Below are 70,402 nucleotides of genomic sequence, written 5' to 3'. Positions count from 1 at the left end.
GAGAAAGAGAGAGAGAGAGAGAGAGGGAGAGAGAGGGAGGAGAGAGAGAGAGAGAGAGCGAGCGGGAGAGAGAGGGAGAGAGAGAGTCCATACTGGGCTTCTGGGCCGCCCGCTCGCCTGCCCGCCTGTCATCCCTTCCTCAAAACACGTCCTCCGCCCCTGGAGACTTTTCACAGGTTGTCAGCTGAAGGGTGAGAGAGGGGGACCCCCCACCTGCGTGCCACGGTCACTCACACAGAGAGACACACACATGGCCAGGACTGAGGGGGGTGAGAGACAGGAGAATCCATTTCTGGGCTGTGATCGCCTTTAGCCCACGACAGAGATCTTTGGCAACCTTCAGAGGAGTCATCTGAAAGAACACATGGATATTTTGAGACTTGAAGATTGTCTGTTTAGTCCAAACTAGCATCTAGGATCCATATTTTATGTTTTATGTCGACTAAAAGAAGTATGTTACTAAGACCTCTTCCACTCCATCTTGATGGGCATCAGTATGTTTATCCTCTGTTTGCTTGCATGACTGCATGCCTGTTTATCTGTGTGAGTGTAACTTGCTTTGTCGTGTCACACTTCTGGTGTGTGTGTGTGTGTGTGTGTGTGTGTGTGTGTGTGTGTGTGTGTGTGTGTGTCTGTGTGTGTTACTTTCGGTGTATGTGATCTCGCATGTCCATGTGTCACTCCACATGGCATCAGTGTTCATGAGGCAGAAGTGTGTGTAAAAGTGGTGATGCGTGACTGCAGCTCGGGTGTGTGGGCTGTGCCTATGACACCAGTGTCTGTGTGGGCTGCACAGGGGCCCACTGTTTCCAAACACTCTGACGATGCCATTATAAACTGACCAGAGTTTTGGCGGGCAGCCCAGTCTCCCCAGTCCGATCCATAAACATGCTTATTGTGTTTACCAGGCTCATCATGTTGATCATCTCTAACGATGCTTGTTTATCGTTTGTTTGTTTGTGTATTCTCTCTAAATTCACTGTTGTTTTCCCTTTTGTGTTGATGGATTTGCTTGTTTGCTTGTTGTTTGTGTGTGCTTGTTGTTTGTCAGCTGCTGCTGTTGTTGTTGTTTTTGTTTATGTTTATACTTGTTTATGTTTGTGTTTGCATGTTGTATGGTGCGTGCCTGAAATGACCTGCCAGAGGCCTTTGGAGGGACAATTGTGGAAGGTTGCCCTGGCAAGTGGCCACTGGCTGAGGAGCATGAGCACGCAGACACCTCTATTCACTATGATGGCTTAACGGTTTTAATATTTTAACAGGTTTTAATTAACACTGTATTAGAACAAGTACCGGAATGTCACCTATTACCAACCGTCCCGTATTTCCGACCTCTTGTGTGTATGTGTCACTTAATATTCATTTCTATACAAATCAAGACGGCGGATTCCTAAAGAAACGCAAGCACCCACACCATAAGTGTATCTAAATTAGCTATGTACCAAAAATGACATTTTACTGTGACTCGAAGAGCTGTTAATAGTGTTGTAAGGCTGCGTGTACAAATCGGCTTGGAGCTCCAGTGGAATTTTGATTTGCAACGAGAATTCTCGGTCTACCCGTTGATGTGCCGTGAGAAATGTTGGAAATAGGCGACCCACCAGGCCAGCACTAAACTCCGAGCGTGATAAACAAAATCGGATATTTCAGGCAGTATAAGTATAAGTATATATACTCTTTTGATCCCGTGAGGGAAATTTGGTCTCTGCATTTATCCCAATCCGTGAATTAGTGAAACACACAGTGAGGTGAAGCACACACTAATCCCGGCGCAGTGAGCTGCCTGCATCAACAGCGGCGCTCGGGGAGCAGTGAGGGGTTAGGTGCCTTGCTCAAGGGCACTTCAGCCGTGCCTACTGGTTGGGGTTCGAACTGGCAACCCTCCGGTTACAGGAACGAAGTGCTAACCAGTAGGCCACGGCTGCCCCTGGCAAAAGTGAAAGCCCCGGTAAGAACCAAACCAGATTTTACTATGCTACTGAAAAATGTAAATTTCATTTATCAAATGTTATTTTGAAGTATTAAAAAGCTTCGTTATAAAACACCAGAATAAACTTGGACATTTCTTAATTCTTGATATCCCAAAACACACATAAGATGCCACTGAAGGATATTTTTTAGCAATATGTGTATGTTTTGTCATATTTGCAATATAGGCATTTGCTGTGTAAACAGTATGTTTTCTTTAGTTATTCCATGTTGATGTCACTAAAACTTGTCTATGGGTTCATCTTTAATGCATAAAATCCTGAGATAAGCTTTCTCTCAAAAGGCATCAGTGTCATGAGCTCTCTCTCTGCCTGGTAACACGTGCTGATTGAAGTCTGATGACCTCCACCTGTTCCTGCTCTGCTCTGCCTCACCCTCGTTACCTACCAGCTGCACTGCATTCACCACTCATCATGCCCTCTATATAAAGCCTTGCTTTTCAGTCCACACTTGTCAGATCGTCTGCAACCAGCACCAGTTACCTGCCTGTTTATTGAAAACGCCTCTGACTCTTTGCCTGTGATCCCGGACCCGCTCGACTACTTCTGTGTTCTCCAGCCCCGGTAATCTTGACCTGCCTTCCGTCCCTCTTCTACGAATACCGCCTAGTCCTTGACTGTACTGCTGCTTCGTTTCAATTGCTGTTGTGTGTGTGTTTCCCCCAGGACTTCCCGGATCATCCAGCTCCTGCCTTCGCTGTTCGGCTACTGGGGGAACACACACACGCAGACTCTTGGAACTCCTGTACCCCCCCCCGGAACCCCTGAAACCCCCAACCCTTAAATAAACTTTTGAACGTGACGCTTTTGTGGTCCTCGTCCTGTTTGGTGTCTGACAGTACGATCTGACCAAACATGGACCCAGCGCACGGTCGAACCAGCATGGAAACCGACGAACCAGAACCACCCACCGCCATGCAACGCCTGGAAGAGACAGAGAGAGAGGTAAACCGCAACACTGCTGACATTGCCTCCCTACTTCAAGCCGGCTTGAGCCAGCGTCAGCAGTTCCAGCAGCAACAGCAACAACTTGCAATGATCATTCAACTTCTCACCAACCTTTCTCCTCTGCCTGCTCCCACCGGCCCAGCCCCAGCCAGCCTGCTCACCGGCCCAGCACCCGAGTCTCCTGCCCAGTCCACTGCTACCGTGGCTGCCGGAGCCCCAGAACCCAGGATCGGCAATCCAGAGCGGTTCAGCGGCGACCCAACCCAGGTACGGGCATTCCTGACGAGCTGCCGTGTCCAGTTTACCCTGCAACCCAGGACTTTTGCCACTGAAGGGGCGAGGGTCGGTTACGTGATCACTCACCTGACGGGCCGAGCTCGACTCTGGGGAACGGCGGAGTTCGAGCGCCAGACCCCAGCATGTGCAACCTTCAACCTATTCGCAGAGGAGATGCTCAAGGTATTCGATTTGGAATCCACAATAGCTGAGGCATCTCGGATCCTGATGAGTATTCGCCAAGGCAGAAGGACTGTTGCGGATTACTCCATCGACTTTCGAACCGTGGCAAGTCGGAGCTCCTGGAACATGGAAGCATTGGTGGATGCTTTCCTCCACAGCCTGGCGGACTACATAAAGGACGAGCTGGTTTCCCATGATCAACCCCCCACTCTTGATGAAGCCATTGCTCTGGCTGTCCGCATCGACCGCAGGATCCAGGCCCGCCGTCATGAGAGAGGGCGCCAGAGTCCATCCACCAGCACACGGAGTGTCCCAACTGCCCTTCTGTCCGCACCTGCCACACCATCTTGCCAGCCGGACCAGTCTGAACCGATGGAGATCGGCCGCACCTCCCTAACCCCTGCAGAGCGCCAGCGACGCATCACCTCCAACTTGTGCCTGTACTGTGGTGGTGATGGTCATCGAGTCGCCACCTGTCCAGCAAAAGCCGGAGCTCACCAGATGTAGGAGGAATCCGGATGAGCTCAATGAACATTCAGCCCTCCATCAGCCGTAAACCCCTCATCCAAGTCTGTCTTCACCTGTCTGATTCCACCCACACCCTGGCAGCCCTGGTGGACTCTGGCGCAGAAGCAAACATTATTGACACAGGACTTGCTCGTCAGCTGGGCTTGGAAAGCCATCGCTTGTCCACTCCTGTTCCAGCCCGGGCCCTGGACGGTCACGCAATTGGCACAGTTACCAGCATCACAGCCCCCATCTCAATGATGGTGTCAGGAAACCACCGAGAGACCATCCGCTTCCACCTGCTCAGCTCTCCAGGCCAACCCCTAATCCTGGGCTACCCTTGGCTCCGTCTCCACAATCCTCACCTCGATTGGGCCTCCGGAACTGTGAAAGAGTGGGGAAATGCCTGCCACCTGACCTGTTTGCGTGCTGCCTCGCTGCCCCCCGGCTCAGTACCCCCCAGCATTGCCCACGACATTTCTAATGTCCCTGAATGTTACCATGGCCTCCGAGAGGTGTTCAACAAGACCAAAGCCACATCTCTGCCCCCACACCGTCCGTACGACTGTGCCATTGATCTCCTCCCTGGGACTGCTCCACCCAAAGGTCACCTCTACTCACTATCCCCTCCTGAAAGAAAAACTATGGAGGATTACATCAGGGACTCCCTGGCAGCTGGACTCATCCGCCCGTCTTCCTCTCCTGCTGGTGCCGGGTTCTTCTTTGTGGGAAAGAAAGATGGTTCTCTTCGCCCCTGCATTGATTATCGAGGTCTGAATGATGTCACAGTGAAGAACCGGTACCCTCTGCCTTTACTCACCTCTGCTTTTGAATTGCTCCAGGGATCCACTATTTTCACCAAACTGGACCTTAGAAATGCTTACCACCTAGTGCGAGTAAGGGAGGGTGACGAGTGGAAGACCGCATTCAACACCCACACCGGCCATTATGAGTACCTGGTAATGCCATTTGGCCTCACCAACGCCCCAGCGGTATTCCAGGCGCTGGTGAATGATGTGCTGCGGGACATGCTGAATAAATTCGTCTTCGTGTACCTGGACGACATCTTAATTTTCTCCAGAACTCTGTCCGAACACACCCGTCATGTCCAGCTGGTTCTTCGACGGCTCCTGGAGAACTCTCTCTATGTCAAGGCGGAGAAATGCGAGTTCCATGCTCAGACTGTGTCATTCCTGGGATACATCGTCGCTGAAGGCAATATCCAGATGGACCCCGCAAAGGTCTCGGCAGTTACCTCCTGGCCAGTTCCGGGGAATAGGAAGAAGCTGCAGCAATTCCTCGGTTTTGCCAATTTCTACCGGAAATTCATCCGGAACTACAGCTCCGTCGCCGCTCCCCTCACAGCTCTGACCAGCATCAAACACCCCTTTTCCTGGACCCCAGAGGCCAACACAGCCTTTCATACCCTCAAGGCCCGGTTCACCACTGCCCCCATCCTCCAGATGCCGGATTCAGACCGGCAGTTCGTTGTCGAGGTGGATGCCTCAGACGTGGGAGTCGGGGCCATACTCTCTCAACGGGCAGAGGAGGACAACAAGTTGCACCCCTGTGCATTTTTCTCTCGCCGGCTTTCACCTGCAGAGCGCAATTATGATGTTGGAAACCGTGAGCTGTTGGCTGTCAAGCTTGCCCTGGAGGAGTGGCGTCACTGGCTGGAGGGGTCCACAGTTCCGTTCCTGGTCTGGACCGATCACAAAAACCTCGAATACATCCGCAATGCCAAACGTCTTAACCCCAGACAGTCCCGCTGGGCCTTGTTTTTCACCAGATTCAACTTCACCCTGTCATACCGCCCAGGTTCTCGGAACACCAAGCCGGACGCTCTCTCCCGTCAGTTTCATAAGGATGACGCCCCTTCCCAGGAACCTGCATCAATTCTGCCTGATCCCTGCGTCGTAGCTGCCCTGACCTGGGATATCGAGGAGGAAATTCAAGAGGCCCTCCGTGACCATCCCAGTCCCAGTGCATGCCCAGACGGTCGTCTCTTCGTCCCAGATAATTTGAGGTCCCGGGTCATACAGTGGGGACACAACTCCCGCCTTGCCTGCCACCCGGGCTCCGCCCGCACCTGCCATCTCCTTGCCCAGCGCTTTTGGTGGTCGTCTTTGAGAAGGGATGTCCGAGAATTCGTCCGTGCCTGCCCCACCTGCAATCAGAACAAGTCCTCCACTCGGCCCCCCGCTGGTTTACTCCAGCCCTTGCCTGTGCCCACACGACCCTGGTCCCACGTCTCCTTGGACTTTGTAACTGGCCTCCCACCATCAGGTGGGATGACTGTCATTCTCACTGTGGTTGACCGGTTTAGCAAGATGGCACACTTCATTCCCCTCCCTAAACTGCCATCTGCCAGAGAGACTGCCCAGGCTGTTCTTGATCATGTCTTCCGTCTACACGGGCTGCCCAGGGATGTTGTCTCTGACCGAGGCCCGCAATTTACCTCTACATTCTGGAAGGAGTTCTGCCGTCTTCTAGGGGCCACAGTGAGTCTCACCTCTGGGTTCCACCCCCAGTCCAATGGTCAATCCGAGCGGGCAAACCAGGAGCTGGAGAAGGCGCTGCGGTGCATGGTTTCTCGCAAACCCCAGGCTTGGGCACAACAACTGATGTGGATAGAGTATGCTCACAACTCCCTCACCTGCTCTGCCACTGGTATGTCACCTTTCCAGTGTGTGTATGGCTACCAGCCCCCCCTGTTCCCCAGCCAGGAAGGAGATGTGTCCTGCCCGTCTGCCCTCGCCTATGCCCGCCGTTGCCGTCGTACCTGGTCACAAGCTCGTGCCACGCTACTCAAGTCAGCTGTCAGCTATGCCACTGGGGCTAACCGCCGAAGATCGCCGGCACCCGCCTACCGTGTTGGCCAGAAGGTGTGGCTGTCAGCCAAGGATCTCCCACTGCGGGTGGAATCGCGTAAACTGGCACCTCGATTCCTCGGCCCGTTCCCTATCCAGAGGGTCATCAGCCCAACCGCAGTCCGGCTCCAGTTGCCAACCTCCATGAGGGTGCACCCTACTTTCCATGTTTCGAAAGTCAAGCCGACGCATGAAAGCCCGCTGGTCCCCGTGCCGCTTCCTCCTCCTCCTCCTCGCCTCGTTGACGGTGGGCTGGTGTACACCGTTCGACGCCTGCTTCGGTCCAGACGGCGAGGTAGGGGCCTCCAGTATCTCGTCGACTGGGAGGGCTATGGACCTGAGGAGAGAACCTGGGTGCCAGCCAGTCGGATTGTGGACCGGACACTCATCGCCGACTTCCACCGTCTGCATCCTGATCAACCTGCAATCCGTAGGGGCCGCCCCAGAGGGGTCCCTAACCGTCCTGCCCGCCCGGCTTCCTGTCATGTGCCTGACCCTGACCCTGTCTCGGTACCTGTCCCGTCTTCTGTCCACGACCCTCCAGCTCCCTCCGAGGATGAGGATGTTCACTCGGACCGCTCGGAGGAATTCTAGCCCTCCACCGGCTCCCCTCCGCCCTCCCGACGTGGTGTCACTCTTGGGGACTTCTGGGGCCGTCCCTTAGGGGGGGGGTTCTGTCATGAGCTCTCTCTCTGCCTGGTAACACGTGCTGATTGAAGTCTGATGACCTCCACCTGTTCCTGCTCTGCTCTGCCTCACCCTCGTTACCTACCAGCTGCACTGCATTCACCACTCATCATGCCCTCTATATAAAGCCTTGCTTTTCAGTCCACACTTGTCAGATCGTCTGCAACCAGCACCAGTTACCTGCCTGTTTATTGAAAACGCCTCTGACTCTTTGCCTGTGATCCCGGACCCGCTCGACTACTTCTGTGTTCTCCAGCCCCGGTAATCTTGACCTGCCTTCCGTCCCTCTTCTACGAATACCGCCTAGTCCTTGACTGTACTGCTGCTTCGTTTCAATTGCTGTTGTGTGTGTGTTTCCCCCAGGACTTCCCGGATCATCCAGCTCCTGCCTTCGCTGTTCGGCTACTGGGGGAACACACACACGCAGACTCTTGGAACTCCTGTACCCCCCCCCGGAACCCCTGAAACCCCCAACCCTTAAATAAACTTTTGAACGTGACGCTTTTGTGGTCCTCGTCCTGTTTGGTGTCTGACACATCAGTATGACAGGATATGCTTTACTGGATGCACACAACATCCAGGACTGTAACATGTTGCGATAGAACATTTCATGTACATCTGCGCAAAACTGTGCATTTCGACCCACAATGTCAAAACAAGGTTGTTGAGTCCTTCTTAAAGCATGTCTTCAGGAGGAGGTTTATATATGGAATCTGTGCATGTGGGTTCCTGTCTTCTCCTGTTGTGTCACCATCTCCATCCCAGAATTCCCTGACCTCCTCACACACGCGAACCCTCTCTCCACAATCTGGAAATAGGATCTATCAATAATTTACTTCCTGAATTGTGTTAATGCAACTGGGAGGGGAGTCCAATCCATATCATTATGTGCTCACTGAACCATCTGTTTGAACCCAGGAGTGGCTTTATGCTTTATTCCTATACGAAATGAGCACCTTTACTGTTGATGTTGCTCAGTCATGCTCAGATGTGAATTTCCACTTAGCGTCCATTAAAATGTTAATAGGAATCAGAGCAGTTGGAAATTGTTCGGCACATTTTACTTTGCTGCTAGTTCCGTTTGGCACCTCACATTTCTTGCATGCTACAGAATTCCTGGAAGTGATATGCAGATTATGAAAATAATTGAGCATATTTTCACAATCAGTTGAGTTATTTTTCTGTCTTTTAAGTATGTTTGCAACACAGTCAACACTTTCTTTCTGTATGTAAGTGTTCCTTCCTTCATGTCTGTCTGAAATATGTAATGAAGAAAGATTATCACACATCTCATAGTTGGATTGTGTACTTCTCACTACACCACACTCCCAACCGTAGTCTGTAGATTAGATTTAGTTTTGCTGTCTTGATACAAGCCCAAATGTACAAGAATGATGTGGCTATAACAACATATGTACATGGCTATAACTATATGCAAATCCATAGTTATAATCAGAGTTATTCAATGAATTCTACTTCTATTGCTAGAACCACATGTAAGAAGTTTGCCCATTTTCATACAATCTCTAAATGAGGACATGCTTAAGTTTTTTACTCATGTAGATGTATTGACCTACGTATACTTCTTCCTCGGAGAAGCCAACTGAGTCTACTGGTATGTGAAAGCACGCCCTCACTGTGAAAATAAAGACCATGCTGGGGTTGTAGGTAGATAGATAGATACTTTATTGATCCCCAAGGGGAGATTCAAGAAGTAGTGAATTTTGAAATTTGAGTAGTGAATATTGTAGTGAATCCCAATTAGCTTCTATCCTCAGAAAACAGCACAGACCTCTTATTATTGCCTGTGCGAGTCTCACATCATACTGATGTAGTTGAATAGAGCAGCGGAGGAGAGCTGAGCTCAGGTCAGCTAGCGGCTGGCTGAGCGGACTGTGGCCCAGAGCTGGCCTGGATCTGGAATAGAGTCGGCTGCCATCTGAACTGAATCCATTTGCCCTAGTCCAGCCCACCACAGGTGATGGAGTGGGCCATTTGCAACACAGAGGTCAAAGGTTGCCGCTGGCAATGAACTAATGGAGATGCATACAGCACAAGGTAGCTTTTGGTCAGAACATCTAGCTGTGTGGCTGCAGTGGACATATAGCGTACATAGATTATGCAGGTATGTATAGATATTGTGCTGTGTGTGTGTGTGTCTGTGTGTGTGTCTGTGATAGTTTGGGTAAAGGGCCCCTGATCCACATCAAGTAACGGCATAAATGTATGTCTGTGTGTGTGTGTGTGTGTGCAGGGGCGCCTTAATACCACCTGAGGCCCCTGGGCTATATGTATATATATAAGCTCCCCCAAACCGCAAATACTAATTATGATACCCGGCCCGCGATCTGACCCGCCTATTTACATAACGTGCGCTTTTGGTTGATATAGCCTAACATGCAGTGTAGCCTATCATTATTGAGCCTATGTAAAACATTTACATAAACAGGAACAGAAAGCCCTTAATCACGTCAGCCTACCCATGACATCGCTTATCAAAAAGGTTAGCCTACTGCACGAAAACAACAGCTTTGAACTTTTACAACACTATAGGCTAAGTTAAAAGATGGGTTACACATATGGACGTTTCAAGCTTTTCAAAAGTGCATGTGTTTGTCGTGTCGGGGGGTTCCGGGAGGTTTTTTGACATTCTGTCTACTTAACACACCATTCTAACACAGATTGGGAGGGACAGAAATACTTTTAGTCTACAGAACAAGCAGCTGGCTCCTGTGATGTGAACATTGGCTACCTTATGCATTATCACTACACTTCCCAACATGGAGACATATCTCACGTTAACAATCAGAAAACATAACATAGGCTATTATTTATGCGAATATGGGTTAGCACAAACTTAGCTTTTGGTGAACGGAGATGCAGATCACTAATTCATTTCTTTGCGCAACAGCCCATGTTCTGCGTTCACTCCAGTGAGACAAGTGAAATAGGCCTACATGTTTTCCGTTTCATTGCCAGTCTATTTGCTACGATATACCTGCTATGCCTTCTGTTTTCATGGACAGTTACAGGAATCCACGTCATTCGTTTATCGTTGCTTCAATCCAACCCATGTTATCTCCAGAGTCTGTAAATTTGTCAGTCAGTTTCAGCCTCTCCTCTAGCTCCTCTACTTTGGGATTTATTAAGTTTTGTTACATTTTGTTACACTTTAGAAGAGAAGACAAAGGGGGCCTCTGCATCGATGTCATTGTAGATCAGTGCAATGTGCTCAATTATGTAGGCTAGCTCCAGAGTAGGCTAATGACTAACGCCGCGAATACGGACACGACCGTTTATTATTATTGATAATCATTATTATTATTAGGAGGCCCCTCATTGGTCGAGGCCCCTGAGCTTCAACCCAGGTAAGCCCCTGCATTAAGGCGCCAGTGTGTGTGTGTGTGTGGCATTTGGGCCGCTGATCTAAAAGGCTGCTGTCTGCTCCCTGAGGCGTGGTCTCTCTAATGGAGCACTCGGCCTCCTGCATTAATATTACAGCGGCGAGACGGGAGCCCAACCCGCATCCCTGGACATCAAATCACCTGGAGGCGGTCGCCGTGACGACAGGCGCAGAGGCCTGGGGAGCATGGAGGGGGGCAGCACCCAGCCAGCCTGACACAAACCCACATACACACACACACACACACATATCCACCTTTACCAAGCACGCAAAGCCTAAGTCTCCCGTCAGGCTCTCTGGATGCTCAGTGACACCCTGACACCACTGGCCCTGATGTCTATTGTCAGACGCGTGTGTGTGTGTGTACATGTGTGTGTGTTTACGTCTGTATGCATATGCGTGCCAGGGGACTCACAGACCATGCTTTACCTGAGGGAGTTTTGTACCCCCCCCACCCACACACACACACACACACACACCCAACCTCCATCACCACCACCCCCCCCCCCCCACACACACACACACACACTCCCACCCACCCTCCACCCAACCTCCACCCCCCTCGCTCTGCACACAAACCCCCGCTGGTGAACACGGCGAGGGACACGCGACCCCGTCAAGGCGGGGGGTCACGGATGGGCCATCAGCAGGGCGTATGAATAATGTAGGTTAACTGTCACATGCTGTAACTGCAGGCCCCCCCCCCCCCCCCCCCCCCCCCCGACTCTGAGCGGCCTGATGTGATGGGTGAGAGCAGGCCGTGGAGGGGTGGGGGCGCTTTTGAAGTCTGGTTGGGGGTTAGATGACTCGGAGGCGTGGTGGTGGTGGTGGTGGTGGTGGATGTGGTGGTGGTGGTGGGGGGGGGGGGGGTCTCTGATCCAGTTCAATTACTAGCTGCTTGGAGCGCTGCTGGAAATGGCGCAGGCTTAGCTGTTAGCGCGGGATGGTGTGTCGCCTGGCGAGGCACAAACTGCTCCCCCTGAGACAGACGCCTGTCTGATTTTGTAGATTGCTGTCCATATCACCCCACCCTCCTCTCCTCTCCTCTCTTCTCCTCATCCCCACTGGCATCTCCATCATGTTGGATGGATCCCTGTGTTTGTGTGTGTGTGTGTGTGTGTGTGTGTGTGTGTGCAGTAAATAACTACATAAGTAAGTCAGTGGTTATTTATAAAATGCATTTTCATGCACATACACAAAGTGCAACACAAAGCACTTTACACACATAAATGAATACATAACAATCAAGTAAAACTAGTAATGTCCATGGCCAATGATGGTGATTCTTATGTGAAAGTGTATTATAATATTTGTTTTGTGTATGTGTGGGTGTGTGTTTGTGCATAGGCTACTTTTTGGAACAATGTTTGTTTGTTTCTGTATGTGTGTGTGGTTTGTGTATGTATGCATACTTTTGTGTACTATAGGTGTGTACTATATGCATCTGTTTGTGTGTGTATGTGCATTTGAGTGTGTACTGTCTATGTGATGCATGTGGGTGTGTGTGTGTGTGTGTGTGTGTGTGTGTGTGTGTGTGTTTGGCTGTGCAGTGCGTGCTTGCCTGTGTGTGTGTGTGTGTGTGTGGGTGTGTGTGTGTGTGTGTGTGTGTTTGGCTGTGCAGTGCGTGCTTGCCTGTGTGTGTGTGTGTGTGTGTGGGTGTGTGTGTGTGTGTGTTTGGCTGTGCAGTGCGTGCTTGCCTGTGTGTGTGTACTGACAGCATCAGGCTGGCATCTGCCTGAGGGTAACAGAGCAAGCTGACAGACTGGATCCAGCACTCACAGATCTGGAAGTGACACATACACGCGCACGCACACACACACACACACACACACACAGGTGGTAGGCCCCTGTTTGGCCGTCTTCATCTCTGTCTCTGTCCTCCACAGCAGGCAGGTCTGTCTCTTGCCCATCATTCTCCAGTGGCATGACCGCATATGCAGCAATGCTTCAATAGCAATCAAGTCATTAGCAAAGAAAAGGTTATGAAGGCACACAAACAGCTTGAAGCAATGTTAGCATTCATAAATATATGAAGCAATGTTAGCATTCATAAATATATGAAGCATTGACTGTAATTGCTAATTATAGATAGATGTTAAACAGATGAATACAAACTCAAGCTACATATGCTAGCCATTTTCATCATAGGTTTTTTGTATGTGTTGTTAGGTGGGAATCACGGCTGACCAGCTGTTCTTAGGGTTCTGACCATAGACTGTAAAAAATGAATGTCAGTGCCCTGTAGGTCGAGTCCATGCGCTAAAGGACCTCGTCGGAGCAACCCAGATGTGCCCGACTAAAATAGACATGGCCATTTAGGTGAGGCAGATATCTGACAGTTCAATTCAGTTGTGTCGTTTGACTAATCTGACATGGTATAGGCGATTGTTTGTTGTTATTGTTGTGGTAGTTTTGTTTTTGTTTGTTTACATGTTTGATTTTTTTGTGCCCTCTCCACCTCAGCCCACACAAGTCGCAGGGGTCTCATCTGGCTGGCCCAGTTGCCTGGATCCTCCATCCTGTCACTGCCACACCTACAGGGTGAAGCACAGCACTAACGCTAGCCTAGCGCGCCAAACAGGGGCTATATTTGGACCAAAGCAATGCACACACACACTTAGCCTTAACACTTATTGTCAGTGCCTAGACTGTCACTGCAGTGATAGCATTACAACAGTATTTGTCAGCTATTGACCTGCGAGTGTGTGTGTGTGTGTGTGTGTGTGTGTGTGTGTGTGTGTGTGGAGGGGGATGAATACTCCTGGGTGACGTGACTGTCATTGCCACTGAAAGATGATGGGGAGCGATGGGAACTGACAATGTGGAAAACCTCACAGGACGTGACAGACAGCGGAGGTGAGTTTAGTCGTTTATATTATTAACAAGGTGATGGGACGACACTGGCAGCAATGGATGGGACTGTGTGGTTATTCGTGGTTAATTGTGTGTTGGTATTAAAAAATAACTGAAGCCATTAAGTGAATCATTTGTTTGGCAAGCTAGCAACTGGTGATTGGTTATCTACCGCAGTGGGTAATCAGCTACTGTTCTCTCTGTCTATTTATCTTTCTCTTTTTCTCTCGGTCACTCTCTCTCTCTCTCCCTCTCTCTCTCTCTCTCTCTCTCTCTCTCTCTCTCTCTCTCTCTCTCTCTCTCTCTCTCTCTCTCTCTCTCTCCACTCCACAGTTTATCTCTGTAAATTTGCCTCCCCATTTCCAATGTCTCTCTTTCCACAATTCCACAGGTATTTAGTCTTGAGCCCAGACCTCTCTCCAGACTCCCAACACACACACACACACACACACACACACACACACAAACCACATCCCATCCTGCCTTTTTCTGAGCACCTGGTCCTCTCTCCAGCTGTGTAACTAGACCCGTCTCCCAGGTCTTTGACAGGGCTGCTGTGGCCGTCTCACAGCCCAGCAGTGTCGGCCAGGGGGGTCCTGTTAATGGGGCCTGTCGGGGGATAATGGAGAAGCCAAGGCTGGACAATGACCAACTTCCTGCCTCCCCGGCGAAGGGAAGAAAAGGCCCTGGCCTCTCCCTCGCCCGCAGAGGGGGTGGAGAAGGGGGATTCGATTCACCTACCTGCTTGCCTGCTTGTCTGCCCCACTCTGGGGGTAACAGAACTGGATTAGATGGGCTCGTGACGTGAGGGAGGGAGAGACAAGAACTGGGCCCCCATGCTGGCATGTCTGTAGGCCAGCTTTTCAACTCTCCCTTTCAACATCATTGTTTTTTTTACAGCGGTCAAATATAAGAAATATTAGACCTCGAATTTTGGAAAGATCCAGTCAGTGGAACTTTCAGCAGCATTCTGAAGAGCCGTATAATAAGTAAGGGATAATGTATTGTCCTCCTGTCATTTATTGGAAAATAAGTCCTGACAGGGCACACAGGACCCCGACGCAAAGCAGAGAAATTGAAATAATGAATTTGATAAAAATACAATAGTCTCCAGTCTCTCTGGAGGCGTGGGTTCTAATCCCCCTTCTGGCAGCATCTTTACTGCATTTCGTTGTCTCTGTACTTGTACTGTACTGTACTCTGCACAATGATAAACGATAAAGTAAAATGTAATCTAATCTAAAGTATATGTTTTGGACACCCAGAAAAATAACGGGTATCTTACGTCACCTATGTCATTATGAGTGACGGCTCTAGTGAATCCAGCCGGTGCTGCAGTTGACGTCTATGCGTTCTGGTGGAATTCACATCACGTAATCTGCAGAGGGAGCCAGCCTCAGCCCCAGCGGGTGGACGGGCCCGTGGTAGGGGAGCCCAGAGGGCACCTACGGGGCGCCGCAGGCCCTGCGTGATGCAAGTGGGAGAAAACTGAAGAGGGGTGTCATGTCTCTGTCAGTGTGAGTATGTCAGGTCTCAGCTGTAGCCATAGCAGGTAGAGTCTTGTATGGCTGTTGATGAACAAAGATCAAAAGATTTCACCATTTCATAAAACATCAAAGACTACCGCGGTAAAATTTGTTTAATGTTTAACATTCATTTACATTCAAAATGAAAACCATTGTACAGAATGGAGACTACCTTCGCTCATATGGTAGCCTTCAACGCTTTATTTGTACATCCAACTTTTCCCTTTTTTTTGATTTTCTAGGATTTAAAAAAATATATATAAATCCATTACGCTCCCTGACTAATGTCCCTTGCATGCCACAAGGCTCGGTTTTCAAAATCACCTCTATATGTGTATGTATGTATGTACAGTTATAGAATGCGCAATGCTTTTTTTTCAACAGAATTAAACACTTGAATGTTCTGTTGACATTGCACAGAGAAAGGTCAAATACAGGCTACTTCTCAGATTCACAGAGAGCTGACTTTTAATAAGTATTCTGAACATGAGTCTATTTTTTTCAAACTACGTGCCGCTATCACGTCTGGTGTAGCTACTTCCATTAGCGGAAGCTAATTGTTGCAGCAGACGCAACGCGAATGGCACGCTTTAGTTACATGCCTGATGTAGCTTAGCCCTTACTGTAGGTATGTTTCTATTTTCTCTGTTTGATAAAGACGCACTGTGGGACCACCGCACTCCACCCCAGAACCCAGGCCAATGTCATGTCCTAATTTAAAAAGTAACCGCCTCTCAACTTTACACCAGCACTTCAGATAAAAATGGCTGATACATGAGCAAGTCAACCACAGGTTGTTCTACAGGAAGCAAATGGAGATGTGGTCAACAACAACAACAACCACGGTCATTTATAGACAGACACAGTGTAAATTAAAGTTAGAAGCTTAGAATCACTTAGGTCTATAGAGATTCCTATCACAAGCTCTATACATAACATCATATAAAGACATACAAAATTAAAATAATCAACATAACTTTATGATGGTTATAGTGAAATAACCATTACGTCAGTCACATTTTCCCATCCGTGAAGGAAGTAGCAGTTCTATGCATGTGGTATGTAAGTCTATGTGTGTATCCTGTGAATTCCTGTTCTCAGCTGCATGCCATGCATTGTATACCATGGCGTATAATAACAGTTCTAGCATGAACAGTACCAGCAACTTGGGGAACCAGATTGGCAGTGGTGTAATGAGTCTGTGTTTTGCATTGGGCATTCCTGGAAATATAATGACTGTTGTTTTCATATTGCGCCACTTCAAGGACAACTTCTCTCTGCATCTCATGCTAAATCTGGCAGCCTCAGACATTTTGTGCCTAATGACTCTACCAGTGTGGATCTACTATCTCCTGAATGGCTGGATATTTGGCTCTGCCTTCTGTAAGGTCCTCTTCACTCTGGGCACCATCTCCATGAACACCAGCGTGTTTACTGTAACTCTGATGAGCGTCCAGAGGTACGTGGTGGTTCTGCACCGAGACCATTGGGCCAAGCTGGGAAGGACAGGAGAGAGGGCTCTTCTGCTGTGCGTTTGGGTTCTGGCGTGTGTTCTATCAATCCCGAGTGCACTTACCGCAGACACCAGGGAAAAGGAGTCCAAACTGAAATGCCGTCGGTGGTCCAAGTCAGATGAGGAGAGACTAACAATTCTTTTATTTAAGTTTCTTCTAGGGTTTGTTGTTCCATTTTCTATTTTGGTCACCTCTTACTGTCGCCTTCACACAAAAGTCAACAAGAGTGTCTGTCTTCTTCAGGAAACCGCGACTGACCAAGCTGATTACCAGAATCATCTTTTATTTAAGTTTCTTTTAGGGTTTGTTGTTCCATTTTCTATTTTGGTCACCTCTTACTGTCGCCTTCACACAAAAGTCAACAAGAGTGTCTTCTTCAGGAAACCGCGACTGACCAAGCTGATTACCAGAATCATGCTGGCTTTCTTCATTTTTCATTTCCAGTGTATCTTCTGTTTCCAGTGGAGATCTTGGCACTTGCCCTCAAACCATTTCACCTCCATGTCTCTGAGAAAATAATGGCCTTCAAAGGGGCATGTGCCAACATTGCCATCAGCCTTATTTTCATCAACAGTTGTGTGAACCTTTTTCTTTATGCCTTTGCATCCAAGAATCTTTTTGCAGGTGAGAAGCCAAAAAGTAGTGACAATACTGTGTCTGTGTGTGACTGATGGTAACATAATAGGGTCATAGTTGATATGAAATTCAGTTGTGATACAAACCTATTGATACATATGTGGTGGGAAGTTATTCTTCTCTAATGTTTGTGAATATAGTGTATGGTGCATTCCTTCCAATGGTGATCACAGAGCTCAGTGCATTAGATGGACTGTTTAGTGATGTAACAATTGATCATAATGTAATAATATCAAGAATGTGTGTGGATGGTCTATTTAAGCTGTGACTGTGATAAGAACTGAAAACACAGCGACGTAGAATGTGGTTTGGACAACAGCAGAAAGTTTGTCAGAAAGAATGTCTTAAGCCGTCCTTACACCAGATTTGGGAAAGATTCTTGAAATATTGTAGCCTAGTCTTTTGAGTAAAGCATGAATGGCGCTCATTAGTTAAAAGACTCCAATTTTTCAAGAAACTGTCCCAAATCTTGTCATTCTTCTTATGTATGGGTAGCATTAGTTGACCAGAGAGAGATTTTTCTATTACTGTGCTAGTGTATAACCCACAACCTCACAGTGTGCTGTAATGCTAAGGAATGGAATGTGTGCACCACGGCTTTGCACTGATTTAATATGATGGGTTGGCATTGCCTTTATACAGTTATTCCACTGTCAATCAAATCAGCTGTAATTTGTTGTCATTCGCCATGAAAACAAATTGCACAAACAACTGTGCAGAGAAAATATCTACCTGCCAGATTATGTGACCCTCCAATCAGACGTGGCTCCCAAGACGTTGTTGTACACCTGCCCTGCAGCCTTTAAGGAGTGTCACAGACAGTCTGAGTCATTCGCCAGGACAGCTTCAGCGCTGCTAGCGTTTATGTGCGTGAGGGCCTCGACTGCATCAGCTGGTTTAGCTGAGTGCACAGGGCTTCTTGAAAGTCATCTGGGTTTATTGGCCTGAACGTGATGAGCCATGATGTGGGTTTATGCGTGTGGTAAGCATTGACCTGCTCTGCTCTCAACATTTCACCAAGCTAATATGATGCAGAGTTAATGCTACACAGCATAGGGACTGAGATGAAGTCAAAATACTAGATGTCATCTTCAAGAAATGGTCCATTTAAAAAGGCTTTTTAAACAAGCATTAAATATGCATCTTGACTAAAATGTGGATCTTATCTTATGATACTGTTCGGACTCTACATTTGATTAATTTATGTTAAAACAACAAAACAAAGTATACATTGTGAACCTCAAATACATGTTTAGTATATATGACATTTTACAATAAAATATGATATATATTTCAGTGTACTTTGGTTGCGCACCTTTTCACTAGAGGCCTAATATATCCCTCCCCTCTATGTGTGTTTTCCACTCAACTTCTTATCAACATGCAGCTGTGGCTCCCTAATAGGAGCCAGCAGTGACCTTTCACGACCCCAAATGTTTGTCTGAAAACCCCTAAAGGTCAACGTTATCAGCGACCTGAGCCAAGCACACTGCTGAAAATACATACATGTAGGTCTAATAGCCACTGGTGGCAATGGCAGACAGCAGGCAAATGCACATCGCATACTCAATGCACATCGCATACTTAATGCACATCGCATACTCAATGCACATCGCATACTCAATGCACATCGCATACTCAATGCACATCGCATACTTAATGCACATCACATACTTAATGCACATCGCATACTCAATGCACATCGCATACTTAATGCACATCGCATACTTAATGCACATCGCATACTCAATGCACATCGCATACTTAATGCACATCGCATACTTAATGATCACCACTGTGATCACTGTGGATTATTCTCAATTTTCAAGAGGGAAATGAATATGAAATTGTTTCTTGTTTCATTTATTGAATTTATTGAATTGTTTATTTTAAAAGGTCTCGATGCAGATTTAAATCACTGGCAAAGGTTTCTCAGTGTCTATAGCTCTGGTGGGAATGAAGAGGCTTGAAAAGCAAGCACCACATCCTGAAAACAAGAGTGATGGAGCAAGGAAGTAACACACACACACACACACACACACACACACACACACACACACACACACACAAAGAGACACACACACACACACACACACACACACAGACACACACACGCGCGCACACACACACACACACAAAGAGACACACAGACACACACACACACAGACACACACACGCGCACACACACACACACACACACACACAAAGAGACACACAGACACACACACACACACAGACACACACACACGCATACACACACACACACACACAAAGAGACACACACACACACACACACACACACACAAAGAGACACACACACACACACACACACACACACAAAGAGACACACAGACACACACACACACACAGACACACACACGCGCACACACACACACACACACACACACACAAAGAGACACACACATGCGCGCACACACACACACACACACACACACACAAAGAGACACACAGACACACACACACACATGCACAGACATCCTCCCCCATCCGTAGCTTCAGGTGACGGAAACAGGCCTGCGGACTTGTCTGGACACTCTCCGCTGACAGGTCTGAACCCAGGCTCACCTCTGACCCTGAGCTTGGTGGACGCATTCGTCCAAGACCCTGATAGATGGGGAGATGAGGGGCTGGACGCGGAATGGAGGTCCAGGAAGGGCAGGGAGAGGAGGGGGGGGGGGGGGGGTATGGACAGATGGTGGCCCAGCGACAGGCCCTCTGTGATGGATAGCAGAGAGAGGTGTCTGGGCCTCTGTCTCCAGTAGCTGGAGGGTCAGGATCTGCAGCCAACCCCCAGGCTTATGAGGAAGCTCCCAAACACTGGTGACGTCTTTTTTTCCCTTCATCTCTCTCTGATCTATTTATTTCCTCCTCTCTCCTTTTCTTCCCCCTCTCTCTCTCTCTCTCTCTCTCTCCCTGTCTCTCTCCAGAGCTCCCTGTCTCTGCTGATCATTTCCCTCTCCATGATCACTTTTAATTCATCTTTTTCTCTGCGATTTCTCTTTCTTTCTCTCTTTCTCATTCTCTCTCACAGGCTTTACCGATGTGTCGGAGAGTTAAACGGAGTGACTCTCTCAATCCAGATGGCAGTGCTGCAAAAAATAAACACTCATCCATCACATTCCAAGAAGCCCAGATTCCCCCCTCAGCTACTCCAACATTACCCATTCAGACACTTCCCCTTTAGCACAACGGTCTGGACACTTTGTAGTGAAGTGGTCCTAGATGGCATGTGTAATTTGCACCTTCATGTCCAATGCAAGTGGGATCTTTTCGGAGCATAGGGTTTTTGTGTGGACTTTTGTTTGCAAGAAGTGTGTGTGTGGTCATAAATGATCTTCAATTCTTTTGTATACAAACAAGTGGGGGTCAAAAAGGTCAACCCAGACCTTCTCTAATATTTTCAGAATGGATAAGGTTCTTTTTTGCTTTTCATTTCTCTTTCTTTCTATTCTCTTTCTTTCTTTCTGCCTTTCTTTCTTTCTGTCTTGCTTTCTTTCTGCCTTGCTTTCTTGCTTTCTATTTGCTTATATTATTGACTAATTTCTCTTTTTTTAGCTTGATCTCTGTCTCTCTTTTTTATTGAACTAAAACTATCCACATTCAACATCCCTCCCCCTGTGTGTAAACACTGGAAAGCCATCTCCGTGTGGACCGTGTTATGCTAATAAAGCATCTCTCCTCCCCACTTCTCACAGATTCATTTCTGGCCAGAGCGCTCCTCTGGCACAACAAATAAGCACTCCTGTTGCAAAGCTGTACACACACACGTGAGAGGCAATAAACAAGCAGCGCACAATATTTCTCGGGTCCTTTCAACAATATTATTGAACCATCAAATAAAAATAAAAACTTCCACAGAATGTCTCCGTGCTGCTCGGAGAATCTTGTGGCAGTGTGTGGCTCTCGGGAGGTTTGGAGGCTTCCACTGAACCGACGTTCCAGGAATATTCAGAAGTCTTCCCTGAAGTCCCCAAAGAGAGTGTGTGTGTTTGTTGTGTCATTCCGTTCTCAATGGAATATTGTCTTGTCATGAAAACTAACAGCCCAGAATCTGCGCTGCTCCCCCTGGACTGTCATAGGAAATAACAGGAAGTTAGTGAGTTTGGGTACCCCTGCTGTAATGTTCCAATTCCAGCCATTTAGTCTCAGGGTTGGCTCGTATACTTCAGGCAAAACGGCTCTGTTCAGCTGGGGCTCTATTAAGTCAGTATATCATGACCTCTGCAGTGGCTGCCTTGACTTTCCCACACAGCTTTTCCATCTCTGTCGACCAGATGAGACGAAACAACCTCACTTTCTTCAGCGCAATTGACCACAAAGTATCACTTCTCCCACGACTCAAGTCGTGCTCAGGATTGGATTACCATGCAGAGCCCAGGGCAAAAACCCATACCCCCAAGGTGTGCCAATGACTTCCCATCTCTCTCTCTCTCTCTCTCTCCCTCACTCTCTCTCTTACTCCATTTGAGAAGGAGGCCTTGGAGAGACAGGCCCTGTCACTTGAGCTTTGAGGGGAGGTGACAGGCACACAGCTGAAGCCTGAAACGTGCTAATGGCTTGGCATGAGTGAGGAGAGTGATGGCATCGAGAAAGTCTGGTCTCTCTCTCTCTCTCTCTCTCTGTCCCTCTCTCCCTCTCTCTCTCTCTCTCTCTCTATGTCCCTCTCTTCCACTCCACCACAACAGCACACAGTGTGTCACTGCACGCGACCACGACTGAGAACTTGACTGCTTTAAACCAGAGACTTTCTAATGAGGAGACACAGCACTCAAAAAATCCTCCACAGAAATGGAAGCTTAGCGTTAAATTCTGTCAGGAAGACTCAATGCATGCGTCACTCATTCATTCATTACTTCCGATCAATCACCAGTCTGCATCAGCCTTTATAATCACTTTACTTTGCACCTGCCTGTTGCTTTCAGGTGCCGATTTTCGATGTTCCCACCCTCCCTCCCTAACCTCACCAGTTTGGCCTTGTCCAGATGTCCAGGGGGTAGGCTCCGCCCCTGCCGTCTCATACCGGCAGGATCTGAAAGGGTCGGCACACTCGGTGACCTGGACCGAGGACGGGGCCTATGCCAAAGACTGTCTTATTGTTGCTTATGCCTTTTGTATATCCTTTGATGGATTAAAACGTGTGTTAACTTTCATTGTACCTCCCTGAGTCTTTTTGATAGAAATGCAAAAAAGTAGACATGTGAATACATTGTGTCAACCATGTGGTGTGTTGTTAATACATCGTGCCAATCATGTGTTGCAATCTCGCCGCTGGAGCAAGGTTGGTGTCGTGAAGCCTTGCGCACACGACCACAAGGCCCAAAAAGCATTACAATATGGCCACCGAGTGGAGGGACATGCCTAAAGGGGCTTTATTTAAACCCAGTGTGAAGTGTGTGTGTGTGTGTGTGTGTGTGTGTGTGTGTGAGTATGTGTGTGTGTGTGTGTGTGTGTGTGTGTGTGTGTGTGTGTGTGTGTGTGTGTGTGTGTGTTTTCATGAGTGTAAGATTGGCAGACTCCTGTACTTCTGTGTGGGGCCTGTATATCTGATTGTGTGTATGGGGTGGCAGGGATTTTACACGGTGCATTTGTGTGCATATCTGTCAGTGAACTTGTATTGTGCTGCTCTCTAGTGGTTATATTAAATAATACACACTTGGGATGGGAAAGATATTGATTACATCTGCCCTCAAAAGACCTGCCTCATTGCAACTATTCATTATGCGCCTTTTCAAATCTGCTTTATTTTCTCATGTCTGCAGATTATTGATTCTTGTCTGTGCTTTGCAGTGTTGTGTATCTTCCAGGCAACAGTGGATGTGGGCAGGTCCTGTTACTGACATATCTCCTCTGAGATTTCCTCTCTCTTTCTATCCCTCTCTCTCTCTCTCTCACACACACACACTCACTCTCTCTCTCACACACACACACACATACACACACACACACACACACACACACATGCACATTCTCTCTCTCTCACACACACACACACTCACATTCTCTCTCGTTCATTATGCACACATCTTCCCTTCTCTCCCTGACAGACCCTCCCTCTCTCTAGCCGTTCAGGCTAAGCATGCAGGTTGTATCCCCAATGGGGCTGTACAAGTTGTGTGAGGGCTGTGAAGGAAAGAGTGCGAGAGAGAGAGAGAGAGAGAGACAGAGAGAGAGAGAGAGAGAGGGCACTGATCCACATCTCCATGCCCCCTCTTCCCCTCTGATTTATCAGCCTCTGCTGTCAGCTCTGAAAGGCTTTGCCTCTGGTGATGAGGGGAATCAATGCTACTTAGTTTCAGAAGACAAACACTGGAGGTCATCCATCAACGCCATTGCAAACACACACCTGTTCTGCTGACACCTTGACAGAGGTCACGCAGGGGGTGCACAAACACTGTGCTGAAAAGAAGTCATAAATATTAAACACAGCCTTCTGGTTTTTTTTTTTAGTGTTTGAGGCTCAGTGTGAGAGGAATAACTGATTATAATAGACAAGAACACTGTCTACAATGGGGGCAGCCGTGGCCTACTGGTTAGCGCTTCGGACTTGTAACCGGAGGGTTGCCGGTTCGAACTCCGACCAGTAGGCACGGCTGAAGTGTCCTTGAGCAAGGTACCTGTTGTTGCAGGCAGCTCACTGCGCCGGGATTAGTGTGTGCTTCACCTCACTGTGTGTTCACTGTGTGCAGTGTGTTTCACTAATTCATGGATTGGGATAAATGCAGAGACCAAATTTCCCTCACGGGATCAAAAGAGTATACTTATACTATATACAAGACATTGTTGCCTATTGATTTTTCTGAATTAGAAAGTAGGCTACACAATATGTTTTGAAGCATGCAGGCCTGATAGTTTTCAAAGAAACAAACAAACAAAGAAAAAGAAAGAAAGAAAGAAAGAAAGAAAGAAAGAAAGAAAGAAAGAAAGATACTTGTCGACAAGTTATCAACAAAAGATTTTCTCTTTCGGATAGCCTACTGATGTACCAGGAGGTGGCAGCACTGTCACTTCCTCTTGACGGGGCTGTTTGGTTCCTCGTTTGGTCTCCTGGCCCCGTGAGGTTTCACACAGACCGCGGAGTTATTTCGCCTTCAGGAAGCACCACACATTTGACATTAGCCAGCAGAGGGCGTTCACTGACATCTGACGAAAAACAAAAATCGGTCGCGTCTCTTGAGTTCCTCTCACATCCTCACATCCAGCGCAATCTAATGGCGTTGGTCCAACCCTTCGCGCCGAGCGGTTGGTTTTAGGAAGTGCAGAGGGTCTTTCAATTTTGTTACGCACTCAAGACACCCCGGAATAACCAGTCATGTCAACGCGCTGCTGCTGCGCCCTTCTTCTGTAGTGCACAGAGAGGGTAGCCTACACTCATGTTGGTGTCATAACAGGCTGACAGCCGATACCTTCGTTTCAAGGTAAGACTGCTTGTTTAGTCTCCACTCGTTCTCTGTGCCTTTGTGGACATTTATGCGATCATCTGGATTTTGTTTCCCCATGTCGACCTACTGATTTCTTGTCGTAAAGGGCTGGTAAACCAAGCCAGTGTTTCTGTCTGTTTTAGTGTGTTTCTATGAGTTCAGTTGATCTTCATGAGGAAAGACAACATGCGTTTTGTTCTCTGCATACGGGATTGGTGCCTGCCAGTTTGGCAGCATAGCCTAATGCTATTGTGAATACATAATTAACGTGTGACAGAACTGAACGTTTACTTGTCAGTTCCCCGCATAGCCTACTGCATGTTGTAATCGGATTTAGCGTTACAGTTTCTCTATTTAGTCGAACCGAACCGAAGCTCATTTCCATTTCCATAGCCTACAATATGAGGGCCCGCCCCCTATTTGCTGTCAACTGTATTCATTGTAGTCTTTCTGACTATTTGTAGCCTACATAATACCCGGTGGTGTGTAGATAATCTAAGATGATGTTTGGTGATGTGAAAGCATAGGCTATGGAAAAAAGTGGTTTGTTGCAGCTCTCTGCCTCTCTGATGTCACCGTGTTAGCATTTGTCAACCTACTGCAGTTCTCTCACTGCAGGTTCAGATCAAAGTATCGCATTGTAGCGTAGTGTCATCCTGAAACATTGTACATCAGCCATAAGCCGTTTAACTCACCTTTATAATGTAGGCTATTGATTTGACACTGGAGTCTCAAGGGAGGCAGACGCACTGAAATGACTGCAGTTCCGTACACGAGTGGTTTTAGTGCACAAAATGAAAGAGAGTGAGCTCAGCTAAAAGGGTCCTAGGCAGAACAAATTATGTAAACTCCTAGGTCATAGCCGACTCATCTAGGGTTCGCTCATTGCCAAGAGAGTTGTTGAGCTTGGCTTTTCTGTCTCAGCATATTAAATGCCTTTTGCTTGCACTGTGCTGAACTGTTGGGGTCATCATACCTTTTTATGCTGAACCACTGGGAAAGAATGTCTCATGTACAATCCACAAGGTTCTTTGCTGTGCTTATTGGACCCATAGAATTAGTGCTTTCTAAAACCCTAGATGTTTTTCCTCTTTTTCATCTTTATATCAGTCTAAATTGTGCATCCGTTTTTTTTAGTGTCTAATGATTTCAGCATCATCCTACAATGTGAAGATGTGAAGACTCTAATGAACTCTATGAATTATGATCTCTGATGAATTCCCTATACCCAAACAGTAGAGCAGATCTGTGTTCAGTTTGGAAAGAGTCTGTTGGATGGTGATGTTTGGGTGGGGCTCCTCACCTCTTCAACTTGAACCACAAGAGCTGGAAAACCTGTTGGCTTACAGACCCTCTTTAGAGATTCAGGTGCAAGGTGAAGCTGATTGGTCTACTGCTAATGACCTAGATTAGGCCAGGTAAGTCTATAACTGACTGTAAAGACAGTTCTCTCTCTCTTTCACTCCCCTATCTATCTATCTATCTATCTATCTATCTATCTATCTTTTCTCTTTCTTCATTCTTTTTTTTTTTACTTCAAATTCTGTCAAAATGGAGTCAGTTCAGCTCAGTGGAGGAGGTATTTGTATGTGATTGTGTCTAGGAGTTTGCTTTGTGTTGTGGAAGCTAAAACGGCCACTTGAATTCTCAGCAGGCTTAATTGTTTACCCCTACTTCCTTGTCTGGATCCCACCACTTCTTCAAAGCCAGTGGCCAGGGACTCTCACCTTTCTGTGGGTGTGAACATTGCGTGAATAATGAAGATGAAGGAGAGAGTGATGCTTACATCTACGTCTGAAAGATATAGAGATATAGAGTCGAAATGTACAGTCAAGCAGAAGCATGTATTGTGTTCTTGCTTACACACACACACACACACACACACACACACACACACACACACACATGCCTCAGCCTGTTACTGTGCAGCCTAATGTGACTAAATGGAGGAGAATGTTTCTTTCATGAGTGTTGCTGGGATGGTCCAGCGTCCGGAACATTCTGTACCTGCCAACTCCTCTTCTTCCTGTTCCTCTCCTGCTCTCTGTCTCTCGATCTGTCTTCTAAACACATTCCCTCCTCTCCCCTTTCTTCACACTTCTCTCTCTCTCTTTTCCATAGATGTATCCTTCCTCTCACGCTGTCTTCTGTCTCCTGGTCTCCTTCTCTGTCTCCATGTTACATTCTATTATTTACTTTCTCATTCATTCTCTCTCTCCCTCTCTATCTCTCTCTCTCTCTCTCTCTCTCTCTCTCTCACACACACACACACACACACACACACACACACACACACACACACACACACACACACACACACTGCCTTTTCAGGTGCTCTTTATCTGTTTAAGTGAGATTGAGATAAGTAGTGGCAGCATTGGGAGGATACCGGTTCCCAACACTTTGGCAGCTTAACAACTTATGGACAGCCATCCACTCAATATAGGCAAATATAAGACTGACAGACACATATGTATGGCCTTGTAGGGGCCATGTTACACTACAGGACACCTAGACTGAGTGCTAGAAACATGTCACCACATAGTTCTGTCTTATATCACTGATAGTCTGTCCTCTCAGGTATCAGCTTGATGGCACTGGTCTGGTAGAGTCTTAGGTAATCTTTCAAGCTTGGCTCTAATGATCTGGATTGTGTCAGCATTCATAATGGCATGAGACACTGGTTTAGAATCCAGAGTCAGTCATTCCAGGACAAATTAAGTTAATTCAGACAGATACTGGATTCAGACTGGAACTAGAGTAGTAACCAGTGTCGGTTTTCTTGACAGTGAGCTGTTTTGTTGTTCTTTATGCTTTGGCAATACTGTATCTCACCATCATGCTAATAAAGCAACATTGAATTTGTAGGAGCAGTACCTGATTCAGACTGGATTAAGAAAAGTGTTTGGTTCAGACTGGAACTAGAGTTAGACCAGTGTCTCATTCAGACTGGAAATAGTTAGACCAGTGTTTAATTCAGACTGGAACTAGAGTGTCTGATTCAGACTGGAACTAGTTAGACCAGTGTTTAATTCAGACTGGAACTAGTTAGACCAGTGTTTAATTCAGACTGGAACTAGAGTGTCTGATTCAGACTGGAACTAGAGTTAGACCAATGTCTGATTCCAACTGCCTAATGCTGACTGATACATGTGCTGGGAAGCTTAGATTTGGGCGTGCAGGCCGCCAGTGAACAGTGGAACACGGCTAAGCAGCTTAGGACGTCTGTGACCCCGATGCCATAAATAAACAAAAGGGGGGAAAAATGGGCTCCTGCTGTGCTGAGTGTTTGATATCTGTCAATCTTATTCTCCCCCTCTACCCTCCCACTGGTGCGCTCTGCTCTCTCTCTCTCTCTTTCTCTCTCTCTCTCTCTCTCTCTCTCTCTCTCTCTCTCTCTCTCTCTCTCTTTCTCTCTCTCTTTCTCTCTCCGCAGTGTTATTCCTCTCTTCTCTTGTTTCATCTCCACTTGTTTTGCTCTCCCCATCTCTCACTGCCTTCCTATCTGCTTGTCCATCTGTCCTGTTCTTGTCTTTCTCACTCCTTCCATCTCTTTTTCACTCCCAAGGTTATTTTAAGCCCCCTTTAATTAAGGCCAGAACTTTTAGATGATAAAATTCAGAACATTTAAAATGGAGAGTTGCTTGTTAGACAGGATTCACATGAGGCTAAGGTATATGGTTATGTCTGTATACTTTTTTCAGCTGCTTTTTATAGTCTTGAAACAGGTAATTCCATTCATAGCTGTGGTTCAGATCCACAACCTCTTTCTATGATAGAGAACCCTGACTTTCCAACCAAGGAATGTGTTCATATTTCTTTGTCGTGTGTTCTTTGAGAAGCCATGGACATAACGGCTCTGAAGATGTAGGTGCCTAAGGGTTTACAGTAATAGACACTAGATTACAGTAAGGGTTGATCTAAGGCAGGGTTGATCAGTAAGGGTTGATGGCATAGGATATCAAACTATGGGAGTCAGGCCTGAACAGGGACACAGAACCAATGACACTGTAAACCAATTACCTGTCCCAATTACATTGTACTTCCGATTAATTTCTGGCACACACACACACACACATACCATAACATCCAGTAGGTTACCCTTGGGATGCAGTAATGAAATTATTCAATTAAAGACTTCCCTACTGGTAGTGATGCCCAGCAGTAACAATGCATTAAGTTACATGATCTACAGCTCCAATGACCATCAGTGCCAAGATGCTAACAAGCTGTCATCGGGCAGTGGCCAGATATATTGATATATTGTGTTAAATGCTCCAAATGTAAAGCACTTTGAGCTGTGTTATGCGTATGAAAGGTGCTATACAAATAAAGCTTATTAGTAGTATTATTAAGATGCTAACAGCTAGCTATCATTAGTGCCAAAGTGCTAACAGCTAGCTATCATTAGTGCCAAGATGCTAACAGCTAGCTATCATCAGTGCCAAGATGCTAACAGCAGCACACTATGTGTCGGAATGTCAAGTGTATAGCTTCATAATAAAATGATTAATCATGAACCCTTTAATGTTGAATCTATGTGTAATAGATTAGTCAGAAAGGGAGTATTACACTCAGAGATGCTTAGGCCTACTTATCTTAATGGGGAGTACCCGTTCGGTGGGGAACACATAGCCACCCAATACTGCATTTTTTATTAAATCAGGTTGCACTTGCAATCAGTTGCAGAAAATGAGACATGGCTGTGTGACCTCAGGCAAGTTCAGGCAAACAACCCTCCTTGGGTTGCACATTACTAAACAACAGTGACTATGGCTAGTTAATGAAGACTGGAGAATGTCCAAAACTGACTTGACCCAAAAGGCCAGGGGCCATGGGGATGGAGCTTGGAGCGCTCAGGTATTTATGCTGAGCTCTGGCTCTGTCTTCCCCCGAGAGAGAGAGAGAGAGAGAGATGGGCAACAAGCTAATCCTCCTGCTGGACATCCCGGCCAATCCATTCAGGTTGACCCTGCGACCGAGCCTGAAGATTCGCAACACACACACACACACACACACTTACACACACACACACACACACACACACACACACACACACACACACACACACACACACACACACACACACACACACACGTGTGAATGCTCAAACATACGCATAGATATTTCTATTGATATGCAGATTCATGCACACAGCCTTTAATAACGCATAATGTGCCTCATTCATATGCACACACAGACTGCCTTTTTCATGCATACTACACACATTTAAACAAAACACACAGACACACACACACACAGACATACTGCCTTTTTCATGCATACTATAACACACATTAAAAAACAAACACACACACACACATACTGCCTTTTTCATGCATACTACATACACTCATTTACAAAGGCAAAGCATTTATTCAAGCAACCACACACACTCCCACACATATACAAACACACAGAGACATACACTGTTCAACCTAGTGTCCATCGGTTCAGATCCTCACTTGACATCCATCTCCAATTACAGTGAGCTTGTCTTTGCCTCCTGAATGGAAAGCAGATCCCCATGCAAATCCCCCTCATCTCTTCTATTCATGTAATCTGCTAAGTGCTCATAGGCTCATCGCTCAGCTGAGACGAGATGAGAGAGACAGAGAGAGAGAGACACCTTGTTTCCCTTCACCGACAGAGTTTGGCCACAAACAAGCACACCCCAAATCTTCCACCTCCTCCTCCCACTATCTCCTTCCCTCTCTCCTTTCACTGCCTCCAGCTTGTCCATCATCGTTCTCTTCTGCAGCTCTCTCTCTCTCATCAGTTGGGATTTCAGTCATCACGAACGCTGCAATTACTGGAATTCCTGGCACGGAAAGGAGATGTAAACTTGTTTTTGTTCGAATTTGGGGAAACCTCCCACTGCATTGTTGTGTGATGTGGGTGTGTGTTTTTTTGTCTTTTGTAGAACTGTGCCCAGAGGGGTGTGTTTTATGGCCTAGATAGTTCTGCCCAGTCCCTGCAGATCTGCACAGGAAGTTTACTAAGCCTTGGCTCTTTGACTTCCTCTGCTCCTGATTAAGTTGTTGTTGAAAGCAACTCTGCTTGTAAAGGGTTCTGGACAAGACAGGCTACAGGGTGAAGACCCGCTGCATCATTTGCTGCACCAGACAGTGATTTTGTAAGAAGCTCAATCCCATGTTTTCCATCAACAGTAAACAACAATGTATCTTGCGATCTCACTTTCTGTGCGTGACTAATGGGTGTTGAAGCATGTTAGTGGAGGTCAAGCCTCAGACTCCTAGCACTGCTGTTTGCAGATGAATTGAGGGGCAGTGGCCAGTGGCCTCTCTCTGTCCCAATGTTTAAATATGTAGTGGGAAAGGTGTGATAAGCACAAGGGTGTCATAAAAGGCGTGGGCGAGGTATTTTCCTGTCAGCCTGACAAACACACTAGGCACTTGTGTTGTGGGATTTCTTATTTTTTCACAGACAAAGAGTGGGCAGTTTTTTGAAGGCTAGACTTTCTGTAGTTTTGCCAAAAATGTGATCAAAACTGCCTTGCCTATAAAAGTGATGTCAAGGAAGGACTAGCCTTAATGCTGCGTGATAGCATGAAGAGTAGTGACTGACTTTTTCCCTGACGCACTGTAAAGGACATAGGCCAAAACATTTGTTTTTTTACTTGTGTGAGCAGGCTCTGCCACATCCACGTAGGCCATCATTTAATATGTACACCTAACCCAATTATGTAAGTGGAAGAGCGTCCACTTCACTCTCATCTCAACCTTAGATTTAGTGGTCATGGCTCTGATCGTCCATGTCTCTTTCTCCTCCCACAACTCCCTCACTGTGGAAAGCTTGACTGAGATTCTGCAGAATATGTAGGCTTTCTCTCTCTCTCTCTCTCTCTCTCTCTCTCTCTCTCTCTCTCTCTCTCTCTCTCTCTCTCTCTCTCTCTCTCCTTTCATTCACTTGTAAGTACTGACAATTCTCTCTGGGGACAAAGACAATGGCTCTGTGGCACAGTCAGAGTACTTAGCATTATGGACCATCTCATAATATGGACCATATAGTAGTGTGCAAAACAGAGGCCTTCTCTCTCTCTCTCTCTCTCTCTCTCTCTCTCTCTCTCTCTCTCTCTCTCTCTCTCTCTCTCTCTCTTCTTTCATTCACCCCCTCTATTTTCCTTTGCCGTTTACTTTTCCTCCCCGATGACCTTAAATATCACTGTCTGAGGTTTCAGTTATGTAATGGACAGTGCCCTGGGAAAAGATCAGCTTTCTGTGGACCTGAATGAAATGATTGTTTCTCTCTTTCTGACATTTTTTCCCTCTTGTATCAAACACTCTATCTGGCTCCTTAAAGCGATGGTTCGGAGTAATTTCACTCTAGGGTCCTTTGCACCATGACCCCGAGCCAAACCCTCTCCCAGAACCTGTTTTCCCTTGGTCGAACCCTGGTCAAGTAGCGCTGTCAGAAACTAATGACTTTCTGCAGGCGTAATGGAACCAACTTTTATCTCGTAAAAAGGACCCTAGAGTGAAATTACTCCGAACCATCGCTTTACTGTAACTAATTTGTCATATTCTTCTGAAGAGTTGTGAACTCTATTCTTGCCTATATGAAGAGTAGCCACACTCTCCTTTCTCTGTTAACCGGCATTTGGTCAGACAGCCTTCATCAGGGTTCGGCTACCGCTCGTAGCCAACACCTCAGTGTGGGTGTTATTTTATTATTTTATTTTATTTTCCCTTATTTAGGGGGGGTCATATTGAGATAATAGTCTCTTTTTCAAATGGTCCCTGGCCAAGAAAGGCCACACTTAAAAATGTAAATAAAAATAGAGAAACCTCATCTACAAAAAGAGAAGCAGTGGACCAACAACAAACAAACAAACCGTGCACACATAAACAGCAGCAAACACTAGTTAGTACAGACAAAGAACACAAAAAAACAAACAACAAACAGAGCACCCCACATTACCCAACAACATAACATGTTGTATGTCTCCTCTTTTCTTTCTTCACAACTATTGTCTTGCTATTGATATCAGTCGAGGCACCTTGACTTTGTCTTCAGAGGGGAGTCTACCCTGTCTTGTGTCCTTCATCCCAGCACACCTGCTGCCAGGGCAGTGGTCAGAGTAAAGGTGGACTTCAGGAGATATAAACTAGTGAGGCCAGTTCCCTGTCACATGTATGGTTACATTTACATGTATTCGCTTAGCTGACACTTTTGTCCAAAGTGACTTACAAACAGGAGAACAATAGGATACATTAGTGTACCAATAAGTACTGCTTTGCATAAGAAAATAGAATGACTTCAGAGACAAGTGCAGTGTTTCCCACAAAATTCTATTTGTGGTGGTAGGTGACAGGGCGTGTTCACAGTTTTAAACAAATTTGTGCAACATGGTTATGATGCTAACCAGATTTAATCACGATTTAGCCTTAGTCGTTTTCTATGCCAACAACAATCCTTGCAGGATTTTTTGTTTTCTTTAAACGTGCATGCAGGTACATTGAGGGACAGAGATGCAATGAAAGGATTTCATCCAATTTAAAGCAACACCAAAGAACTTTTCCTCTGTCACACACACATTTGTTTATCCAGCACCGGCTTTGCAAATAACAATGTCCACAGACAAGGTAGAACATGTTGCAAGATTTTATGAAAGTATGATGTATTGCGACATCAGATGCAAGTCAAATTTTAGTTTCTTATGTCTCATTCCATCGAACTACAGATCCGCTACCCGATCCGGCAAACTTACATAGTGCGGTTATAGTCGATAGAGGGCTGCGGAGCGAATGCAGAAAGTGCCATTCACCCTGTTATGAGTTGATGAACCACTGAAACCACTGAAAAATTTTGGAAACATTATTTTAAGGTACAAAAAACTGTTTGGTGTTGCTTTAAGTAGTACAACACAACATAGAAAATCATTGTGTGGTTGTCAATGCTGATATTGTGGTGGGCCGCCACAAATAAGTCAATGTATGGGAAACACTGAATAGTGAAAAGTAAAGGGATGTCGGTAGACAGCCTGATCCTAGACTTATTGAGAACTTCCATGAAAATATCCACTGAAAAAAATAAAATTAGTTTCTAGATTTCAGGACTAAGATATACATGTATACGAAAACTCTACGGTAAGTAGAGTTGGTGTATTAGGTGTGTTAGGGCCATAGACTGTATACATTAGGGTTAGAACAGAGGACATAATTTAATAACATACTCCACAGAGGCACTTCTCATGGTATAGTGCCCTTGGATACGCAGACTTAATGGGTGGGATTGTGAGGGTGCAGCTCCCAGGGCCAATGGTTTAGGGATGCTGGTGATGTTACCACCTGAGCCTTCAAACTCAATTTAGGGGTAAGACGACACAAAAAAGTTTCAACATCTGAACAGTATTTGTGAACTAGTGGGTACTTGTTTAAAGCTGATTCTCTTATCATTGTGTGTGTGTGTGTGTTTGTGAGAGAGAGATAGTGTGAGAGAGAGTGTGTGTGTGTGTGATGGGGATCTGTGATGATCACCCATGTTATCCTCGTAATGGAATCTCCACTACATCCAAAAGTCATCCTTTAATGCCGCACCCTCTGTTTCCCATTCAGTGAACCGTGTGTGTGTGTGTGTGTGTGTGTGCGTGCGTGTGTGTGTGTGTGTGTGCACAGGCACGGGCACGCTTTCTCTGGTGTAATCTCATGAAAGTCATGCCCTGGTTACGTGATCAGAATCACAGCACAGTTAGCTTCTCCCAAGCCCTGCCTAACAGCACAGTTAGCTTCTCCCAAGCCCTGCCTAACAGCACAGAGAAGCGGAGGAGGAGAGGAGAACCATATAATGCTAATGCTAATCTGTGTACTTTATAGAAGAATAAGAAAGGGCCATTTTGTAAGAGGGGTAGGTGTCTGACTTTTGTGTGGACAGTGTGTGTGTGCAGTATTTCCCACAGAATTAAATTCTATTTGTGGTGGTAGGTGACGTTGGTGTTCACAGTTTTGAACAAATTTGCACAACGAGGTTATGATGCTAACCGGATTTAATCACGATTTAGCAGTCGTCTTCTATGCCAACATATAGATTCTGTGCATGCAGGTTCATTGAGAGACAGAGACACAGAGACAGAGGAGAGGCTGTGCAAAGGGCACACATAGCTCTACAATGACAGGATCCAATTTCATCCAATTTAAGTAGTACAATATAGGAAATCATTGTGTGGTGGTCAGTGTTGATATTGTGGTGGGCCGCCACAAATAAGTCAATGTATGGGAAACACTGGTGTGTGTGTGTGTGTGTGTGTGTGTGTGTGTGATGATGAGAGGGCGAAAATATCCTCTCACGGCTTCTGATCCTGTTAAGTGCTGACAAATCCCTCAGTGGTAATGACCCAGCAGCAGTTGCTGATTTAAGTGTCCATTCACAATCTGACATGGCCGAAACAAATGACATCCACACAGCAGTTTTCAAACTCAATTTCCCCTCTCTCTCACACACACACACACACACACACACACACACACACACACACAGAGTAACATAGAGTGACAGTCTTATTGGCCTTAACCTACATAGAGTATAAATAGAGATCACGTAAGCTGTGGTATGGTATTATGCAACATTTCTGCCGTCTATTTATATGTGATGTTATTGAAATGAAAGTGCAGGCAAAGGGCTGAGGAGGGCCTGTGGTTCCTCTAAGCTTGTCAGCGAGCGAGAGAGCGAGAAAGAGAGAGAGAGTGTGAGAAAGAGAGAGAGCGAGAGTGGTTGAAAAAGAGAGAGAGTAAGAAAGAGAGAGAGAGCGAGAGTGGTTGAAAAAGAGAGAGAAAGAGAAAGAGAGAGTAAGAAAGAGAGAGAGAGTGAGAGAGTGGTTGAGAAAGAGAGAGGGAGGGAGGTCTATCAGGGAGAGAAGGGGAGATGTGTGCATAATGAAGGGCTGCTATCTGCAGTGACGCACGGGTGCACGCTCATACTCTTGCCAGGGCTAATTTAAGCAACCTCCTTCATGAGAGGGCATCCAGGTGTGTCTGTCTGTGTCTCTGTGTGTGCATGTGTGAGAGGGAGTGCGGAACACACACACACACACAGACACACACACACATCAGGGCTCTACAGTGCGCCCATTTCAAATGATGGCGTGCGAGTACAAAAAAATATTTAGGCGCACTGGTGCGAATGACTTCTATCCATGTCAATGTTTGTCTACAAAATACACCGCAACATTAAGAAACATTACTGGTGCAAACCATAGAATCACGTCGCGAATGCAGCATAAAAACTACACCTCCCATCAACGTTAGCAGTTTCGCGTTGTGACTCGCTAGTAGTCGCTTCTATCAAATTCAAGAGCACGCAGAAAAAGTGGAAAGTTAGACTAGCCAGCCAAGATGCAAATATTGAAGAACTTAGTTCTTATATCCACCGAATTCATCGGATATCGGAGGAACAGGATAAGATTCTGAGAATGCAGTGAGAGAAGAAAAGGTAACCTAGCATGCCTTTTAGCCCAGTTGACGTATTGGCTGCAATATGCAAAATATAGCTGTAGCGAACAGGCACAAAAGCTTCCCATAATACTCCCATTTTATTCAAAGGTAGTACGCTACTGACAACTCCTGGCTTCCACGCATGCTTGTTTGTTTACACCGAATACAAGCTGAAGTGCAAAACGAAAGTAGGCCTAACGTTTGCCTACTGCCCCCATCAATGCAGATATTTCAAATAAAAAGTAAAAGTATAAAAAATATATATATATCCTTGATTAGCCTATGTTGGGTTTTGTGGAAGAGAAACTGGAATGTTTTATTAGTAGTATTAGGCAGTATGCAGTCAGATAGGTCACCATGGGCATATTTGGATTAGCTACAGATGGATTCACAAATAAATAAATTAGCCTACATTTGGCAGGATACTTGATATACAGGCTAAATGCAAATATGGCAATGTATTATACTATTTTACATTAACAAAATGTAGGAAAATAGAACAGACTGAAAATAAAGTAGGCACTGATCTTTAAAATCCTATTTCCTATAGCCTAAATGTTGTCAGTCATTCTTAATATTCGCAATTGGTGCACTGGCATGTTTAAGTGTTAGCTGCAGTGTAATGTTAGATTATGTTTAAGTTAAGTACAGAACTGACTGTGCGCCCAAATGTTTGTCTGTGCTCCTAAATTTTTTAACTTGGGCGCACAAGTGCTCCTGGAAATTTGTTTTAGTGTAGAGCCCTGCACACAGTCTGATGCCCTAGCTCCACCAGCTATGCTGGTTCCACCTGCCCAGCTTCTGTTCCAGCTGTGAGGTGCAGTGAGTTGGAAACGAAGAGACACGTCTGGGTATGTCTGGCCAGTGAAAATCCTACCATTTTCTCTCTGTCTCATTTCATACTAGTCTTTATCCTCTCTCACTCCCTCTTTTTTTCTCTCTCTCTCTCTCTCCCTCTTTTTATCTTTTTTTTTGCTCTCGCTCACTCACATAGATGTTGCACATGTTCAGTTCCAGATGTTGCATCCTGGTTGATGCACGTGTGCAATGGAGGTCTAAATGCAGCAGAAGAGGTGTGGTCAGCACTTTAGAGAACACAGCAGGACCACCATGTTTAAAGATGTCCATTCTTCAGTCTCTGCCCATCTGAAGCTTCTTAAACGTCACACAGTTTCATTGCACAAACACACACGGGGGAATTAATACACCTCTGCGATGAGTTCCTATGTGTCACAGAAGGGAGGTGGAGGTGGAGGTGGAGATGGCCAGTTTGACTTCTCTGCCTTACTTGTGAAGCATGTTGGTCAACTCCTGTTGTTTTGAAATGTGCTATACAAATAAAATGACTTGACTTGAAAAGCAAACAAACATATTCTTCCTTTGCCAGATTTGTTTGTTGTTTCGAACAGCATTGTTCAATTCTGGTTTGTTTGTTGTTCCTACTTTGTGTGTGTGTGTGTGTGTGTGTGTGTGTGTGTGTGTGTGTGTGTGTGTGTGTGTGTGTGTGTTTGCGCAAGTGTGTTTTTATCTTGTGTGTGTGTGTATGTGTGTGTATGTGTGTTAGCCTGAGTTGTTGGTTGTCTGTGAGAGGATGCACTCTGTTAGGAAGTCTAGCATCTCTATTAGTGTGTGTTTGTGTGTTTGTGTGTGTGTGTCTTAGCCTGAGTTGTGGGTTGTCTGTGAGAGGATGCACTCTGTTGGGAAGTCTACCATCTCTATTAGTGTGTGTGTGTGTGTGTGTGTGTTCGTGTTCATGCATGTGTGTGTGTGTGTGTGTGTTAGCCTGAGTTGTGGGTTGTCTGTGAGAGGATGCACTCTGTTGGGAAGTTTACCATCTCTATTAGTGTGTACTGTGAGACGCAAGTACTGTGCGTCTCAGAGGACACAGCTGGGATGTCTGAATGGCCTATCACTAAAAGCAGCCTCCCACAGAAGCAGATTCTTACATCATTATTTAATGGGCCATGCCGGAATATCGGCAGACTGTTTGTGCATCTGGTGGTAATTCCGAGCTTGGTTTTCTATTTTTAACTCGCGCAATTCATATGCCTCCGTGGATAAAATCCTTTGCTTGTTCAGGGTAGATCATCTGTGTGTGTGTGTGTGTGTGTGTGTGTGTGTGTGTGTGTGTGTGTGTGTGTGTGTGTTCCACTCTGATGGGCTTTTCGTCTATCAGCAGTCTAATGAGATTTATGTGTGCTAACACCATTCAGACAGCACAAACTCCCCATCTCTCAGACATACAGTACATCCATTCATAATGCTGCAACACACGCAAACACTTAACTCACTTTAACACATTTTGTCTATGAAATTTACTGTAGTATGCCACAGTTTGATATATGTAATGTTGGTATTGATATTCATAAATCACTTGTGAAATTGATGTATTATTGACCCTTGCTCCTCATACAAAGGAAGGCCATGTTTCCCTCGACTTATCAGTCCTTACTCAGTTCTGCCCCCTTGTGGTTGTGTTTCAGTATGAGTGTTTATTTTTCTCTGTAATGGTCTCAATCTAGTGCTTAATGGGGAGACCACTGTAAGCTTACTCACATTTGCATTATGTAATTGTTTTTGTTTTGAAATGAGCTCAAAAGCTTATGATTATGTCGACATGAATTTCCCCAAAGTCTTGTCTCTGAGCCATGACCAATGAATAGCCTGACAGAACCCCTTCTGAATCTAGTCAGACAGCCTCAGCTTCCACAAGGTATATTAAAATCATAATATACTCAAAGTTAGTGATCGGACGTCAACCATGTCAATCAATAAGATTACCAGTGATTTTTGGACCAGAACAGAGAAGGAGGGAGAGAGGTTATTTCTCAAATCTGTGGCAAGATTTTGCTGAGGTTGTAGGTCTTGCATGACGTAGACTTATTAATTAATTATGAATTTCATGAATTATACCAAGAAAGTACATTTAGGCGACGTGCCAAATGATGAAAATGAAGTACAATTGTCCGCTTTTAGTCCTTGACCCCTCCTTCCTCAGTGTGTGACTGACCAGTGTTGTCATCCGCAGGCGCCGTGAGTGACTGAGCACCATGACAACCGACACCATGGCGATGGAGCCCACCGCGAGGGCGGAGGACATCAGCAGCAGAGAGCTGTCGCTGGAGCCGCTGCAGTCCTGCAAGCTGTGCCTGGGGGAGTTCACCCCCGAACACATGACCGCCCTCACACACTGCCACTGCGTCTTCTGCACGGTGGTGAGCATAGACACACACACACACACACACATACACACACACACAGAGGTGCATAGATATGCAGACACACACACATGCAGAGACACAAACACATGTATTCAGACATACATTCACATTCACACACAAACACACACACACACACACACACATATAGAGAGATACACACACATATTCATACACACACACCCATGCTGTATACACATATGCAGAGAGAGACACACTCTCATGCACACACCCACAAGTTTTCTTTTACTGTATTATTTGTAGTCTGTAGTAGAGGACACCTCCTCACTAAAGTTGGCTCTCTCTCTTCGACATGGCTTGCTTCCAGACTCAGATTAATGTGTGTGGGTGTTTCATGTTCCGTGTTCCAAGTTCCATATTCTATTAAATCCCAGAGTTCCATTCTGGAGAACAGAACCAATGATCCACAGTATCTCCCTAGAGTTCTCGTTTGTATCATACATAATAATTGCACAGCTAGATGGCATGCTGTGTTCATACATACTGTAGATGCTTTTGTGATGGTAATCAGTGGCACACCCAAAACCCTTACAGCACAGAGCCTATGTACGTCATGACTCAACCCAGATGTGTAGAGGCTGTGTGTAGAGTCACACAGCCTGTGACCCCACTGGTCTCCCTCCAGCCAGGCTGATTAGGGGGATGATGATGATGCTGTTCCCTGTCCCACTGCAGGCGTTGGTTCTCTGAGTGAATGGAAGAGTCCTGGGAGGGAGGGAGGTTAAAGTCCTGGCGTCTGTGTAAATTAACATATGGCGAGAACATTCCAGTGGCAGAGGGTTATGTCAGATGCTTTCACAACTCTAAAAGATCCCTACTTTCCTCCAAAAGTTTTTTTCATCTACTTACAACTAGTGTTGTCTTGCTACTCACTTTGTAAAATGTTTCATTTCAAAGTCTGAACTACCACACTATGCACAGACCGGTGGTGTAGTCTACGTGATACGCAGGACTATGCAGTATACCCAATTGAAAAGCATCACCATCTCAGTATACCCACTAAAAATAGGCAAGGATTTGTATTAACATTTTGGGTTGATCACAGTATACCCACTACAGTTAACAAGACTACATCACAGTATACCCACAACAGCTATCTAGACTAGACCACTGGCACAGACCTATGTTGTGTTGCAACCTAAAACCAGCTCAGGAAAGTCAGAAACACTGAAGGTGTCCTCTTAAGCTCCTGCATACCTGCACATTATCGTCTTTCTTTATTCATGTTGTAGAGGGGCAGCCGTGGTACTGGTTAGGGCTCCGGGCTTGTAACTGAAGGGTTGCTGGTTCGATCCCCGACCCAGTAGGAAAAATGTGGGCGGGGGAAGTGGTTGAGCACTGATCTTCCATGCCCACATCCACGGCTGAAGTGCCCTTGAGCAAGGCCCCTAACCCATCACTCCTCACTAATTCACAGGATCAAAAGAGTATACTTATACTTACTTACTTTTATTAATCCAACTGAGGGGGTCTATCTAGTGGTTTTATTCACCATCTTCCTCCTGTGTGTTGTGTTGTCTGTGCTGCCCCAGTGTCTGAAGCAGTATGTGGAGCTCCTGATCAAAGAGGGCCTGCAGACGGACATCGGCTGCCCGGACTCGGCCTGTCCGCAGCAGGGACTCCTGACAGAGAGCGAGGTGAACACTTTTACTGAACATGGAACGTTGTTTGAATGTTTTATCGCAGTCCACAACGCTGACATGAAAAACAATATTTTATTTTTTGAAGGTGTGGTTGATTGAATTATGTATTGTCACTGTATATTGTTTTTTTTTTTTGTTTTTTTTTTTAAAGGACATTTTTTTTGGGGCTTTTATGCCTTTTAATGCAACAGGATAGTGGAGAGTGACAGGAAATGAGTAAGAGAGAGAGAGTGGGGGTGGGATCTGGAAAGGACCACGGGGCGGGAATCGATCCCGGGTCGCCGGCGTATGGTGCAGGTGCCCCAGCCAGTTGCGCCACGGCTGTCACTGTATATTGTTGAGGCCTGTCAGATTGGGTTTCGGTTTAGATTGGGTTTCAGTTTAGTGAGAGTTGTTTGAGCTCACCGGCCAGGTGAGGTCAGTACTAATGTGTCCACTGCTCTCTCTCTCCCCAGGTGGAGCTCCTGGTGCCTTCAGAAGTGCTACAGCGGTATCAGCGGCTTCGCTTTGAAAGAGGTGAGCAGCCCATGCATCCAGGTGTCATGAGTAGACTATGTACTATACTCTAGACCATGGGTCGCCAAACTAAGGCCCGCGGGCCGACTCAGGCCCGCCACCCCCCTTTGACTGCCCCCCCAGCCCCTCTGCCCCCCACTACTTGAACCGGCCCTATGAGGCAATCCCCAAAAGTCGTCATGGCCTATTTTTTAAAATTGCTTTTTGGAAAATAATAACATGTCTGCATCTAGTATTTTGTTGTTTTTTGTCTGCAGTGACAGAAAACTCATGCGCACAGAACTGTCAGTGTTCAGGACCGCAAAATGGCTAGTGTTAAACGAAAACTTGATAGAGAGTGCAGAGTTTTCAAAGAACAGTGGACCAACAATTATTTTTTGTTCAGTGTAAGGACTGTGCAGTTTGTATTATATGTAAAGAAAGTGTGGCAGTTTTCAAAGAATATAATCTGCGTCGCCACCACGAAACCCGCCACATCTAGTATGCTAGCTTGCGAGGGTAAGCAAGAGAAGACAGGATTCGAAGGATGAAAGGCGGACTGGCTGCACAACAGAATATATTCCTTCGCCAAACTCCGGTCAACCAGGCTGCTGTCCGAGCTAGCTATAAGGTAGCTCACCTACTAGCTATCCTTGGAAAGCCGTTTACTGATGGGGACTTTGTTAAAGAATGCATGCGGATGACACACCTAGTATGGTTGCCAGGACTCAAGTGTTGATATAGTAGTGGGGATAGCTGTGCCAGGCTAGTAATCTCTACTACACAATTTTGGTCTAGGTCATACAATTCTATGTTATATAGCTGACCCCCCCCATCACAGTCAGGAACGATAATGTGGCCCCCCCAGAGTTAAAAGTTTGGTGACCCCTGGTGACCCCTGCTCTAGACCACTAGGGGATGGTGGTAATGTAGCTGGGCTAGCATGCAGTAGCCTGAAAAGTCATGAGTTTGATTCCCGGCTGCCAGCATTGTGCTCTAGAGCGAGGCACTTAACCCCGAGTTGCTTCAGGGAAACTGGCCCTGCAGTGAACTAACATCTGTAAGTAGCTTTGGATAAAAAAGCATTAACCTAATAAATAAATAAAAGATGTAAACCCACAAGATGGATGAGCATGCATTAACACACCACACGTGGGGCAATCACACATAGGCTACCAGAAGGAAGTCCACACAAACACACACAGCAACACAAACACACACACCAGGGGCGGTGGTAGTGTAGTGGTTAAGGAGCTGGGCTAGTGTGCAGTAGCCTGAAAGTTGTCGGTTCAATTCCCGGCTTCCACCGTTGTGCCCTTGAGCAAGGCACTTAACCCCAAGTTGCTCCGGGACAATGTGATCCCTTGTAATATAGCTGACATATGTAAGTCACTTTGGTCAAGAAGTGTCTGCTAAATGTAATGTAATGTAATGTAATGTAATGACATATGTAAGTCACTTTGGTCAAGAAGTGTCTGCTAAATGTAATGTAAGGTAATGTAATGTAAGGTAATGTAATGTAATGTAATGTAATGTAAGATGACACAGGCAAGTGCATAAGACTAAAGTGGCTCTGGGGTCATTCAGGGCTCTGTGAGCAAGTCTCTTAGGCCCCCGTTTAGATGCTCTCGCTCATCCCTCTCACCACGGCCCAACGGTTCCCAAAATAGCCTCAGCACCAGAGGGATGCTGCTGCTGACAGCACATCAGAGTCCTCTTATCCAGCACAGGCTTTCTAGAAAGATCTGAGATTGTATTTGTTTTTCTTTTATGGTCTTATGTTATTGTGTGTTATGTCGTATGTAACAATAGCTTTGGCAACACTGTTCCCAATACAGTCATGGTAATAAAGCAACTTGAATTTGAATTTGAATTTGATCTCTTAACCAGCACAGGCTTTCTAGAAACATCTCTCCCTCTGTGTGCACTGGCACTGTTTCTCTGAGAGACAGAGAGAGAAAGAGAGAAAGAGAGAGAGAGAGAGACACCAGCAACACACTGGAAGATGAGGCATTTAGTCTAATGAATTATGTGTGGTGTCACATTTGTATAAAGATCTGTGTGTGTGTGTGTGAGAGAGAGGAATTTATATAACAGAGCAGAAGATGAAGCATGTAGTCTAATGAAGTCACATTTGTAGAAAGATCTGTGAAGTATGTGTGGTGTCACATTTGTAGAAAGATCTGTATGTGTGTGAGAGAAAGGAAGTTCATATGACAGGGTGGAAGATGAGGCATGTAGTCTAATGAATTATGTGTGGTGTCACATTTGTAGAAGCATCTCTGTGTGAGAGAGGCAAACTGTCATATAACGAGCAAGAAGATGAGGTGCTAAGCCCAATGAATGACGTGGGGTCTGTCGCATTTGACTAATATTAGGGCCTCCCACAGGGTCTCAGAGACCAGACCAGGCTGTCAGGGAAACGGATGCAGTCCAGCCGGTGTCCTCACCAAAGGGGTCATCCGAGCTATTTTTAGCCTCGCCGAGCGTCTTAAAAATAGAATTGAGAGGAACGGCAGCGTGCGCTGAGAGAGGGAGAGAGAAAGAGACACTCATTATATTGATTCCTCATCTCATAACTGCATAGGTTGTTTTTATTTTTTTAGTAAATCCGTCTCTCAAGACTAACAATAGTATATTGATGTGTCTTAGAAGCAACCATTAAAAGCTGGTGTTCTCCATGCCATCCTTTTCCATGATCTAGGCTTGTACAATCTTAAATAGGAGTGAATTATTTATAATCTGGAGCAAAGCATTGTCCAAGAAAGGGAGAGCAGTCTTCAGAAGATGGGTAGGAATAGGATCTAGTAGACTAGTTGTAGATTTTGATGAAGAGATTGTGGAAGTGAGGTCTAATATGTCGATAGGTGTAAATGAATTCAACGTTGTTCGTCTCATCTGTGATTCAATTATGTTTTCGCTACCGTTCAGCAATGGAGTATGAATATTTGGTGAGACTGATTGGTTATTAATCTTATCTCTAATTGTTTCAATTTTGTCATTTTGTCAAGTTCATGAAGTCGTTACTGTTTAGGCAAATAGGGATAGATTCGGTTACTTCGGTGTGGCTCTTCGTCAGGCGGGAGATTGTGGTAAAGAGAAATTTTGTACTATTTTTGTTTTCTTCGATCAGCGAGGAATAGTAGGTTGACTTAGCTTCGTTGAGTGCTTTTTTGTAGGTGATAAGGCTATCTTTCCATGCTTGGCGAGAAACTTCCAAGTTAGTGGTACGCCTTTTTTTTTTCAAGTTTACGCGCTGTTTGTTTGAGGGTTTTTGTCTGTGTGGTATACAATGGAGCACGCCTTACTTGTTTTCTTATTCTCTTTTTGAGTGGTGCTACTGAATCAAGGGTTGAGCCAAATGAGTTCATCACATTATCAGTTAACAAGTCGACCTAGAAGAATGAAGAAATACATTCCCATGTACAGTATACCTTGCCCCTGTGCATTAATTTCATAGCTGATGAAATTTTACAAAATCAATGTATACACCTTGGTTAATAGGCGGGGGAATTGCGGCATTTTTTTGGGTATATCATCTCCGTGTTGCTGTGCTGCAGAGGTGCTGCTGGATCCCTGGCGGACGTGGTGCCCGTCCTCCTCGTGCCAGGCCGTGTGCCAGCTTCAGAAGGATGGCGCGCAGGACGTGCCCTCCGTGCAGCGTGTGCGCTGCCTCGTCTGCAGCACCGAATTCTGCTCGGCCTGCCGGACCCAGTGGCACCAGGACCAGCCGTGCCAGGAGAGCGGGCTGATCACCAGCCTCCTACCGGGGGATATCAGGTACAGGGACCTGCTATGCTAAGTTTGAAGTTAGTATGAAGTTTGCCTTCAACCTTACTCGCATTGCCACTGTTCCAACTTGTCTACTTGGTTCTCCATAGATATATGACTAAAAAGTTCAAATTCAAAACAATTTAATGCAAATTAACAGTGTATTATTCCTGAAAACAGACCCTAGCTCCCTAGGTATTTTTTTAATGACATTTTACGTTTTTCACCAAACTGTTAAGACAACTCTCTGCCTGGTGTTTATCTCCCATCAGCCCCTTCTGTAAGATTGAGGATGAGGACGCCCCCATCAAGCGCTGCCCCAGGTGTAAGGTGTACATCGAGAGGGATGAAGGCTGCGCGCAGATGATGTGCAAAAGCTGTAAGCACGCCTTCTGCTGGTACTGCCTGGAATCACTGGATGTGAGCATTACCATCAGCTTCTCTGACAAAAAAGGGTTACACTTGACAGTATCGACATAAGAGTGACAGGACACTGTCATGAACGTGTGATAAACAAGTCATAAACGTTTATGACATAACGCTTCTGTTATTAAGTGTCACTCGGTTTTTGTCATAACAAGTTAGGGTTAGGGTTAGGGTCAGAGTTAGGTGAGGGGAGGTTAGGATTAGGATTAGGGTTCATGTGTCATGACAGTGTCATGTGTTCATGACAGTATCATGTCACTCTTATGTCAATACTGTCAAGTAAAGTGTTACCAAAAAAAGTTTGTTCAAAAAACTGTGGAACAAACTGTGCAACTGTCCATATATTTTCAGGACGACTTCCTCCTGATCCATTATGACAAAGGGCCGTGCCGGAACAAGCTTGGCCACTCTAGAGCTTCCGTCATCTGGCATCGCACTCAGGTATACATGGGAACATCCATATGAATATTATGCATAATCATACTCATATCTTTATATACTGTTATCAACAGCGATTGAAAACAAGTCTGAGCTATGCTTAGTTGGATTATATTTGCAATGTGTATGGTAAATGCTGCCCCCTGTGGTGATAAAGGAAATAGGTGGCTCACAGCCAGAAGTACTCAAGTGATTTATATTGATCCTATGAAGTGTATTATTTTTTTAACATAACTCAACTTTTTCATAGACTCATATCTATTGGTTTGCCCTGTTACTGAGAATGTCACTTATTCTAATAATATACTGTATCTACTACACTTATTCTAATAATATACTGTATCTACTACACTTACTGCAATACATGTAATATACTGTTTCTACTGCACTTACTCTAATAATATACTGTATTTACTGCACTTACTCTAATAATATACTGTATGTTATACCTTTTTTCTGTCCTCCATTGTCTGTGTCATCTCTCCTCCTCTGTCTGCTTCTCCCACACATTCCTGTTATCTCTCCTTCCTTTCTCTTCTGCTCATGCCCTGATCTCTCTATGTCTCTCTCTCTCTCTCCCTCTCTCTGTCCTTTCTCTCTCTCTCGTTCACAGGTGGTGGGGATATTTGCTGGCTTCGGTTTGCTGCTGCTGGTTGCCTCCCCTTTCCTGCTCTTGGCCACGCCCTTCGTGTTGTGCTGCAAGTGCAGGTGTCGCCGTGGCGACGACGACCCGCTGCCCACTTAATGGGTCACAGGTCACCATTTAGGTCAAAGGTCACATCAGGACCGCCTCCGCACCTCTTGAAACCGCCGGAACCGAGCTCCACCAAGAGCGGACTGCGACCAGCGCCGCAAACCGACAGGAAGCAGGAAGTCCCATTTCCTGTGCAGCTTGGTGGTTACCGTAGTTAACAGCCTCTCTCCTCTATAGAAGCTGATTTTGATGGAAGGAGGGACCACAGAGAGATGGAGGGAGGGAGAGAAAGAGAAAGAGAAAGAGAGAAAAGTTGTAAGGGAAGTAAAGCATGTAGCAAAGAATTATGTCCTTGTAAAGGGGGTGTTTTGCTTCAAATTCTCAAATTGTTTTAAATTCTCTTTTCTGTTATTCTCTTCTAAGTCCACTAAAGAGACGTTTATGTGCTCCACCCAAAAAGGAGGAAAGTAATTTGTTTAGTCTTTTCATCGTGTTAGTATTTGGTATGTAGGAGTTTTTTTCTCCCTTTTGTGGAATTGCGGTCATCCCAAACAACTTCCTCATTATTATCCCAGCATCTACACTCATGGTTTTGTGCAATGTATTTTCCACACACAGGTCTCATGCTCATTTCATGCTGGTGAGGTATGAGTGTATCAGTGGGTAGCAGGCAATATGTTTGCAAATGCCAAAGCAGAACTTACCTCCAGGCCTGTTCACAGGCCACCAATTCACCTCCAGTCTGCCATCCCCAGTCTTCTGTCATGAGGTCAAGATGTGGCCAATCCACTTTCCTTTTTTAGTTTATTAGTATTAGTCAATCTGCTGGTCAGGAAGGGTGATTCAGAGGTGCAATACCCAAAACACCTCCCAGTAGCAACCAGACCGGCTCCTCTAGACGTTACACGAAATGGCCTGTATGTTTGAACCACTGATCTTCTTCGTCTTCTATGTCCTACTGCCAGTGCTCCTCACTGAGGTTAAGGTGGCAAATTACATGATGATATGGCTCACTCAAGCAACAAAGCAGTGCTATATTTGTCCACTAGGGGTCAGTCTTATAGCTTTGTGGCCTGATGCCTGTATTATGATTGGTGGTGACAGGACTGAGCATAACCTTTCTAGGTGCATCAGATCTGTAGTGTAAGAGGGAGCTATTGAACCAGATCCTGAAAAAAATACTGAATTATCTACCTAAGTAGATGCAGGACAAACAAGAAGAGGCATGTAGCAGCAGAATATTATTAAGTTAGACAGGTAAGAAGAATATTATTGCCACAAGACATTTTAAATGAAAGAATTACATTTCATGATGAGCTACCTGTACAGACTCTGGTCTGTATAGTGTCTTTTAAGAATATTAATGTAACTGATTACAGATTACATTCATTTCTCAGCAGGTAGATCAGATTGCAATTGTATTGTTTTAAGCCTGGTCAAATAGCCACCAATAGCCGATATTACAACTAAGGTTATGTTACTTGACTTGGTCATTTGTGCTAACTGTGGCAGGTAAAGCAGATGTTATAATTTCATTACTTTCACCGGCCAATATATCTGTTCTAAGATGTGATACACTAGAAAGGATAGCTTTTAAAAAATAAGTCATCACTTTGGATTATTATCATAAGGCTTATATCAGTAGATGCCAGGTAGGACGGGAATGTTATAGAGTTCAGAAAAAGTTTCAGTTGTAGTGTTTTTCATTGTTTGCTCAGAAACTATGACCTGTTCTGGATTTATATGAGTTTCAAGGTCTGGGGGTTAACAGGGTCCAAGAGGTGCCTAATGAGCTTCTTTTTCAGCTTCACCAGTAAGGTTAGAATCATATATTTGCCAAATCTGAGGTAATGGCCAAGTTGTGCAATTCTCAGAGATTCTAAGATTTTCTTTCTTTTTGCTTTCTTTGAACAGCTGTTGTTTATTAAACAGAGGAGTACTGTTTATTGAGTGAAACCTCAATCTGTATTTGTATTAGATCACACATTATTGGCCTGTTTTCTATTTTGTAATTTACATTACTGTATCCTTGACCCAGATAAGATATATGAATGGTTTGGAGATGGTACACAATGCTGATGTACTCTTTCAGAAGGTTTTTGTCTTGTAAGGTTCCTTCTGTTTGTGGAATAAAAAAAGTTGAGCATTCGCTTTTACCTTTTTTCTTGTATATTTCAGTAGTTTTACCTTAAACAAGTTTGATAGACACACAGATACTTGGTAGTTATTTGTACATCATCTTTTTAATGATTTTTAAGGCTGAACCTGAACATATTAAAACAATACTGTGTTTTCCTTGCATGACCTACATCTAATATGCGCTTCGGACTTGTAACCGGAGGGTTGCCGATTCAAACCCCGACCAGTAGGCACGGCTGAAGTGCCCTTGAGCAAGGCACCTAACCCCTCACTGCTCCCCTCACTGATTGTGGACTTGAATCCTCTAGACTAACCCCTCACTGATTGTGGACTTGAATCCTCTAGAAGTAACCTACATTTCAGATGTTACTTTAATAACATGGCAAAATCAATGTCCTAATTCAATAAGAAATATCCAAAGCACAGACATAGGTGTGTCAGCTCATTGTCCCCACACATGTACATGTGCATGGATTCATTTGGAAGACTCGTTTTGACAGCTTTATATACATGAGGGACTTTGCCCACCATTTAAATTAGGGCCTTTAGAGTTTAAATTAGGGCCTGTTGGCCCATAGAGTTTAAATTAGAGCCCACTAACTCCACCATAGACACAAAAGCAAGTTTCTTCTTGTCCTGGTTCACCTCTGCTGAAACCTGCCAGGTGTCACTGGTCGTTTGGCCTCCCAGCTGTGCAGGTGTTATTGGTAGCTTGAGGTGGGCCTAGTGTTGTAGGCTACTGAATGCTTGCTACATTGATGCCAGGGCAGCATCCTCCTGTATAAATATATCTCTTAAAGACTTTTGTGGCATTTTAAGTTAATGATTAATAGATAGGCAAACAGTAGGCCTAATAGCAGATAAGAGCATAGAAGGGCAGTAGTCAAAGAATCATTTAAAATGTAGCCTAAAGAATAAAAAAAAAAACATAAAATATAGGGCTGAAACGATTCATCGAGTTACTCGAATAACTCGATTACAAAAATTACTCGAGGCAAAAACCCTGCCTCGAAGCCTCGTTAAATTCCTATGACGCGCACTATACGCGCAGGGATCTGATTGTTCCACACGGACCGTTGTTCAGGAAGCACACCACTAACGCGTGAATCGTGATACATTCTGAATTTAGCTGGCGCGATGGCGGAGTCAAGATATCCATAAATGGCAGAGAATGTCTAAAGTTTTGGGATCGTTACATACTCAAAAAGGAAAAGAACAAGCATCTGAACCTAAATATCCACTCCATGCTGTTTCACCAAGCGTCAATAAAGTAGGCTAGGCTATTTATCAATCTATCTAGCCTATCTATCATCTATCTACGTAGCCTATAGCCTACATTGATGTTGGCAGATTTTAATCACATACTGTATTTGTAGCGATGTCGTGATGGCTTGTTTAGCTTTGATGTTTTTAAGTAAGTAAACTCATTCACGTTCAATTGCAAGACAGTATGCCTAAAAAAGAACCCCTCACACACATGCATGCACCCTCATCTTTCCTCACGCACCGCACGCGTGCATACACACACACACACACACACACAGGCTGCTAGGTTACCATAGCAAAGGCTCACCCCAGAAATGATTTTTTAGTAGCCTAATGGTAAAATTATTTGTTAGTAGCCTAATGGTAAATGCTGCAGGTGTAGACATCTACATAAAACAGATATTTATGTTGATGTCAGGTCTAGATTACAGCATGAAACTTGTAGGCTATAATACATTAAATTGCTTTCCCTCTTCTCCCTCCCAGCTCTTCACAACCTATTTTTTACAGTCTATGTTCACAACATAGTATGGACTAGGCCTGTCAAACTCGATTCCTTTTAAGGATCCGGGTTATTCTGAGTCACTCACTAAACTGATCCGGGTTGAACGAGTCACTTGAGTCACTTGAGTCAGTATTGCTAAATCGCAAAGAAATTCAGTCCTATGTAGTGCCGTGGGGTGCTTCATTTCGTTAAGTGCCTTCTCATGTTGGATGTGGATCCTCCATGATTTGAAACCAGGTTTTTGCAGCACTTGCATTTAGCCTTTAGAGTTTTGCTCTCCTGGTCAAAGTGCATCCACACATTGTTCATCTTTTTGGTGCTCATGTTCAGAAACTTTGATCTTATTGACAGAGAGGGTAGCCTATATTATAATAATTAATTATTTGTTGTTGTTTTGTTAACAATAGAAAAGTTTGCCTAGGTCTAATGCTACTCTGCTACAATGTTTATTACCACTACTACTAATAGTAGGCTACTAGGAATCTATTCTAATAAGTATTATAGGCTGCTAATAGTAGGCAACTAATATTACTATTAATCATGGCTATACTGTTAGGTAGCCTAATATAATATAATATAATATAATATAAAATAGCCTAATATAATAGCATCAAAACCTCCACCCACTCACGGGAAAAAAAGCAGTTTGAGCCAGACTGTTTATTTATTGTCTTAACCTAGCCTAAGCAATTGACTTTCAATGTAGACATAGATACAGGAACGTAGAAATGCCCTGCAGTGAATAAATTATTATTATTGTTATTATTATTATTATTATTACTACTACTACTACTATTCTCATTAGGCCTATTATTATTATCACCTTGACACGAGTAGAAACTAGGCTACTCGCTCGTCTACAGATCCACTCATGTAGCCGGCTGATTCGACTGACTCGCACTCATAACAACATAACGTAACTGGTCCGCCCGGCTGATCCAAATGACCCAGGTAGGCTAGCCTACTCGAGCAACTCCATACAGAGCTTGCAATGTTTCGGACTGTCTTCGCGACCTAATTGCATTTTAAAGTAGGCTATGCGTGCAGAATATATGTTATTTCAGAAGTGAACACATGGCTTTTGTTGTGGATTTTCTTTTAACCTTGACGAGGAGTTACTCGCTCCTCTAAAGATCCACTCATGACAACGTAGCCGGCTGATTCGGCTGACTCGCACTCATAACAACAACATAACCGGCCCGCCTGGCTGATCCGACTGACCCAGGTAGGCTAGCCTACTCTCCATACAAAGCTTGCAATGTTTCGGACTGTCTTCGCGACCTAATTGCATTTTAAAGTAGGCTATGCGTGCAGAACATATGTTATTTCAGAAGTGAAAGCATGGCTTTTGTTGTGGATTTGCTTTTCACCTTGACGAGGTGTTACTCGCCCCTCTAAAGATCCACTCATGACAACGTAGCCGGCTAATTCGGCTGACTCGCACTCATAACAAGATAACGTAACCGGCCCGCCGGGGTGATCCGACTGACTCAGGTAGCCTACTCAAGCAACTCCATACAGAGCTTGCAATGTTTCGGACTGTCTTTTCGACCTAATTGCATTTTATAGTAGGCTATGTGTGCAGAACATATGTTATTTCAGAAATGAAAGCATGGCTTTTGTTGTGGATTTGTTTTTCACCTTGACGAGGAGTTAGGCTACTCGCTGCTCCAAAGATCCACTCATGACAACGTAGCCGGCTGACTCGCACTCATAACAACGTAACCGACCGCCCGGCTGATTCGACTGACCCAGGTAGATACTCAAGCAGCTCCATGAGCGTGCAGTTCGGACTGTCTGCACGACCTAATTGCATTTTAATATGCTACATCTATACACCAAATCTAATTATGTCTAGGCTACATGCAGAACATTGAATGTTATTTCAGAAGTGGAAAAATGGCTTTTGTTGTGGAATTGCTTTTCACCTCGAGGAGGAGCTACTCGCTCTCGCAGATCCACTCATGACAACGTAGCCGGCTGATTCGACTGACTCGTACTCAACGTAGCCTAACCGGCCGGCTGATCCAACTAACCCGGATTGCTACTCAGCCGCTCCAATCTGAGTCTCATGGTCTGTGAGTCTGCAATGTTTCCGGCTCTGCGGGAAGTTAACCAGTTATCTCGGACTGCCTGCTCACTCAGTCGCTTGAGTTAATTTGTGGAGTTGTGGTTGCCTACGAAATTGTTACATTTTTGGCAGCTACGATGGCTAGGGCTAGGAGGCTAGCTAATGTTGCAAGAGGTTTGTGTGTGGCGCTGTTTATCGTTTTAGATTGAATTGTAGTAGGACTCAACTGATCCGAGTTAATGATACTAGAGACTCGCGACTCATGGGTTAATTTAAAGACACGGGTGAAAGATCCGAGTGAATCACGACTTAAACACCTTTAGTATGGACAGCTTTGTTCGCCCAGTTAAGTCATGCACAAGAGGCTGCAATTTTACAGAGAGCATTTTGAACATTATTTCATGGATGGCACTGGCACTTAAAAACACTAAATGGGTAAATTGCAATAAATGGGCTTAGTTTTGTAGCCTAATCTTGTAGTTAGAATAAATACCTCTGTGCCAATTGCTTGATCATTTAACAGCCATGTCATTTTCGTTATGCATTATGTGTTTTGGTTGTTTAAAAATGCAAAAAAAAAAAAAAATTATCCGATTAATCGATTGATAAAGTGCTAGATTAATCGATTACAAAAATAATCGATAGCTGCAGCCCTAAAATACACAAGGTACTTTGAAGCATAAAAGGGCAACTGTTTTAAAAAAGTAATAAATAAAAGACATAAAAACAACATAGAATGATGTTGTAGAAAGTTCAAAAAACAAATTACTGAAACACCGCCAACAACTTAAACTGTGCTTTATAGTCTAGTCAGCCAACAACTTAACTCAGTGATAGTGATCCAAACACCCAGGGAACAACAGCACTTTATATGGAGATTATTAAAGTAGCCCCTGACTGTGCACAGATTTCCTTTCAGGGCCAAAAATGCCAGACCAATAGGGCCCGATAGTCCCCCCTGGTAGTTAACACCCAAATAGTTAACACTCGTTTCAGAGAAACCCGTAGCGCTGTAACGCCCGAGCCGTAAAAAAACAGCCATAGCCTACTCTCAAACTATTTGGCTACCCGTTCTTCACAGGTGAAGTGCACTGTCCTCACAGGTGAAAGGTAATTAGTGACATACATGACTGATTCTACCAGCATATATCGTGTCTTTGATGTTCTTTCTAGGGAGCAAGATGTCAAGGAATTATCTGACGCGAGTTTAAAATAGTCATGCTGTGACAAAGGTGTGTTTAAGCATAGCCTGTGGAAAATGTGAATGACGGCAATTCCTCAGATAGGGAGTGTGGCGTGCAAAGGCAAAATGCATAACAAAAACATTATCCTAAACACGTGTGAAGACATGAAAGTAAAACAAAAGTAAATTCTAGTTTTCTTCTTCACTGATAGCCATATGGCAACAGACACTGAATTTAAGTTAGGCTTGAAATAATATGAATATGAAATTACATTACACATGGGGAATTTGTCCTCGAATGTGGAGATTATTATTGGAATTTCCTGTTGAGCAACAGGATCGCTTGTGCTATATTGTCAGCCTGTTACGGCTATAGCCTAGGCTACTAGTTGGTGATCTATTCACCAGAGATACGATGATTCTTCACATGAATAGTAGACATTCATACCTCTTGCTTAGTAACTCGAAGCGCCCTCCCCCAACGCCAAACCAAAACACGAGAACATGTGCAAGCCCCTCTGTCACGTGTAAGAAGAAGCCCTGACAAAACACAGCGGATCAAATCTTTTGTGATCGGCAGCTCTTTCAACCAATCAGCGACGAAATTCCGGGTAGCAACAATATAAATAAAAACAAATCCTCCAATCACCGCACACTAAGAGGCGGTTCACATTCCACTCTACGGGCTGTTTACTTCCGTCAATATTCTGAGCAAAACTGAATTTTATTATAACAAAGGACTCGCTGCTGGTAAGGTTACGCTTTTGACGTGTGGTCCAAAACGTATCTGTATATCTTAATGTTGTGTTTGAATGTGGTTTCTCTTTCAGTCACTTTGTTGTTGGCGTTGTCTTTGAAAGGACTTTTGTCCGTAGGTAACATTGAAAATAACGATGAATTTTCTCCAATAGCCTAATAAATAAAACGCCGTGGTGCACAGTGTCAACCAAGAGCGCATTTAATAAATAAACATATCTAACTATCGTCATTGTATAGAAGTCAACGTTTCACTGGTTATTAAAACGTGACAGGTTTTCAACATTCAGCTGCTAGACCTTATGTTTAGATGCTTTGTTCAATCCCTGATTAACCTTAATTTATCGACAAAATATGGCGTGGCAGTGCGAAAATTGCGTAGTATGTTCTTGCTGTAATAACGCAATGTGAGGCATATGGAGTGAGAGATCTATTGTCAGTTTTATTTTTGGAATAACCAGGTGGAGAATGCCGTTCTTGGGGCAGGACTGGAGGTCTCCGGGATGGAGCTGGATTAAGACCGAAGACGGCTGGAAACGCTTCGAATTTTTCGGCCACGATTTGGGAGATGACAACAATAACGAGCTCGACTTGGAAGAGTGAGTAGGCTTCCATACTACCATAATCTGACACACAAACAGCTGTTCTCTTCCTGCGTTAATAATTCACACCGAACCTCATTAACCTATAAAACCTATGATGCCCTGGAGCATCATTTAATCATTTTACCTTTAATGATGACGTAAGAGCAAACACAGGTTAGGCTGTCAAATAAAGGCTTTACTGTTCTGTTCTTGTCAAGGACCTTTCCTTGCATGTCACAGCCAGCAGACCAAGGCATTAAAAGTACAGCTCACCCAAATAGTTAACACTCGTTTCAGAGAAACCCGTAGCGCTGTAACGCCCGAGCCGTAAAAAAACAGCCATAGCCTACTCTCAAACTATTTGGCTACCCGTTCTTCACAGGTGAAGTGCACTGTCCTCACAGGTGAAAGGTAATTAGTGACATACATGACTGATTCTACCAGCATATATCGTGTCTTTGATGTTCTTTCTAGGGAGCAAGATGTCAAGGAATTATCTGACGCGAGTTTAAAATAGTCATGCTGTGACAAAGGTGTGTTTAAGCATAGCCTGTGGAAAATGTGAATGACGGCATAATCTGACACACAAACAGCTGTTCTCTTCCTGCGTTAATAATTCACACCGAACCTCATTAACCTATAAAACCTATGATGCCCTGGAGCATCATTTAATCATTTTACCTTTAATGATGACGTAAGAGCAAACACAGGTTAGGCTGTCAAATAAAGGCTTCACTATTAGTCTTGGCTTGTGTCGATTGATGATAACCTTCACTGGTATAATTGGTGAATGGACATCAAGCTTGTGTATGAACTTGTACTCTATCCAATGTTCCATAGCACTGTGACCACAGCACCATCCACGCCACAGTGATAAATAATGGCCCACAACTGTTTGCATGACGTAGGTTTGCTGCTGTCTATTTTTTTTCTCTCTCTATCTCAGTACTCATGATCATGTGATACTACAGGCCTAATAACAGATTGATCAGTTTGGTTGCTGGATCGGCAGAATTACATGATTGCCTCACATCTGAACCATGTGTGTCTGTGTTGACATTGCCCCTGCACATGCTCTGTATCATGTTATATAATTGTCTGACCAGTGGCACACAGGAGCCAGTCAGCCCGGTAGTCATGGGAACTCGTGTGGACTCATAATACCCACAGGGGAGCTGACTTGGGATCAGCCAGGCTCAGGTCAAATCTCATCTCTCATGATGATTATGCCCATCACAGTCTCCTGCCCCTGTATGGCATTATAGCTGTATCAAGTTCATGTGCAGTAAATGTGCCTTGGGCGCTAAACGTCTGTATAATTACTGACGTTATGCTATTGGAAGAGTCTTTGGTCTGGTACATAACTGCATGTAATTGGCAGTTTGAATGCGAGATGAGATCAGCAGGTCTTATCCCTTTGAAGCGGCATGAGGGTGGATTTCTGGTTTCCAGGAGCAGTGGCGGCAGCTGGATTTGATTTCTGCTTGCCTGGGGGGTATTCCAAGTACGTGGTTTAGTGACAAACCTGGGTAAGTGGTAAACCTCCTACAACAAGAGCCCTATGGCATTGTTTTGTTAGGAGAATGAAGCCATACAGCTCTTCTATTAGGAGGTTTACCCCTTACTCTGAGGTAAAATACCCAGGTTTGTCACTAAACCACGTACTTGGAATACCCCCTGGTCTCTTTACCTGAAAAGGCTTCAGGAGATATACACAAATACAAATAGGGATGGGAATCATTATGGGAAAGTCTTGGAGCAGTCAGCCTCTCACAGGAGATTCGGAGAGACAGTCTCATTTTCTGCCATTTGCAGCAAGACTTGCAGTTGTCAGTGTTTATGTGTGTGTGTGTTTGTGTGAATAAAGTGCGACTGTGCACCTCTTCCCCCTGTATTAAAGCTGTCGGCTGTACTGCCATACAGAGAGATAAGATGCTATAACATATTTACCGCTGTGCAACGTCAGTTTGAACTACCTGATTTTTCTGTCCATCTCGGGATTAGGCCAGCCAGTGTGGATTATGTCATTGTGGGGAGTGGGGGGTATTTCAGTCGCAGGCTTCCGGTCTCGGTACAGCAGTTCTGATGTAACACTGGCTGGAAAAAGCTGACATGGGCTTTTCTTGCAGAACCAGTCGCCCCCCCCCAAGGAAAGTCGTATGCACTCAGGCCCGTGATCTTAGCCAACCCGCCACGGGTCAGAACCCCTGCTCCGGGTCATGCTCATTAAGGAAGAACACCTGTGCTTGGAAAGGGCCGAAACAGTGGAGAGGAAAAGAGCAAGAAAGAGAATAGGGATGTCAGGAGCGAGGGATCAAGAGGAGAGGCAGAAGAGAGGAAGAATTGGAATAGGGATGTCAGGAGCGAGGGATCAAGATGAGAGGCGGAAGAGAGGAAGAGAATAGGGATGTCAGGAGCGAGGGATCAAGAGGAGAGACGGAAGAGAGGAAGAGAATAGGGATGTCAGGAGCGAGGGATCAAGAGGAGAGGCGGAAGAGAGGAAGAATTGGAATAGGGATGTCAGGAGCGAGGGATCAAGATGAGAGGCGGAAGAGAGGAAGAGAATAGGGATGTCAGGAGCGAGGGATCAAGAGGAGAGACGGAAGAGAGGAAGAGAATAGGGATGTCAGGAGCGAGGGATCAAGAGGAGAGACGGAAGAGAGGAAGAATTGGAAAAAGTGGATGGAATCGTAAGGGAATGAGAACAGACAACATGGAGGATAAAAATGATGGATGTAGGGTTCCGTCGACACATATCATTCCGCCAGGGATGGAAAATTCCAGAGTGCTTCCTTAAACTAATGCATATGGGATGGATATGTCCATGAGAAGCACTGCAGGTTCTAAAGGTTAGCTTACTTTGTTGTAATCACACAACTGACAGACAGCGTGGAGATGATATTTAAGTTTGTGTAAGGTTGTCTGACAGAGAGTGAGGAGTACAAAGCAATGGCAGTGGCCTGACCAGGAAGTGCTGGTCAGTAGGGTTGTGGAACAGGAAGTTTGTGGGTGAGGGGACAGGAAGTTATTTTAGAGTCAGTGATGCAGGAGAAAAAGGGGAGGTGAACCATATCTTCAGAGAAACCAGGTCAGTCTGATAACAAAACACAAACAAACACACATACACTTTTGACCCTCTGCCCTATGGTCGAAGGACTGAAGAGCTGAAAAGTGCTTTTCCTCTCGCCAGAATTGCTTCCTTTTTTGTTCAACTCTAAGGGGTGTGAGGGCAGAATCCACCCCATAATTACTGTCTGCCTTTTGCCGTGGCGTCATGGAAACCGGCCACGGAGACTGAAAAGCTGTGTGGTTGAATGGAGAAAAAAAAACCTCACGGGAGCTAGGTGCGTGAACTTGAGAAGAGGGAGGGGGAGTAAGAGATGATTGAGATGCAGGTATGAGGTATGAGGTGTGTGTGTGTGTGTGTGTGTGTGTGTGTGTGTGAGTGACAGAGAGAGAGAGAGAATGCAAAGAGAAAGCTCAGAATCCTGAAGATATAGAGAAGATATATCTATGAGAGAGAGGCACACATAAACACAGACATACACACATGCAATTGAGAGCATAGACAGTACACTATACACCAATAGAAAAGTGTTAATGACTGCAGATAATAAAGTATCTATCTATCTATCTATCTAGATGACACACACACACACACACACATTCACAAATACTTTCAGCTGACACTGAAACTGTCATCTGTCATATTTCAGCTAACACTAACTCACTCTCTCTCAATTCAATTAAATTCAATTCATTGTGCTTTATTGGCATGACTGTTCAAGTTACAATATTACCAAAGCATTAAGAACAAACAAACTAAATAAAACATGGAATAATCAAAATAGGAGAAATTTATAATAATTATACTAATAAAAAACAATAAGATGATGATGTAAATAATAGAGAGAAGAAAAAGTAGGTTAATAGAATAGTGAAATTGGTCTCTCTCTCTCTCTCTCTCTCTCTCTCTCTCTCTCTCTCTCTCTCTCTCTCTCTCTCTCTTATCCTTTCACTTTCCCCCTCTTTTCTTCTATCCCTCTTTCTCTCTCTTCTCTCTCTGCCCTCCTGTCGCCTCTCGGATGTCAGGCAGTGCCCTTATCTGCCCTCATCACTAACTGGGTTGCGTCTCATATGTTTCAATTTACCCCCCCCCCCCCTCATTATTTATTTATTCTTCCCTTTAATAAAGCACCCTGGAATTTCCCATCTGTCGAAATGAGATGTGTCGACTGATGTTGTCCCCCCCCCGCCCCCCCCAAACTCAAACAAATGCGGAAGCTCCGAATTCACTGGCCACCCTGAGTCCCACCGCACATGGTCTTCTAAAGAGGCTTACAGTGGTATGCTGCTGGCCTCTCTGGAGTTCTTTGTGTGTTCAGAGATCGTGGTTTTGTTGTTCAGATTCAATTCAGCTTGTCTGCTTCATTTCCTTGCCAACTAGGCCATCACAAAGGTGCCTCTAAGCAACAAGGGACGTAGGCCTTCTTGTGCTTTTGCTTAGGTCAGAGTATATTCCCCATTGCAATGGACCTCATGCCAAAACACAAGAATGTTCTGTTTTATTTATGATGCACTGTATGTATATTTACAATATATTATTTGCAGTTGTTGACATTTTTGGTCAATGGTCCACATTTTTAAAAAAAGTAAGTGAACTTTCTCTTGTTGTTATGGCTCCAATGATGGCAACACTGACAATTATTAACTCTATTATTCTAACACAATACCTTCTTGTGGTGTGCCAGTAACCACAGTGGCAATGACATCATGCCAGTCCCATTGTGGGTTACATCATGAGCAATGAGCAATCAGGTCGTGCCCTCGCATATGCAAAACAAAAGCCCATCAGGTCGTGCCCTCGCACGTCTTGTGTGGCTGGATGACCTCACGCCGTGTCTCTCAATGGCTGGTAGAAAGCAGGCAGCTGAGCCTACACACTGCTGTTTGTGGCTCACTGAAAAGAGGTCCAGAATATCTAGATGACACGTTTGTTGCTCCCCCACGGACAAATTGGTGTGAGTGGTGAGCAGGCTCGGAGGTGTGGGCTGCTTGCTTTACATATACTTTGTCTGGCCTGGCATCCTGTGTAGGAATAGAACAAATATACAGATGATTTGTCCTGATGCCCAGGACATGTTCTCAGAATGAAATGTTATGCTGCTGCTTTTCTGTCCTCATCTTTTGTGAAGCGTCAGTGGTTTGCCTGCACAACGTTGAAAGGTGGCAGCCTTGAAGTGTAAATTAGACAGCTACAGTATTTAACTCTGTGAAAACTCCTTAAGATGTGTATTGTTTATTGTCCTGCACTGCGGCTTGTACTGGAGTAGTCGTGCATACATTTAGAGCTGTTTTCATTTTAGCCATCCCAATCCAGTGAGCCACATCTTCTAACATCTTCTGCTTACTGGGAAAAACAATGGTATGACAGGGAAAAAACAGCAGTCATTTTGCTGGTGGCTGCGGTGGGCCTCAGCTTTAAATTACAGCCAGTCAGGTGAGAGATGGGATCTCAAGTTCACCTCCTTAATTGGGAAAGATTTGTTTGAAGAAGGATGGGACCGTATTTTCTTACCTGGCGCCCTGACATCCAGTCATTTCAAAAGCATGCAGTGAATCCATTAAATGTTGAATAGAGCCCAAAGGCCAGACAGATAGGAATGTTGAATCTCTCTCTTTCTCTCCCCCCCCCCCCCATGTGTGTGTGTGTGTGTTTGACTGATTCCTCTGTGTGGATGCAGTAGACGGTGTCTGGTCTTTTGCTGTTGTGCTGGGGAGAGAGTGATGATGTGTGGCTTTAGTGGAACTGCAGTGAGACGCCCACCTGCTTTTATTTAGTCTGGGGAATCACCTCCTAGATCCCACCGGCAAACGCACTCTTATTGCATTCCACAGTGGAGGCATCAGCAGCAGCAGTGTGTGGTGTGTGTGTGTGTGTGTGTGTGTATGTGTGTGTGTGTGTGTGTGTGTGTGTGTGTGTGTCTCTGTGTGTGTGTGTGTGTGTGTGTGTGTGTGTGTGTGTGTGTGTGTGTCTCTGTATCTGTGTGTGTGTCTCTGTATCTGTGTGTGTGTGTGTGTTCCTACCCCCCTTCTCTCTGTCTGTCTGTATGAGAGTGAGAGAGAGAGCGAGAGAATGAGAGATAGAAACACTGTAGACCTGTAATGTTCAGATCATCTATTTTCACGCTGAGAGACACATTTCTCTGAGACGAGCCACGGCTATGTGTGTCTGGCTGACTAGGCCCCTGAAGGAGGACCAACTAGAAAATCATGCTCAGAAGATGGAGAATGAGGTTCCACCTCACTGTAGCAACTTTTGAACTACTAATTATGTCTAATAAGCACTTGTCATGCTCACATCTCAAGAGCCCGCTGGAACACACCCACACGGACCCACACTCACACATTGACACAGAAACACACACACACACACACACACACACACACACATACACACACACACACATGCACTCACAGACATAGGCTGATGCACTGATGCAGTCATATTTTTTCAAGTATATTGATGGGTACAAAATGTCTTCTTTCATGGATGTGAAAAGCAGCATAATCCCCCCCCACCTTCAAACTGCTAAATTTGGGAAAAAATCCCTCCCCCTAATCTTCAGTCTCAGGCTCCAGTGCCGTGCCAGCCGGCCCTGAAAACTGCCTGCTTGGTGTCAATGGGAGGAGTGTGACTAGATGGAGATCAGGGTTTTTGGTTTGGTTCTAGAATCCTTCATGAGTCATAAGTCTTCCAGTGCACCCAGTGATGCCAGCTGGTAGGGCCTAGTCTACAAATCCCCATCCCCAAGCGCAGACAGAGAGAGGGCCAAGCGCAGCATCCATAACCAACCACAGGCTGTTTCACCCACGCTACTCCGTGCTGCCTTGTTTTAACTGTGTTCTGATCAAAGGCATCAGCAAACTGCGGTCAGAATTTAACTTGTGAGTGAGCTTAATCCTGGTTTGCACATGTGGTCCAACATGCCTAAACACTGTCTCCATCTGTCAGATGCATTCATCCCAGTAGATTTATGTTCCATTTAAGTCAAAGACATTTAGGAAATAGGGTCCCCTTTTTGCTAAAATAATTTCATTCAAGTGGAACCACTACTCAACTAATGTCCATATTTTGTCACACTGAGACAAAATGATATTCCCTTCCATGTACATATATTGCATGTTTAAATATATTTAATGACTTCATTTCCTGTCCTTGACTCAGCATGTGCTGGTCAGAATGAGGAAAGGTGAGCTCATTAGAACGTGCTGTTGTGTTTCCGAGCTTCATGAGAGGTTTTGCGAAGGGTAGGCCACTCTGGGTCAGATGCAGCCGTCGGCTGGACGTGACGGTCCTCAGTTCCCAGTTTTGCCCTCTCTGAGACAGAGATAGCTTCATGTGTGTTGGGTGTGATGCCTTGGTCTTGTGAGTGGCGATGTGTTGGTGTGCTGCAAGGTCAGATTTGGTCAGCTGTAAATTAACTTCTCTGTTCCATATGAAACACTCCTGCATGGGTCTGTCACACATACCCACACACACACATAAACAGTCACACACACTTCAGAGCTGTGACCTCACTGGGTTACATAATCTAATTCAGCTAATGCTCTACCTGCTGGCCCAAACCCCCTTATACCCTCTTCACACACACACACACACACACACACACACACACACACACACACACACACAGACAGACATGAATGCATGCATACATACACATGTGCACACCAGCTCAGGAGTACCAGCAGACACTTTGATGACTTGTGAAAGACTCACATACACACAGAAACGCTCATGCAAGAACAGCCCAGTAAAAATAGCCTCCTACAGACTGCATGCCGTGTGACTGCTGTTCTCTCACAGGTCTCATGACACAGACTGCCGCTATAAGAAAGACAAGCCGTATGATTCAACTTTGAGTAATATTTACCATCTCATGTTGGGCTGGCTGGGACAGACCAATAGCATTCCACCGCTGAAGACCCAAACACTGAGAATAATGGGGGATGCAGTGATGGGCCATCACCACATAATTACAGTTTATATTATTATATTGTAATCAATAACTGAACACTTCAGTGTTTGAGCTGAGTTGTTATTAAAGTGTGTGTGTGTGTGAGCGTGAGTGTGAGTTGTTTTTTTATGTTTTCTTTATCATGTCTGACACATTGTCTCTCTCTTTTCATCCTCTCTCTCTCTCTCTCTCTCTCTCTCTCTCTCTCTCTCTCTCTCCTATCTCTCCATCAGGCTGTGTGATGAAAACAAAGAAAACATGTACGTGGGAAACGTCTGTGAAGTCGTTGCCAAGAAAAGGAAGAAGGACTTTGTCAACAACAACACAAAGACGCAGTGTAAGTGTGCTTTTGGCAATCGTGCCCTTCCCATCATGTCTGTGTGCCTCGGAGGGGATTTCCGTGGCGTCTCCCCCGGGCCAGAGGCCTCAGCTCTCGGGCAGAGAGGCCAGGCTGCCCAGGGAGCAAACACACACTTTAATAAACAGCTGGCTCTGGCTGTTTATTTTTTTGTGGTGTGGCTGTGGTCTGGAAGCATATTATTGATCATATTTCTCCTCTTTTCTCTCTCCCTCCCTCCCTCTCTCGCTGTCTGTCTGTCTGTCGCTCTCTCTCTCCCTCCCTCTCTCTGTCTGTCTGTCGCGCTCTCTCTCTCTCTCTCCCTCTGTCTGTCTATCTCTCTCTCTCTCTCTCTCTCCCTCTCTCTGTCTGTCTGTCGCGCTCTCTCTCTCTCTCTCCCTCTGTCTGTCTATCTCTCTCTCTCTCTCTCCCTCTCTCTGTCTGTCTGTCTCTCACACTTCCTTTCTTTGTCTGTCTGTCTCTTTTTCTCTTTCTTTCTGTCTCTCATTTTCTCTCTCCTTTTGTCTTTCTCTCATGCTTGCACAGTTTTCTACCAGGAAAAGTGGATCTATGTGCAGAAGGAGAGTACCAGAGAGGTGAGTTGAGGAACATCCTGTTCCTAGAATCACTTGTGTGTGTGTGTGTGTGTGTGTGTGTGTGCGCCATTGGCGGCTGTAGTTTGTCATGGCCTTGGCTTGAGAGTGCAATCTGTAGAGGTCACTGGGTTTCTGCGATAGGAGTTTTATGTGGAGTGGAGTATTATGCTGTTCTAATCCAGAAAGGGAGGGCTGGTTTCTGCGATAGCTAGAGGAGTAGTATTATGTTGTTCTGGTTCAGCGAGGGAGGGTTGATTTCTCCGAAAGGGTCATTTCATTCTGCTCGGACATGATTAGAATGATTGCCATAACCACTGGCTATTTTGTTCCCCTCACCACTTGTTGTGCTTTCGGCCTCTCTCTCCTTCTCTCCGAGGATAATTGCTCCGTTTGTTTTGCCTCTGGTTCCTATAGAGACATGGCTACTGTACGCTGGGAGAGGCCTTCAATCGGTTAGATTTCTCCAGCGCCATCCAGGACGTGCGACGCTTCAACTATGTGGTGAAGGTAGCCATGATGGAGCGCACATAATTACTCTACCTCCTCTTCCTCTGTGGCTTGCCTGCTTCCTCTCTATCAATCTGAGAAATGATGTGAACTATGTCTCTGACGAAACACACAAGTCGTGTGTTTCACTAGAATCTATTAGAGAGGAGCATTAACTGTTAAATCTCTCTCTCTTTCTCTCTCTGTTTTAGCTTTAGTGGCATGACCATTCACAAAGAAAGTGTTGCCAAAGCATACAGCATATACGTTTAGAAAACATCAGACCATAAAATAACATAGAATCATAAAACAGTATCTGTCTTTCTCTCTCTCTCTCTCTCTCTCTCTCTCTCTCTCTCTCTCTCTCTCTCTCTCTCTCTCTCTCTCTCTCTCTCTCTTTCTTTCTCTCTCTCTCTCTCTCTCTCTCACACAGCTCCTGCAACTGATAGCTCGTTCCCAGCTAACGTCCCTGAGTGGTGCAGCACAGAAGAACTACTTCAATGTGCTGGAGAAGATCATCAACAAAGGTAAGATCCCTCGCTGGCATCAGTGACATTCCTGATGACGCCGCACACACACTAGCACTATTATGATGTTTGATAACAACAAGGGTGTGGATGATAATGTAAAAGGCCAATAAATACTTCTGGTGCAGTCAGGTGTTTGCAAACACAGTAGCCTTCCAGAAAAGGCATAGAAGAGAATCGACGGAGTATCTAAGAGAGAGGGAGAGATGGATAGAAAGAGAGATAGATGGATGGATGGAGGGAGGGAGAGATGGATAGAAAGAGAGATAGATGGATGGAGGGAGGGAGAGATGGAGAGAAAGAGAGATAGATGGATGGAGGGAGGGAGAGATGGAGAGAAAGAGAGATAGATGGATGGAGGGAGGGAGAGATGGATAGAAAGAGAGAGAGATGGATGGAGGGAGGGAGAGATGGATAGAAAGAGAGATAGATGGATGGAGGGAGGGAGAGATGGATAGAAAGAGAGATAGATGGAGGGAGGGAGAGATGGAGAGAAAGAGAGATAGATGGATGGAGGGAGGGAGAGATGGATAGAAAGAGAGATAGATGGATGGAGGGAGGGAGAGATGGATAGAAAGAGAGATAGATGGATGGAGGGAGGGAGAGATGGAGAGAAAGCAGATTAGAGCGATGACGGCAGCCGGGGGACTGTAGCCGGAGGAGTGTTGTCGTTGGCCGGTGGCGGAGCAGCATTAATCCCTAGGCACCTCTGGTCTGACGGCATGCCCATGATTGAGGCGTCTTTGCGGGGGCTTAGGGGAGGGGTGGACCCGGCTGAACCCACAGGCACGACTGCTGGCCCCCTTCCCAGTGATGAAACCCACCAGGCGACGTCAACCAGCCTCCACACCACAGCATTCCAGCCAGGCTACTGCTATCCCCCTCTCCTCTCCTCCTTCCCTCCAGCCAGGCTACTGCTATCTCCCTCTCCCTCCCTCCAACCAGGCGTCTGATATCCCCCTCTCCTCTCCTCCTTCCCTCCAGCCAGGCTACTGCTATCTCCCTCTCCCTCCCTCCAATCAGGCTACTGCTATCTCCCTCTCCCTCCCTCCAATCAGGCTACTGCTATCTCCCTCTCCCTCCCCCCAATCAGGCTACTGCTATCTCCCTCTCCCTCCCTCCAATCAGGCTACTGCTATCTCCCTCTCCTCTCCTCCTTCCCTCCAGCCAGGCTACTGCTATCTCCCTCTTCCTCCCCCCAATCAGGCGACTGATATCCCCCTCTCCTCTCCTCCTTCCCTCCAGCCAGGCTACTGCTATCTCCCTCTCCCTCCCCCCAATCAGGCTACTGCTATCTCCCTCTCCTCTCCTCCTCTCTCTCCCCCACTCTCTCATCTCTCTGTGCTCGTATCTCTCTATAGACTGCCTTTATCTACATCCAATCTGTATAGTGTCTGTTAGAGTACATGTGCGTTTGCATTCAGGGCTTGTGGGTCCTCCCTTCCTTCCTTCATGTTTGCTCCGTCTTCTTTTCTCTGTAGATCTCTTTTCTTTCTGTCTTCTCTTACTCCCTCTCTCTCTCACTCTTTTTTTTCTGTCTTCTTCTCTTCCTCTGTCTATCTCACTCTTTTCTTCCTCTCTTCGTCCCTGTCTTCCCCACTCTTTCTCCTCCCCTCTGACGTGAGAAGTGATTGTGTAATTAGTGAGGTTCTCGGGGTCAGGCCTGACCATGCCATTGGTTCCTCTGTCTTCACCATGCCGCTGGCCCCGGGCCAGAGTGAGCTTCAGGCCACAGTGGCCTCAGACCCCAAAGTATTATTATGGTCTGTCTCTTATGTGATTGCTGGGTTCTGAATACTGGGCGGATAAAAGTGGCGGACCCGTCTCGGCCAATCTCATTCATGCCTTCATTCCAATCGGGTGAGAGGGTTTCGTATGTGATCATTAACATTTCACCCTCACTGTCCTTTGCCGTCTCTTTAGAACTCTGAATGTGTGTGAGTGAGACCTCAGAATATGCATACAACCCCAAAACAGAACATTTTGGGACATGTGAAATGTGTAAATTGTGAATAAAAACAGAAAGTAATAATCTGCAAATCTCTTATACTTATATTTGGTTGCAAAAAGGACACAGACAACTTATCAAATGTTGAAAATGACAAATTTGACTATTTTATGGAAAATATATGTTAATTTTGAATTTGATACCAGCAACATGATTCAAAAAAAGTTGGGAGCGGGGTAACAAACTGCTGGAACATTTGTGTAATGATAACAAACAAAAGGAAGAATGTTTCACAACTAATTAGGGCAACTGCCAACATGATTGGGTATGAAAAAGAGCATCCCAGAGAGGCAGGGTCTCTTAGAAGGAAAGATGTAGGGGTATTCATCACTCTGTGTAAACCTTTGTACACAAATGATGAAACAATGTCATTTTAATGCCTCTTAACATGAAATTGTGACCTATTTAGGGAGTTCATCATCTACAGGACATAATATTATTAAAACATTCAGAGAATCCAGAGAAAGGGCCTGAGCTTGTTTAAAATGGACTGAGGTAACATAGAAAAAGGTCCTGTGGTTAGACCAGTCAAAGTTTGCCATTCTTTTTGGAAATCATGGACTCATCTGGGCTAAAGAGGAGAGGGCCTATTCAAGTATTCAACCTATCCAACTTGTTTTAGTGCTCAGTTCAAAACCCAACATCTATGACGGTGTGGAGGAGCATTAGTGCCTACAGCATGGGCATCTTGCACATCTGGCAAAGCACAATCAATTCTCAATGATGTATACAGGTTTTGAGCAACATATACTGCCATTCAGGCAATGTCTTTTCCAGGGACGACCTTGAATATTTCAGGAAAAGCAGCAGAGGCGAAGTAGCAGAGTGGTAAACATGCTTCCGTCCCAACTTTTTTTGAAACATGTTGCTGGCATCAAATTCAAAATTAACATATACATATAAATTTTCATTTTCAACATTTGATATGTTGTCTATGTCCTATGGTCTATGGGTTTACGAGACTTATATATTATGACATTCTGTTTTCTGATTTTACACAACGTCCCAACTTTTTCTGTTTTGGGGTTGTATTTAAAAACAGAATGTACTGTATATTCAAACAACCATATCTCTGACTGATACTAGATGTATTTGTCTGGATCCTTTTAAAACATGAGCCAGCAACAAGTCAAAAACCCAGGAAGCTTAAAACCATCAAACCATGAAACTCAAAGCCACCAGTAATGACACACCCCACTTATCTCTGACTGGGTATTTGTGGACATGCAGTGGGAAGCCAAAAAAGTCCAGTCAGGCTAGAAATCAGCTCGACTTCTCTATCGCCTGTTTGTTGCTTGCTTTTTTATGATGGCCCTATTTTAAGACCTTATTGCTTGACAGCAAAGTTGCTGCACAGTTTAGCTGACTCAAATGGGAAGGGAATGAAGGCAGTTTTTTTTTCTTTTTTTTTTGATCGGGCACAGTGCTGGACGACCAGCAGAACCCGCGGCTGATTAAGGACCTGCTGCAGGACCTCAGCTCCACGCTGTGCACGCTCATCAGGGAGGTGGGCAAGTCGGTGTTGGTGGGGAACATCAACATCTGGGTCTGTCGCCTGGAGACCATTCTCACATGGCAACAGCAGCTCAACAGCCTGCAAATCCCAAAGGTACCACAGGGTTCCTCTACACTGTACTACCCATCTGTGTTTGTCCTTCTGTCTGTCCGTTAAACTACTGTATGTTTAAATCTATCCACCTTTACTTGTGTTTGTGTACATATTTGTACATTTAATTCATGCATGTATTTAGTTAACTGTATGAGAGCAGTCATCTTGGTCTATGTGAAGAATGACTTATAACAGACCTATAACAGCTAACATTACGTTCTATGTTCTGTCTTTCTAGCAACTGACCAATGGGATGACCCTCAGTGACCTCCCGCTACACATGCAGAACAACATCCTGTACAAATTCTCAGATGCCTCTGACATTATCAACCTGGGCCAGGCCACACCCACTCTGCGCGTGCTCAGTGAGGACCGGCATCTGTGGAAGAAGCTGTGCCAGTTTCACTTCGCTGAGAAACAGGTAGGAATCGCAGCAGTGTGTGTGTGTGGGCGTGTGTGGTAGGAATCGCAGCAGGAGTAGGAATCGCAGCATTTTCAGCCGGTTTCCCATGCATGGATTAACCATAGTCCTGGACTGATCGCTTTTTTTGTCCAGAGGAAATCTCTATTGAAGTTTTCTTTTGTAGTGCAGGACTAGGATTAATCCATGTATAGAAAACCAGCCCATTGTAAGGATACAACTGTCTGTTGTTAACACAAGGTATGAATGAGGTGTTCAGAATGTCAGAACACAATTCTATTTGAGTGTGGGTGTGGGCGTGTGCTTGTGCTTGTGCTTGCTTGTGTTTGTGTGTGCATGGATGTGTGTGTGTATTTGTGCTTGTGTGTGTGTATTTGTACTTGTGTGTGTGTGTGTGTGTGTGTGTGTGTGTGTGTGTGTGTGTGTGTTTAAATGATGATCCAAGCCTTTTCCCCACATATGGCTTCTCTGGTGTGTGACAGGGATCAATATCTGTGTCACAATAGTGATGGTTCTCATGAGATCATGAGAAGTCAGTGCTGCCGTTTCATTTGGTCATCCGTAATAAATTAAGAAGTCTTGCATCAGCAGCAAAGCAAAACTCACAAAGGCAACAACCTCTAATTCCAACACTGGCTGTACTCCAGGCATTACTAAAGTGGTCATTCTCAGTTCGACCACCAGAGAGCTCTGTACGCACGCAGGAGTTTTCCTCAGCCTGAGGTGTTGAAGTGTGATCAAGCTTTTGAAACAATGGGACCTGACCCAGACATGAATATTTAGGCAAGTTAGAATACACAGATTGACCCTTAATCTCACTAGTTCAAGCTTGGTCATTGAGTTTGAGTAACAAATGGTTTTGTTTTGAAAAGGTCCTGGGGTGTTTTGTCTGAAGTCCCACTGTGTT

At 45.2% G+C, this 70,402-nt stretch overlaps 3 protein-coding genes across 3 annotated transcripts; all 3 read left to right on the top strand.

Moving 5' to 3' along the window:
• The first annotated feature begins 16,224 nt into the window (after positions 1-16,224).
• On the top strand, positions 16,225-17,909 carry LOC121711773 (C-X-C chemokine receptor type 4-like). The gene is made up of 2 exons (XM_042095610.1): positions 16,225-16,941; positions 17,083-17,909. Exons 1-2 carry the CDS (start codon positions 16,291-16,293, stop codon positions 17,272-17,274), a joined length of 843 nt encoding a protein of 280 aa, XP_041951544.1. The 5' UTR covers positions 16,225-16,290; the 3' UTR covers positions 17,275-17,909.
• Positions 17,910-24,544: 6,635 nt separating this feature from the next.
• On the top strand, positions 24,545-49,142 carry rnf144ab (ring finger protein 144ab). The gene is made up of 8 exons (XM_042095751.1): positions 24,545-24,827; positions 39,309-39,495; positions 41,052-41,156; positions 41,618-41,678; positions 45,218-45,437; positions 45,701-45,848; positions 46,206-46,295; positions 46,906-49,142. Exons 2-8 carry the CDS (start codon positions 39,331-39,333, stop codon positions 47,035-47,037), a joined length of 921 nt encoding a protein of 306 aa, XP_041951685.1. The 5' UTR covers positions 24,545-24,827; positions 39,309-39,330; the 3' UTR covers positions 47,038-49,142.
• A 5,631-nt stretch (positions 49,143-54,773) lies between these two features.
• On the top strand, positions 54,774-69,552 carry fbxo25 (F-box protein 25). The gene is made up of 8 exons (XM_042095773.1): positions 54,774-54,900; positions 55,368-55,505; positions 63,745-63,848; positions 64,395-64,444; positions 64,859-64,951; positions 65,364-65,457; positions 68,890-69,074; positions 69,313-69,552. The coding sequence occupies exons 2-8, from the start codon at positions 55,375-55,377 to the stop codon at positions 69,535-69,537; spliced, it is 882 nt and encodes a 293-aa protein (XP_041951707.1). The 5' UTR covers positions 54,774-54,900; positions 55,368-55,374; the 3' UTR covers positions 69,538-69,552.
• Positions 69,553-70,402: the final 850 nt, after the last annotated feature.

This window comes from Alosa sapidissima, chromosome 6, assembly GCF_018492685.1.
Source record: "Alosa sapidissima isolate fAloSap1 chromosome 6, fAloSap1.pri, whole genome shotgun sequence".
Taxonomy (NCBI): Eukaryota; Metazoa; Chordata; class Actinopteri; order Clupeiformes; family Clupeidae; genus Alosa; species Alosa sapidissima.
Note: the sequence above shows the minus strand (reverse complement) of the source record. Positions and strands in the feature narration are given on the sequence as shown.

Bases quoted from the DNA above. Each gene is read 5' to 3' on its own strand.
- LOC121711773 (XM_042095610.1), top strand. From the start codon at position 16,291: ATGCATGTGGTATGTAAGTCTATGTGTGTATCCTGTGAATTCCTGTTC. The intron at 16,942-17,082 runs GTCACCTCTTAC...TTTTCTATTTTG, and splicing joins TTGTTCCATTTTCTATTTTG to GTCACCTCTTACTGTCGCCT.
- rnf144ab (XM_042095751.1), top strand. From the start codon at position 39,331: ATGACAACCGACACCATGGCGATGGAGCCCACCGCGAGGGCGGAGGAC. The intron at 41,679-45,217 runs GTGAGCAGCCCA...GCTGTGCTGCAG, and splicing joins GCGGCTTCGCTTTGAAAGAG to AGGTGCTGCTGGATCCCTGG. The intron at 45,438-45,700 runs GTACAGGGACCT...ATCTCCCATCAG, and splicing joins CTCCTACCGGGGGATATCAG to CCCCTTCTGTAAGATTGAGG.
- fbxo25 (XM_042095773.1), top strand. From the start codon at position 55,375: ATGCCGTTCTTGGGGCAGGACTGGAGGTCTCCGGGATGGAGCTGGATT. The intron at 64,952-65,363 runs GTAGCCATGATG...TCTCTCACACAG, and splicing joins GCTTCAACTATGTGGTGAAG to CTCCTGCAACTGATAGCTCG. The intron at 69,075-69,312 runs GTACCACAGGGT...CTGTCTTTCTAG, and splicing joins ACAGCCTGCAAATCCCAAAG to CAACTGACCAATGGGATGAC.